Here is a 71,927-nt window from a genome sequence, read left to right as displayed (position 1 = left end):
TGTCGCTACTGCTGCGGGACTGCTTTTCTGATTGGTGGATAAAATCAAGGCAGGGGTGAAATTTCACCCACCACAAAGTACAAAATATGTTCATAGTCATGGCTAGGTGGCGTATGCCACCGCCCGATTTAAAGGGTTCAGCCTCATCCACGATTCCATCGTGGCCTCATCCATCCATCCATGCTCTCCCTCCGGGAAGGCTCCGCGGGAGAGATTTCGCGTCTTGCTTGCACGCCTTTTGTTCGCACACGTGGTAGTATAAATGTGTCGAGGTCCTTGTCGTGTTGCATGTGGCACTATCCCGCGCAACTGTTGCATGCCGCTGTGTGTTACTAACGCAAGAAAAGAACCATTAATCCGATACCCTGAGTTTCCGAGCGACGTAGAACGCCGTAAAGCATGGCTGAAAAACATTTCGCGACCGGGACAAGTGGCAAAGGATGCATTTGGGAGCCGAGGGACACGTTTTTAATTGGTGTGTTCGCTTCACTTCACCGACGGCCACACCGAGGAACTGTGTAAGGTGTTTCTAAGCAAATTGTTACAGCTGCTACTGGCGAACTGGACCGGGGACCTGAATGCAACTTTGGAGTGGTTCAAACTCGCCTACAAACCTCCGTCATGGAAGTTAGTACGATATTAATGATGTTGAACGAGGCACTTTTCCGTGGCTTCACATCGTCTAAATAAATAAAATAAAATTGCCACAGCCTCCCTCGATCTTTTTTCTTTTCACTATTGCAATTGCTCTATTCACGCTGAACTTTTTTTTCACGGCATCGTTTTTACTTAAGTATGCTACACATCGGCAATGTGGCTGAATGAACAATCCGTTATAAACTGCCATCTATACCCCATTTTTTCTAGAAAGGTACGTGAAACTAACGAAATCTAGCAGAAAATAGTTATAGAAACCTATGTCATTATGCACGCATTTGTAAGAAGTTTCATATTACAGGGTTCTTTTTTTTTCATTTTTTTCTTACCATTGCAAGAGCTCTATTCACGCTGAACAACTTTTTTTCACTGCATCGTCTTTACATAAATATGCCACACGCCGGCGATGTGGCTGAATGTACGATCCGTTATAAACGGCTACCTACCCAATTTTTCTAGAAAGGTGAAACTAAAGAAATCGAGCATAAACAGTTATACAAACCTATGTTATTATGCACGCATTTGTAAGAAGTTCCATTTGACGTTTCTTTTTTTCTCTTTTTTTAACCAGCAAACAAGCACGTCAAGCGAGGCAAGTAAATAAGCACACTCAACAAAAGCTCCCACTGTATCAGCAGTACTGCCTCTCGATAAAGAACTCGCCAGTTCTCTTGAACGATGGTCATAAGGCTCGAAACCAGCGGCAGAAGTGCGCCGTCCTGGCCTATGTGAGCCTATTAGCGGCCCAATACCGACTCCAGATTATATTGATACCCTTGCAGGCAACGTTGATATTTTATTTTATATTTTGGAAACAAAAAGCACAACTCTCGCGTCAACAAAATGTAAACGCGAAGCGCAGCCGCTGCGCGAAGCATGTGGGCGGCGCCAAAGAAACGCTCCCACCCGCGCGCCTGTCCCGGAGCAGTGGCGCCGCTGCGGAGGCGCGGAGAACTAGGCGCCTCACACCGGTTTCGGGTAAAGTCCCTAAAAAAAATAAAGTAGCGCCAACCGCACCCCTTCGCCTCTGCCTCCTCTCTCAGTAGCTGCAGCAGCGCCCCTACAGCGTCCAGGAGGAAACTACGGACGCGAAAGCGAAAGCGGCGCGCGGCCGCGCTCGGGCAGCCGCTCGGCGAACGGTACGTCGGTGTCGTCTGTGGAACGCGCGCTCGTTTCGCGGCTCTTCGGGTCGGCATCGCGTGCCAAAATAAACAACGCAGTGGACAGACAAAATGGCGCCTTCACTACCTTCAGAAAAGCTAGTGCGTCATGCTTGCAGATTCTTAGCGCCACCGAGTTTACACGGCGATAGTGGCGCTGCCATCGAGAGCGTCAGCGCCGAGCGCGTCCGCAAGCAAACGGTCGGCTCTCGCATCGAGTATTGCTTGCTTGAGGTGATGTTTTTTGCAGTGCAAGCGTTTTTATTATTTCACTGGTCTATAAAGCATGATACTTGCCGTATTTATCTCTCGAACACCCTTCCAATGAATCGCTTTAGACCGCAGCGTTCTAGTCCGTTTAGCGGAAAGATTTGAACAACCCCATCTTTTCGGCCAACAGCCATGCCACCCCTCAACTGGCTCCATTTACAATCTGCAAGACACGCGGGAGAGGAGGAGCCTGCATGGGCGACACGAATGGCGCTACTTTAGTTTTTTTTAGGGATTTTAGTTTCGGGCGGCGTGGCACGCCGCACCTCGTGCGTTTCATCGAGCGGCCGTGTTGCAGCTGCCGTTTGAGGTCTGAGTGGCCGCGGCGCAAGGTGGCGGGACTGTTGACACAGCATACACCCTCATTCTTGTTGGCCCTCCTCCTAGCGCAAGTGCGTTATTGAAATAATTGAATTTCTCAAGGTAAAATTCACCAGAAAATTCGTAAAGCACGACTTACACACAACCTGCAGAGACGATAGCATCGGGTTGTAATTCGAATATGCGAGAAAACAAAATTCTGTTACGCGGAAACTCGAGCCCATTTCCCAGCTGCCGTTTCTGGGGCGAGCACACCACGAAAAATCCCGACCAACTAGATGTTAACAGCTTCGCTGTAATAAATAAAAAGGGAAAAAAAAATACTGTGGACTCGAACCAGCACAGAAGAGAATGATGATGACGGAGGTGAACAAGCAGCTACGGCGACACAGCGAGACATTCAAAGCAAAGGAGAAGCAGGTTCCCAGCCTCCACAGAAGAAATGCAGGTTGTCCGATTCACAAAAATAAAGTTGTACAGAACGCAGCAATAAAAGATTGTAATCTTTATCCCGACTATAAGAAGAAATAACATCCAAAATGCAAGGATAATTCATTGCTGCGTTTAATTGAAATGTTGAAATCAAGAAGGGAAACGAAAGTGAACAAAACGAACTTCCCGCAGGTGGGACCCGTACCAGCATATTGCGGCGCTTAAGCCCAGGAGCTCATATCTAAAGACATGGTAGGGGAGAAATAATTTTTCTCGGCAACTACTGCACCGACTTCGATGAGGCTTGTTTCAATTTATGCTAACATGTTTTAAAGAAATATTCTGGAAAATTGCAAAATTTCAAAATACTCCAGTGTTAAGTTTACAATTTGGTATCGCAGCAATAAATAAAGCGATATCGGAATCCTGTAAGCTGCACCTAATAATGCATCTAAACAAAAAATAGATTAATTATACATGCACTAATTTGAGAGTAGGATTTTCTGAAAACATTGTGGCAAGTCACGTAATCTGTAAATTCAGAGTGCGAAAATGAGACGGAGGAATCTGAAAAGGAGAGAATCATTGTCTGGTTGGGCAAGGTGGTGCATCATGTGTTGTTGAGCAGAATAAGGGCACAAAGAAAACGACGTGGACAGAGCGTCTGTTTTGTCGACATCAATTGTTCCTTCCCTGACCCCTTTCCGCTCAGACACAACAGGAAGAGGACGATGACTGCGGCCATTTTACAGACTTGGACGCAACATTACATTTGTTTGCATGCGATGTTCCAAGAGATGCAGTTTACAAAACTTCTATATATAGATATATTACATGCAGTGTTATAATTTCTAAACTCGTAACTTCCACATTGTTTACATGCACGTTGCGCTGTTACATTGATTTGATGCGATATGATGTGATCAATGTGATTTTACATTGAGTTCTAATCATGTTCCGTATTGCTGAACGCCAACAGGAGCCTATATAGCAAGAGCAAAAGGCTACCAATAGCTTTTTCAGGCCTTAGTAGGCTTTTGCTGTTGCTCCCCATTTCTGTAATAGGAACACAATAAACTTCAACAAACTTCATGCTTTTATTTCTTTTTCAACTTACCCGTTCTCAGGAATTTTCGTGAGAAATTCCAGGCCCTCTATCACAATTCTGCTTTCTAGTCACTGGAATTTGTTTCCCTCTCAAACACCACAAATTTCATTCAAATCAGGCCCAGCAGTTGTCTCGAAAGTATTTGTGTTTTACATGTATTTGAATAGGAAAATCAGAACTGGCACCGAGCTGAAGCTTCCTGTTCAGCTACCACGGCGACCATCCCTCCTTCCGCCCACTTTCTTGGGCATTGTATACGAGTACAAGATTAGCCCTAGGATTCCTAGCCAGAGCCACTCACAGCCAAGGCGACGGCTTGGTCATGGCCGATCAGTAGAAACACAGCTTGAGGAATGATTTTCTTCATGCCAATATAAGAGGAATATTTTAACTCACCGCATAAGAACGAGTGTGTCACAGGTGGGAAACTTAAAAAAAGTGAGCTATTGCAGTTGGGGCAGCAGTTGAAATCCATAGACAGCTGGCATTCCCCCAAGCCATCACATTGCGGACACTATAGGTAGAGTGCTCTAGGTCACTCTACTATAGGTGAACGACCTCTGCCACAAAAGAGTGCGCTGGACATGGTGCGTCTCCCTGAGATTACAGTCTTTATGTGTATGAGTGCTGTAGCTGTATAACATTCAACTTCATTGATATTCATGTAAAAACATTGATTACTGTTTCCCATGTGCCAGGGAGCCGATTTCTTCCACCTCCTGAAAAAACATGTGCAAGCACGATGTAGACAAGTAGATAGCACAGTGTGGCATGTTGCCATGAGACAAGATTACTGCGCGAACCGGTTCAGTGTAGCGATCCAGAACTGAACCAGAATGAAATCGGAGTACGTTGAACTTGAACCTGGACTGAACCAGAATTTCTTCCCATTCAACACCCTGAGTAAGAGGTCTTGAAGCTTGCCAAGTTTAGGTTGTGGCAACTATGCAATCCCATCTGTACCGATAAGAAAATTAACTAGGCACAAGCAGAAGATACCCGACGTCACGGTAAGCTGGTGCGATAACCGGGAACATTAAGACAGCGTCGCCACCTGTCTTTCGTACTACAAGTCTTTTCTGGCTTACCAAGCCTCTTCTCACGGCAAGATTTTTTTTTTCTTTTTTGGTACGGTGGACATTTGGGTTTGTTGGTGCATGATCTTAAAATTGCGTATTTTTTGGTATTGTAGAAAAGCAAGTTATTATAATTATTTTTCACTTTAGGGTCTCTTTCTCTTTAAAGGGTCAGTAAAAGAAAGTTTAACCTGGATTGGTAAATTATTCTCAGGCAGAGTAAAAAAGGTCAGTATTAGTATGAGCAACAGCTTAGCAAGCTAGAAAAGACACAAGAATGAAAGACTGGTGTGAAGTTCCTGTGTTAGCTTTGAGTGATGTCATGAGATTTAGACTGTGTTTGCTTGGGATTATATATTTTGTGTGTTATCAAAAAACAAGCATTACACCGCATTCTAAAAAATAATACTCGACTTAGTCGAGCCCGGTTATAATGAACAGGCTTAAGTGATAAAAAGTGATAATAATCAGGTAATTTGACAAACTCGACATGCGCGGCAGTTATGGCCTGATAGCCCGCAGACCCAAACTCCACTTCATGCATGTGGCCGTCAGTCCAGCACGTGATTTCAAGCTCAATTAGGGATGGTCGATTAATTATTTTATTCGATTAACGATTAATCGTTGATCGTTTTAGCCTTTAATCGATTAATCGCTTTCGATGCAGGGTTTTTCATCGATTAATCAAAATTTTTGCCGGGCACTTTCAAGAAGGCTGAAACGCAGTTATCTACTTTTGTAGGGCCCTATTTTAATATTTGAAAGGTGGAACCAAGTTTGAAACACAAGTGTATAAAAGTTTGATAAAGGTACTCTTTACCTTGTTAAAGACTAACTATAGTTGGCACAAACAGCTTTTGACAAGATAAACAATATATGTTATAAAATGGCACTTAGTCCAGAATGAAAAAATTTGTCGGCCCTACCACTCCTTGAAGATGGTTAACCAGCGAAGTTGAAACGTGCGGCCCCAGTATTTATCACTGGGTTAATCCCTAGGGTTCATTAAAGTATTTCTCAATTATGAGGTTACACACACGTTCGGCTGCGACGGAGAGAACATCACTGACGGTATGCCCGCAGTTCACCGTTGTCGCTTGCGTTCGATGTCTCGAGTTTGCTCGGTGGCGTGGTTAGCAGCATTCGCCTGCCACTGCCGCTTACGATTCTTCGAAATCAAATTGCCTCAAAAATTAAATCTGTCCGTCACGCAAGACAATGAGGTGACCAATGTCGCAATTTGGTTCCGAGTGCAGGTCACGGTAATGATGATAACGCCATTGTCCGCAGGACTAGTGCCATCTAGTAGCATCTTGGGAAAATTACCAAGCACGAGGGCTTGCGCACAACGCTCTTAGTGAAAATTGTCCTAAATTTCAGCTCATACCCCCTTAAGCAATGCCTCATAGCGCCGTATAAACGCGGCCTCCCCATTACGACAGAAGAGAAGTGAAATTCTAGCTGGAATGATCAGCGGCTATGCAGCCAGCTATGGAAGCAGACGATCGACGAACGCGCGAGCAGTGGCACGAGTGCATACCGAGCACAAGCACGAGCGCAACCCGAGGGGCGCCTACTGAGCCAGCTGTGGCAGAAGACGATGACGCTCGAGCCAATGCTGATGATATTTTTGTGTACACATGGCGATTTCGCCTAGCCCTATACGATTTCGCCTAAAGTAGGATACAACTTTAAAAACAGCAGTTGGCAAAAAAAAGGCAGACGGACCACGCGGGGTTTTGTTACTCCGCCAGCCAATCACAGAAGCAACCAAAATCATCATCCGACGCTTTCGAATTTAAATGGCGTCATACTTGATACGACTGTACTTGTCGTACTTTTTACTATAATAGTTGAGTGAAAACGTATAAAATTACGCGTTTATAAGTTTGTTTTTGTGGTTACCGCCTTATTGAGGTAACAGGGAAACTTTGAAGTACGAACTATTTGCAGCCTCGCGGAGGAACAGTGGCTGGCGGTTATGAGGGCGTGGGCGGGGCTTCACCGCAGACTTAAGTTGTATCTGACTATAGACATAAAGCTTCGCTTTATTATGGCACATTGCACTAGTGAATCCCAGTACAGTACAGTTAAAGAATTAAGAAAAATGGCAAAAGTGAAAGGTGAAGTTGAACTGAAATATGCAAGAAATTGCAATGTACACAGGGGAAAAGGAAGTCCTGTGGTTTAGGATTTTAAACCACATAATCTTTTCTACAGAGCGAAGGAATGTCAATCGGCTGGCATGTTTGGGTGAAACCGACACCTACTTTGAATAGCACACAACCAGCAAGCGAGAATATAGAACTCCATCGCTATGTCAAATACATGGTCTAAGCCGGCGCGAATTCTGTGAAACATTTTTAGTGGACTGGGAGTGGCACTACGATCAACGACTGGGTTGCCTTGAATTTTGAGGGCATTTCAAGCCTCCACCTCGGCGCAGTGTGGTGGCGTGTGCGATGGGGGGGGGGGGGGGGAAGAAAGGAAGAGAGGGGGAACGCTCAGGTTGGTATCACTCTGGACTCGGAAAGACAGTCGACAGTTGCTCTACCCCAGCCGCATCTGCTTAGCGATCTTCACAGATGGGGAGGTTGACCCAATATGCCAACACTGCGACAAAAATGCCATAGCAAACCACAGACACATCCTCTGGGAATGCAAGGGTCTTCCCCCACCCAGAGAGCTTCTGCCAGCTCCCTCTGAAACGACATGGGAGACCTACGGTCTCCTGAAGAAAAACTACAAAAAGGAATCGTTGCCTGGGCGGAAGAGGTTGCCTAAAACGCCCTGAAAATTTTTTAATAAAGTTGTTTCCTCCTCCTCCTCTACCCCAGCCGCACAGACACTGCTCGTGGGCAGCCATTCCAGTACGATTTCAAAATTCGCATGCCACTCCTGTCAAACTCTCGAAAACAATTAATCGAACAGGCCTAATCGATTTAGTCGATTAAATGAAAGGTGGACATCGATGAAGATTAATCAGTTTTGCGGGATACTTTTAATCGATTAATTGTTCATCGATATTACCAATCCTACGCTCAATTGCCCATGCGGTCTACATGGTACAAACATATTGCTACACGCGTGTGGTATTTGGTTGTTTGAACGATGCGCGCGGGCGCCATCACTCGAGCAAAGAAGAGGAAGAAGGAGCTGGGCTCCCGCTGACGTGGCGAGCCCAGCTCCTTCTTCTCTTCTTTTCTCGAGTGATGGCACCCGCGTGTAACAATATTAAAGACAAACTTCTTCGAATGGTTTGCCACCCAAAGTCTAAGCTCAATCAGCTACACTTCATCAGAGTCTGTGACCAATGTCGCGATTTGGTTCCGAGTGCAGGTCACGGTAATGATGATAACGCCATCGTCCGCAGGACTAGTGCCATCTAGTAGCATCTTGCGAAAATTACCAAGCACGAGGGCTTGCGCACAACGCTCTTAGTGAAAATTGTCCAAATTTCAACGTTCCAAAGTGGGGGGTGTGGGTCTTACATGAGTAAATACATAACTTCTTTTCTTTACATTGTCATTAATACACAGAACTAATCAACAACTTGCCAAGCTACAGTATGGATGTACTACAACCACCCAGTATTCAAGCTACATGTTGGCCAAAAAAATGTAGATAGTAGTGCATTTCCACCTACTATAATGAAGGTGTGTAGCCTGCTCAAAATAGACTGTGGGTGTATGGTAGGTTTCATATAGCTTCTGCACCCGCCGTAACCACACAAGAAAAGCGAGAACCAAAAAAGGTTGTGGTGATGCCATACACACACAGTTTTGCACAAACTGAAGAAAGGACGCAAGCATGGGGTGGACATCATTTTCACAACCCCTTGTAAGCTCTCTAGGCTGTGCTCCCTAATACATGTTCAGAGCGAAAAGAAAGGTGCAAAAAATGCGTGTGAGAAGAGTCATGTAAACCCCCTTGCGACTTCACCACTGAGGTCGTTTACAAGATTCCACTCTGCTGCAGTAATGTTTTCATTGGCCAAATGAGTGGATGTTTCAACGACCGACTCGGGGAGCACTCAGCGTTTTCAAAGGCTGTAACGGGTGGTATGCACCTACCTGCGCACATCGAAGATTGCAGTTGCACTCCGCTATTTAAAGAAGCAATAATTTTAAACAAGTCTAATGACAGACTGGTGACGGAAATTTTGAGGCTGGCCAGATATATGCACTATCTGCCTCGTGAGTTAGTGTTCAGTCAGTTGCGCAGACGGATAAAGACATTAGTTATCTCCTTAAGCGTTACTATTTTTTACAACTTCTGCATGTGATCATGTATGAGTTTTGTATCTGCCTCCTGAGTGTGCATGTGCGGCCCTCTGCTTTAAATTTCATTTGTAAGTGAGCGTTCATCCTGTCCACTTCGTCTCTACCTGCTCGTAATTCCACTCAACGACACTACATTTCGTTACTCAGCATTGCTCGGCAGAATAAGCATACTATAAAAAAAGTTGACAGTCACTTTAGCATACACTAAAGAGGATTAAGGCGACAGCCTGTGTGCTCGCGGGACATTCATTTAATTACTTGACATTCTCATTCGAATCTCGTTCGACTCCCACCAAAGGTTGTGGGTTCGAGTCCCTTAATTAACTCTAAGTTAACTGTGCCTTAATTAACACCAAAGGTCATGGGTTTGACCATCAATAGTGACACCATCAATTTTCGTGCCATAATGCTGGATGGTCAATTTTTCGGCCCATGAGCCATCTAAGGCTTTTGCCTTAATAATTGATGTTGCCTTGAATAATTCTCGAAGACACGTGCCACTGTGAGTGACGTCACTGCATTGCATAGGCGCACTTGTGCGACTGACATCGACTCTCCAGATGGGTGTGTGGTGCCTGTGAGAAGGGCAGACGGCTTTTGGTTTGAAACTTAAGCTATTTCCACAGCGCGTAGGCATGTAATACTTAGCCAACTTACTTAGTGTAATACTTAGCGCGCATTGCATGCACTGCGCTTTTCAGCTCAAAATGGCCAGACCTGGTGAGGGGCCCTTTAAGTAGAAACATTAACCAGTGTAAAGGCGCAATGCGCAGGGTTGCGCTGTGAAGGGACAACAAAAGTGAGAAAGAGGAAGACAGTAAACAGGATATTTTTTGGGAATAAACCCTATAACAATTTCGTTATGCTTCAGTTTCATGAAGTTTCACTTTTGATCGTTTGCTTCTTTCCCTTTTAGTCCTTTGTTGGGTGCCCTTTTCATTACCTTCAATGTGGCCAATCCCCCTCATATGTATGTGCCAGGTATTAAGGCAACAACATGCTCAGAAGGAGGGCCTTTTGCCTATTTCCCTCAATACACCAATCAGAAGATGTTCACCAAGCAATCACACATTGTGAGACGTAATTGCCACTGAAAGACAAATAAAACTTAAAATAAAATGTTCTGGAGTTCTTCATAACTGAATGTTCTCCATACCACCATCTGGTTATGAGGCATGCCTAGAGATGGGCTTTGGATTAATTATGACTACCTGGGATTTTTAATGTGCACCCAATGCACTGTACACAAGGGTTTTGCATTCTGTCCCGATTGGATGCGGCACTGCAGCTGGGATCGAAACCATAACCTCAGGCTCAGCAGCGCAATGCCATAGCCACTGGGCTACCATGATGGGTTCACACAAAGACACACGGTGATTATTTCTAACAGCAGGTACCAACTAGGCTTACAACACAATTTTTTCAATCACACGTTCTTTGATTGTGCATGTGCCAAGAAAAAAAGAGAGCATTAATTGTCTCTGCATATGTCAGAGTCACTGAGTGCTGAACGAAGACATTTGTCCACTTTTTAAAGCACAAAAAATTGTAAAAACACATGTGTCAGTGTGTGTTTCTAGGTCCTTCTGTGCATCTGTGTGTGCTTGCCTGCCTGTCTGTGCCTTTCTCGCTGGAGCCTGAAGAATGTTCAACCTAGTTAACTAGCCCACTAACTCTTGCTTTGCTTGCATGTGCTTGCAAACCTAATGTTAGTGCCCTATAATGTTAAATAAAAGTCCATTAGAGCTACATGTTGCCTCTACATTTCTGCACTGGAGCCTCTTTCCAGCTTTAGAGAAGGAGCCTGAATATGTTAACTGAATGAAAGTAGATCACAGTGTCTCATGGATGTGTAGAAATGGCAAAAGGGAGCAAGAGGTGTGCGTGAGTCATAACAATGCTTGGCCAAAGTTAATTTATAGGCCAGTATGCTAGACCAAGTGTGTCCAACATTTCAAAGACATCAACATGAATTGAAGAAGAGGCAAATCCCATTTTCTTCCATAGCTTTAAACTTTACTCACCTGCTATGGATTAATGTGATAAAGCAAAGAATATAGAAAACTTGAACCCAACACAGCCAAGTGCGTGACCGAGTTCAGCCTAAGGTAAAATATGACTAGAGAAGTGGTGCATTTCAATATAATTAAGCATGTGTTCAGAACGTTTGCAATAAAAAATTCAAAAAAGTTCACGGAAGACTGTGAAACTGGGACTTCTCGAATGCTTGCTGCTAGGCAAATATTAAGTCACAAGAACAATCAAAAGATGGCGTGCTCTGCTTTTAGCTTTTACATACAGCCCAGCTAATCACTTGTGACTATTGTATCTGCAGCAGCAACATTCCCTTTTGCTCGACTTTGCTTCTTGCAAGCCCTGAAAAGACAACAAAGAAAAAAAAGAAAACAACTGATTAGCATATGAGAACGCTAAAGAACATGGTACTATATAGTAGTATAGCTAACATTGTTATTCTTGATATGTATGCACGTTTTACATGAATTTCAGAAGCAGCACTTAATGTGTGGACATAATAGCTGCAGTTCAAACTTTTAATTAAAATTTCACCCCAAATATTTTGGTATTGTACCTATGACTGAATGGCTGATTTCGCCTAATGTACCACAGCAATACCGTGGCCACGAGAGACACTGTAACGTAGGGTTTTAGATTAATATTAATCACCTGGTATTAAAAAAATATATATTTAACTAATTCAAGTAAATTAACGTTTCTGCATTCTGCCCTCATGGAATGCAGCTTCAGAAACTGGGAATTGAACCTGCAACCTTCTGTTCATCAGCAGAATACCATAGCCCCTCACTCACTGTGGAGGTTGATTTTAAGAATGTACAAGTTTCATTTGTAACTTAAGTTCCGGAACCTTAAGGAACCAATCGAACGGTTTCTACATGTTACCATTACCGTGCACAACAGTCTGTGCCATTATTTAAGATAAGAACAGTTAAGAACAATCGTACAGAACAGATAAGAACAATCATAAGAACAAATAAGAACAATCATACGAAGAGATAAGCACAATCATACAGCTGCACCAGATTTTAGTATAAATGTTGCAATTCCTGCCAAACAGTTTGCAAGCACAGCTGACTATGTTAAACTTGGTTCTCATCAGTCGAAACAATGTTTAACTGGACAAGCATTTTTTTTCTTCACTAACGTTCCAGTGACAATGCATACGCTATATCTACTACTAGCTCACATCAGACACACAGCCAATTCACCATAATGCGTCACATTATCCTGCCTCCAACATTACCAGATGCACAGTGCAAAACAATGTTAACGCTTGAAGCTAAACTGCAGTAAATATACTTCAGGCTACAATGCCACTCACAAGGCTATCGCCTGTCCACGCTACAGGCAACAGCAGTTGCCACATTTGGACTATTCAGTAGATCTCTAAATACAGTTGATGCTTGTTACAACGAAGCATTATGATCCAGCGAGAAAGGTTCATTATATTCGACGTACATTCTACTATACAATTTCGGTCTGTAGCATGTGAAAAGATGGAGCTTAGCATGTACTGTCGTCTACTGCTTGATTATTAGAAGCAGGAGACAATTGCAAGAACAATTAAAAATTTCAAAGTAAAATAAATTTTAAAGAAAGATTTATGCGATACTTGTACAAACACAGAGCGGCATTTTCTGGACGCTATCTGACAACAAATGGCAATTTAACAAATTTATTCACACCATGGTAAGATATTCTTGTCAGGGAAAAATTATGTTTAAGCGATACCTCTGCCATAGCCGCCACTCCTCTCCGTGCTAGCGGCCCGCCCAACAGCATTGCTGCCGCCAATATCACAAACAGCGACTATGTGTTTTTCACACAAAGCAATGGTTGATAGAATAAATGTGTCTTAGTTTATTCTTCCGTGACAAGCGACAATCACTGTCAAATGTTTAGCACGAGCGAGAGCTGCGATACTCTCGGAGCCCGTGTCTGACCGCCGCACTGCATTACATGCGAGCCGACTGCAGCGCTTCGTAGCCTGGACGCTGAATCGCCGCTATTTTCCTTTATTGTGCGAATTGATGCGACGAGAAATAATGTGTTTTTAAGACAACACAATTTGGGACCAGTGGCAGTTTTTCAAGCAACGTGTACACTACTGCTTTAAAGTGAAGCGGGTTAGGCCAAGTGGCACCCTTCACATTGAGCCAACAGCGATGGTTGGAGGTGAACTGCTTGTGTGGTTGTCGCGAAACCTTTCCATTACAGGCAAAGTGTCACTAAATAAGCAGCTGCGAGAAGCTTGAAATTGCCCTTAAAGCAGATATCTGCGTGGGCGCCCACTCTGAACCAACCGATGGATTTTGCGAACTAAACTGTAGCAAGCACCAAAAACGAACTGCAAAAAAAAGTTTTTAAGCGTGTGAAAATCATTGTTTCGACAGCGAAAATACAAAGCAGCTGCCACGCAAAATTTTTTTGAAACGCAAGCGAATTCATCACAAGCAGGTAGTAAATATCTACATTTTTGCACAGAAAAAAAAAATAAAAGAAAACGAGAATGTTGCCATTAAGGCTTGCTGGAAATGACACTGAACTTGCAATGCTAAGAACCAGCACCTGCACCCCAGATGCAACAGCGAAACCATCACGCGTGCATGGTTCTCAGATCTGCCTCACATCTGTTTACCACCAGATAGATACCCACACTGTCAGCTGTTAATGACAAAATTAGGTGATTATGAGTCCTATGACTTTTTCACGGTTAGAGTAATTAAATTATATATATATGTTGCTCCTTGATAATCAACTGAGTCAGAATGAAATTTTGTTACAGATTATCTTTAACATGACTGAGACATTTCTTTCTTCCTGCAGCAGCGCTTTTACCAAATGTGTTATTTTCAGCTGTGCACTAAAGATAGCCCATTAACTTATTTCATACGTGTTATCATAAACACTCGGGTATGACCTTAGAGAGGTTTCTGATCTGAGAGGCAGAGGTGACAAATTCAAAATAAAAAAGTGCGCTCATACACCACCATATCCTTCATGCTCTCAATCAATGTGGGTGGTTATTCTGCGACATTCTTCTAAAACATGTGTGCTGCACTACAATGCAGACCCGCCGTGGTGGTTCAGTCAGCTAAAGGCGTTGCGCTGCTGAGCACGAGGTCGCGGGATCGAATCCCAGCCGCGGCGGCTGCATTTCGATGAAGGCAAAATGCAAAAACGCCTGTGTGCTTGCGCTGTAGTGCACATTAAAGAACCCCAGGTGTTCAAAATTTATCAGGAGCCCTCCACTACAGCATGCTTCATAATCAGAACTGGTTTCGGCACGTAAAAGCCCACAAAGAAGAAGAAAGAACTCCAATGCAGTCCCTTCACAATGCAGGGTCTGTTGCAATTGAATATGAGGGCTCTTAAGGAAATGCAAGCCACTGTTCTGAGGACCTATGAGCTCTAGACTTTTTGAAAAGCATGTCAACTGCTCAAACTTTGACCGACAGCATGTGCCTTTTGGTTCCCATCCAACATGTGTAGGATTTCCTTCAGGCTCGCTTGCGGTTTGTAGTAAAGTGAAGTTTATTCAAAGTGTACTAGCACAGTTAAACCTCGATATAACAAAGTAAGTAAACTGGCAAAGTGCTTTGTCATATTGAAATTCAACCTTTTATGCAAATAAGTACAGTCGTCGATGGATTTTTCTTGCATGGAAGGGGTTGCAAATTTTCTTGATTATCGGGCAATCGGAAATAAGACTTAAATGAGAAAAAAATTCATTCTGTTGAATTTCAGAGTCAGCGACGAAAGATACAATTCTATGCTATGTCAATGATATTTTCACATAGGCAATAAGAAGCGAAGCCAGCCACGCTTTCGCGTCTACACCACACCCGAGGTATAGTGTCGTCCGCAGTGGATCAACGCTATCATAAAGAGCGCCGGCAGAAAGAAGCGAATGTTTCGTCTGCCTCTCATTTCAACGCATCTCCGAAACTCAATATTACGCAACCTCCAGTACAGTAGCCGACAGATTTTTCGGACTCTAAAAATTTGGACTTGTTGGATATTCCGGACTTCATAGATGTACCGGCAGGATTCCCATAGAGCTAATGTATTTTCGCGACCGATTTTTCGGACGAATCTAGGTGCCAATGTTCGATTTTCCGGACTAAATCGCTCGCTCCGAGCCACGCTACCTGATCTTGGAGGCCGCCATGTTGGATTTTCCGCTGGCTTGGCCAGGCTTGGCTTCCAGTGCCCCCCTGTATAGCCTTCAAGATTAGTAGACGCACGCTATCCTCTCGTCTCCGAGGCCGTGCCCGCTCTTCCTTGGCCGACAAAACGTTCCAAAAAGCGGCACTTGCTTTTTTTTTCGGTCAGCTCGACACTATCGTCAGATCACTGAAACGGAAACCGTTTTTTTTTTTTTTTTTTAGTTTCGGTTGCGCCGTACGCTGTCTGCGGGTGAAAGCTTGCGAGGGTTAGCCGGGAACCGCAATTTAATCTCACGCACGCGAGAGAGGAAGGCAGCAGAGACGGTTGGGAGTTGCATTCAGCTCTTGCGGCTTCTGCTGACGGAGCTGCCGCGCAGGCACGGTATCTTGAAAGCGATCTGCTATGTGGCCGAAGTGTGCGCCCGCAATCTGCGATGGGTACAAAGGGCGTGCGCCGAGTGCCAGTAGCTTCGTCTGGAAAATTGGACGGTGAAGGGTTTTTGCGTCCGAAATTTCATACCTTCTTATACATTGACTCTATGGTGTACGTGTCCACGAAGGCGTCAGAATTATCGGCCATGTCCGAAAAATCGGGCTTATGGAAAATCGGTCGTTGACTGTTATAACCAAAATTCTAGCAGTGCAAAATGCCAGCTGCAATCTTAATTCAGAAAGGAACGGTGGAAACACATTATGCTTTCTTTCTTTCCACACATTTACTACTTTCCAGGATGGCACGTTGGCAGCGTGTTTCTAGACTCAATGTTGCTATCATTGTGACCATGAATTCTTCTGACATGGTTATGAATTTTCCTGTGGCCGCAGAGTGGCTGGTGAGAAGAAGTTGTTGCAAAAGCTTTCCATCAATACGTTTGTACCAGAAGACTTAAGCAGCGATCAAGCCCAAGATCAAAAGCGTGGGCTAGACTAAGGGCTGTAGTAGCAGAGTTGGGGCTGCGCATGGCCCCCTTATGTCCGAAAAATTGTCAGGCAACTGTACTCAGCAGGTGCAACCTAAAAATGCATGAAGGAAACAAAAAATTTCTCTTGTCCATGTTAAAAACATCTCTTTCTAGATGCACTGTGCATTTTGGCTTAGTGGAACTGCAGTTGGCAAGCCGTTGCGGCGATCCCATGTGGTCGCACCTATCACATGGCTGTGCACCAGTAGACAGGTTTAGCAGAACGTTACTGTATATACTGTGAGCGTTGCCGCATACTGGCTGCTATGACTGCACATGTGTGGAGTTTAGCTGGCTCCAGTATAAGTTTACCTGAATGCTCCAACTGTATAAGATGTTTGCGTAACAACATGGCAGCACCCAGGCTACCTATTTCAAGTCTAATTCATCAGTGATACTTGCTCTCCTTCGTGACAGCAAGAAATAAATGACTAAATTGGCCATTTATATTATATACCGTACACCGTGTATTGTATACTGTATACGCTAACACTCAAGGTAACGCTCTGCTAAAACTGTCTAACGATGATGCAAAGTGCATGTATGTAATTTATTACTGTTCCCAGGCCACATATTGGCACAACAAGCCACCAATGAGCTGTCAAAATCCGCAGGAGACACTCCAATCGCCTGTTGAAAACATGATGCTTGCGTTTCTTTCACATAGACACGACTGACAAATTTTTTTAGACAATAATTATCGTTTTTGCTTCTAACGAATATGGGACATGACAAAGGTATTTTCTCATAGGATGCTACTTCATTATAACAAGGTTCAACCATATTCAGAAACCACACAAAAAACACACACACGTGCGCACATACACACACACACGTTCCTATACCTTGTACTGTCCTTCATAACTGGCGATTTGGGAGTGCAACAAACAAATTAATAAAGCTTTGGCATGTCTGCCTCTTTAAACCTGAAGTACTACTTACCTGGTAGTAGCCAGTATGGTAGCCGGTCATATACCATGACATAAGCATGGAGGCCAGTGCTTCCTCGTTGTTTGGGAGATCACCATGAGCAATGGGAGGCGGCGGTGGAATGGACTGCTTCTGAAGGTGAGTGAAAGACAGAGAAATGTGTGAAGGTATGACAGACCAACTACCTCCCTAGATCAATATTACAAGGCGGTTCACGTATCTAGAAACAAACTCCGAAGTCTATGTAAAATGTTGGAGGATGAGGCCGCTCACGGTCCACCTCCCTCACCTCTTTGATGCTACTCAGCATCCTCACTAAGATGAGGCTAGTAGCAGTCAACTTTAGTCACTCAGAATATTGTTTTGCAACTGCAATATATGCACTCAACATAAACTTAAGATAAACAAGAAAACAGCACAACCTAAACAGAATTGTCATGCCTACAAAAGAGAGACCTTAAGGAAATGATAACAAGAGTGTAATTTCGCTCAACCACAGAGATATTTATTTTCTATGCTAGTTAGGGCTGCTAAAAGCGTGCTGACATGTGACATCCCTTTTGCAATGAATGGCAAAGACCTTATAGAAAGCAGTGGTCATGATAGCTGCACGAAACATGCATCTTTCCATCATGAATCTATAGAAATGTGCCTAACGTTAGATTCTATTGTGTGCCTGGACTCCAGTGTTGCAGTAAGGTTCTAGCAGCAGAACTTCTTCAAAGACACCACCAGGACTGCACTTCAGTGGCATCAGTTCTTTACATGAGCTTACAGCTTGCCGCCCAGTTATTCCTGAGGCAAGTCTCGTTACAAGAGTCTACCTGCTGCATGGCTTGTTCTTGTGTTTTGTTTGATGAGTGTATTGCTAGTACTATGAATACTGCATTTCTGCATTTAAGCCACAAACTGTTGTAACAGTGCGCTTGACGTGTGAATATGATTTCCGTTGTTTTGGCATGGTGATGTGATGGCGATACATTGTACACTGTGCAAATGCTCAGTTCACGCAGTGATTTCAACTGCCTATGAGTGTCAGTGCTTTGCTTCCAGCTTCTGATAGATTTTTTCGCTAGAATTTGAGAGTCAGTGCTTTGCTTCCTGGTTCTGAAGCCTTATTTCGGTAGAATAAACGGGTTGCATAGGTTATTTCCTATGGATTTTTCATGTGATGAGTTCAATCATCAGTTTTTTTCAAGTTGTAGGCATGGTCCTGCACAGTAAAATATGTATCAGTTGAGTATTCAGTTACATATGGACTGCCAAGTAGCATGCATGAAAAGGTAATCCAGGAAGCATCATCTAACAGAGACAATGGGACAGGTAGGTGAGGGCAATAATACTGGTGACACCTAGTACAGTAGAATCCCACTGTTACGTTCCCGGGTGCTGTGTTTTTACGGGTGCTGTGTTTTCCCGGCTGTTACGTCGTTTTCGGCCGTTCACGGCATAGCTCCCATAGGACCCAATGCATTGGAAACCCCGCTGTTGCGTCGCAACTGTGGGACTATTCCTGCATCATGTGTTGCGAACTGCCAGCCCGCGCCGGTCCGAGAGGCCATGTTGACTTTTCATGTTGCATGGCTTGGTCGGTCGCTCGACGATGGGATTGGCAGCCCAAAGTGCTGGAAGCGACACCTATGACATGTTTTCATTTTCCACCAGCAAAGCATGGCCTTTAAGATCCGTATTTGCGATCTCAGGATGGTGTCTATGCCGCGTTGGGTCCCTAAAATGGTTTTGGCGCATAGATGTTCCGTATAAACATCAAAACTGAGAGCTGGGAGAGTTGGTGTGTGTAAGCCCGCCAGTCCCGAACGGTAGTAATACAAATCGAAAAATGCGTCATGGCCATCTGGCCAGGGGACTGTTGTCTTGATGAGCTTGTTGTTAATTGACATCACTTGAGTAACGGCCGTCGACGGCTCACACAGACCGGGATCTTGCACACAAGTAGAGTAAACATACAGCTGACATCCTAACTACCGCATAGGTCGGGGAGCGGACAAAAACACCCGCGCCACAGTAGCAATAGCTGCTTGACAATGACGAGGGGCTTCGAACCCCCTTCTGCGATGCGCTTTCTTGGAACCGCCGCAGGCATTCTTCTCGCGCGCGGCAAGCGGGTGAGTGTGAACGGATTCACAACTTGCGTTTGCACCGATTAGTTAAACGGGCGGCCTCCCCTGAAGGGCAACAAACAACCCTGTCTCGCGTCCGACTTCTGCCTTGGTAGCCTTGGAATATGCATGATTTGGGTTTCGACACGGGCAGTGTGAATCCCGTGACGCCAACCAGGATGCTTTTTATGGATGCTTTTTATGCAACAGGGCGCAAGTTCCCCTTGCGCCCTGTTGCAAGATATGCGTTTGGTGCCGCAGCACAGCGTCGCCCCCCCCCCCTCTCCCTCCCTCCCATACCCCCACGGCCTTTCGCGCGATGGAGGTCGAGTTTGCCCTCTGCTGTGCGTTCTCTCTGTTAAGGCGCGCATCCCTCGCGCACTTTCACTCGCACATACGGCACGCAGCGACGATTTTATCGTCCTTGGACTCATGCTCCACGTCTCATGCGCCTCCTCCTCATCGCCCCCGTTGATCTCCTCTCCCATCGGTGGGCGCACCTCATTGAGAAGCGTGCTCGCTACTGCCCTTGTTGGTGAGATTTTCCCGCGGAAGCTGCATTATATCCGGTATTTCGTCTCACGCGGTTGCACTGTAAGTGGTAGGCGTATACATAGAGTGCTATGGGAAAATTAGCGGGAGTCTGAAAAGACCGTACTATATCCGGTCCTGCACTATAAGCGGTTACTTTACAAGTGGTCTATACTGTAATTTGCATTACTGTGTTGTTAGGATAATACGAATACCAAAGGTAGATAGTCCTTAGGTAAACTTCACAAGGCTTTAGTAATGACAGCCATGTTGTCTCAACATAGCACGTTTGAAGGTGGAGCCACTGTAATGAAGCTAAGGCTAACAAAGAAATGGCTGCTATTAGGCCCATCTTCACAAGCATGTGTGAAAGTCTTACTTAATGGGATACTGAATAAAAATTTTGCCACTGAGATTTTTAACCCAAATGAAAGCTCAAGCGCTAAATATGGCAAATACATCACTGTTTTTAGAAAGAAATCGACAGAAAATTATGAATTTAATAATTTTTTCATAAAAAACTGCACCTAGCGGTTGCGCTGCAATACACAGAATGGGGCATTAATCCTACCGGATACTGCTGATGCCACCACTCCGAGATCGTTCAGTGCAATCGAAGTGATCTTGGAGGCCACACTGCTGCACTCACTGCTTTCCCATCAACATTGCCAGCCACCAACCACTCATCTCGCCTCGCTCAATCACATCTCACCCCCCCCCAGCCCCCCTCCCCCAGCGTGGTACAGATAGTGTCGAACGACGCGCAAGCCATAGTTTCTTCGTGCCATAATCTTGTGGCATACGACGATTCAGGACACGTGGGACAGGTGTGCGAGCGGGCGAGTGGCATATACTTTGCCTAAACTCGGCGCCTTGCATGTACACTCGGAAGGTTTCATATACTTGTCGACAGGTGCAAAACAAACATCTTGGGACAACATTGCTTTGTTTTACACAAACACTGTCAATAAAGGCATGCCTGCGCAAGCGACAAACACAGCACGCCACCAGCTGACGGTACTGCTGACAGCCGCTGATAGGGCTGGTAGTCAGAGCTCGCTGGACGCCGTGGTCGACGGCGCTTGTAATCTAGCTTCACCTCGTAATAGACGACTAATTTTTGCCAACACGATTAACCGTTGTATAAGTCTGTCACAAGTAAACAAAGATAATTGGTTTTCTTGAAAACGCCGTTACGAAGAGAAAACACTCAAACCAAGAGAGACTCCTCCCTGTGCTGCGTGCCTGTGAAATGCTTTTACACCGCGGCTCCTGATCTCGCCAGTGGTTAGCAGAACAGGCACAATTTTGACAGTCTTATTCTTTCAGTTATCATTTCATATCAGAAACAAACTGTAACCAATTTTTTGTGCGACTGTGAAAGGTGATAGATGCGGATGCCTTGGCCAGGCTGAGACTGGTGCCAGCTATGCGGCAGGCAACATCACACGCATTCTGCACTGTGCTTGGCTGCGGCCGTCCAATCGCTCTCATATAACAATATTCAGGCAGTTTGTCCTTACTTCGGCCTCCAATCTGATTCCGCATCCTATTCTAACTTGTTCGAAATTGCTGGTGCGTGGTTGCCGGTACAGAGGTCAACACACATCTCTAAACACGCGAACCACGTTCGCAGGACTGCACTGGCGAATCTGATGATGAAATGTGGTCCAAAATCGGCTGTATGTGAGCTTGCGTGACTACATTTACAGTTTCCACTGATTTCTCTCGACCTGGTGGTTGGCTTAAGCTTTCGTGGCTGTTCTATCCCTCGCGAGTGTGTTCTTGACATGTGTGTTGACCTCTGTACAAGCCGGGTTGTACTTCGTGTCTCCTATAATACGTCGGAGTCACAATCACTGCTTGTGCTGTCACTTTCCTTAGCGTTTTGCATACTTATGCACTCACTTCAACTATACTTTTTTTTTTTTCCAGTTTTCTTTTCGCCTGCATTTGACCCGATGGTGTACTCGCTCAGTTTTTTTTTGTCTCCCTTTTACCCACTGCAGGATAGCAAACCGAATATTCCCATTTAGTTAAGCTCTCTGCCATTCCCTTTATTCCTTTTTCTCTCTCTATGTGCTCACATAGAACAGTACAAGGCGTGCAAACATCAGTCAAGCTGTGCCAAGAGCTGGCTGTCCTCATCTAAACGCTGCTGCCATGGGTAGGCACGACGTCCCGCCCGCTGGCGCACTGCCCTGTGCGGGCTTGCTGCTTGCAGCCAGTGCGAGCTCATAAAAGCCGGACAACACAGCCCTCTGTTAAATGATATGTGCTACAACCATTGTGTATCGGAATAATCGAGCCTTCTGAGTGCAATTCTGATGCGTACCTCATTTAATTCAAATTTTTATTCAATATCCGTTTAAGTGAGAAAGGTAATAAAACATATATCCTATCATGCATTTCAATGTAAATAGGGTTCAGCTTCTTGGTTTGAACTGACAAAAACAAAAAAAGAGAGAAAAGCTAAAGCAAAGATGGACATGTGGGCTCCCACCTCAGTGCCAATCTTAACACACAGACTGCCAAATGAGTCCATTAGGAAGAGTTGTTCTTGACACTTCATGCAAAGATTCTGTTGGCAAGTTGGATCTGTCACTGTAATTTAGACTGTCAAAGTTCTTCATACTAAAATATGTTTGCACATTGGTCTCACAAAGAACTTGCCCTAGGTGCTTAGTTATTTGCATTTCTCTGTAGTCCTGTGATGAGATTTGAACAGCATCAAGACGCATAATCGCAATGTAGCAGTAAGACTGAGTCGTAGATATTTCAAAAGGACACCAAAGATGAATATTAAGTATGTTTGTATTGCTTAACTATGCTGCTGCAATAGTAAAATGGCTACTCTTGGTGTGTGAAAAGAGGATAGCCAAGAAAAGAGGGGTGCTGCTGTGATGTCATGGATTTGGTTAGGGTCTACTTGGTTCTGGTTAATTCTTTATCAGTAGAGGAGGACAACATTACGCTTTAGCGGCACCAAAGAGTCAATTCTGATGAAGTTTTCCATATTTGTATCTTTCTTGGAACAGCTCTTACAACAGAGAGCTTCTCCTGCGCAACAATGAACTAAATTTGAAAAAGTACCTTATTTACTCTTCTAATGCGCCCTCGATTGTAACGTGCACATGATTTTTGATGGCCAGACATTAAAAATGCAATTTGCTTGATGGTAACGGGCACCCCGATTTTCATATAGTACTTAAAAAAAAAGTTAAAATGCAATACAATGCAACGGTTGTTTTATCACCAGATTTGTAAAGGTCCCCGCCAGGCCAAGAAGCTCAGTGTCTCAAATGCCACGCTATTCTGAAGACGCCAACGACGACTCTGGTGACGCATTTAACTCATTCCGTACCGCGCCCATTGGGCATGGTTAGCCCTCTATCAATGGCTTGAAACGCCGCTTTCGAGACCTTCCGCGCCGCTCACTGACATACTGCGCTATCGGACGTGAAGGAGGAGAACTATATTTTAGTTTTCTAAGCAGTTTTCTTTTTTCCCGCGAGGTGGTGATTTTAAAACGCGCTACGTAGTTTCGCGATCATCAAAGGAGAACGAAAAAATGGCTGCTTGCTATCAATGGTTTAAAACGCCGCTTTCGAGACCTTCTGCGCCGTTCGTGGACACACTGCACCATCGGACGTGAAAGAGGAGAAACTATATTTTTGTTTTCTAAGCAGTTCACTTTTTCCCTGCCAAGCAGTGATTTTTAAACGCGCTCCGAAGTTTTAGCGATCGTTAAAGCAGAACGCAAAAATGTCCGGCTCAAAAAACGGCGCGCGCGCTTTGGGAGATCGCAGATATCACGATTCCGTTGCCTCTGCGACTGATCTTATCGATACATCGAATAGCAGCAAGTCAGAGGACGCTGAGTTTTCATGGGACTTTACGTCTGAAAGCGACGACGACGCAAATCAGCTCAGAACATAGGCGGCCGCAGCCCGGTACGCCCAACTGTAGTGCTTGCCGTTAAAGTTTTGTAGCAAAACACCTGTTTAATGAAAATTTGTTATTTTTTGGGAGATAGTGCCTAATAGACTTCAATACATTTCGTATATCTCATAATTTTTTAAACATTTTTTTCTTAGTAAATACAAGCGTGCCCTTACAAACTTTGTTCAATTTTATTGCACAATCTTGATTTTAACAATTGATATCTTTTTATGACATACATCTCGTTAATAAAACTTTTATGCTGAAAAGTGCATTCATTTTGCTTTCTGTTTATGTATTACATTAAATATTGAGTGCAGTAGTTCCTTCAGAAAAAAAAAAAAACATCTGCCGTAACATACACAAAACACCTATTTTCCTCATGGTAGGGAAAGCGTTAAAGAGGCACCCGGATGTCTCTGCAGCATACGAAAAAGAACATTGTGCGCAGAAAAGCGCGAGATCTACTGCTGTCGCTAAGCCTGAAGTGCAACAGCCTTCATTAGCTGACCGTTTCAAGCTGAAACATACGGCACCAAAAGCACAGCAAGTGACAAAGGCTATTGCAGGAGTCATAGTGCGCGGGATGCATTCTTACAGTGTTGTTAGAAATCCAGGTTTGTGGCCGTTATGAACGCTGCTATGCCCAAGTATGTTGTGCCGTCGCAAACAAAATGTTTTCCAGAGCAATAATTACGGAGCTCTATGCTTCGAAGAAGCAAAACTTGATAAACAGCCTTCAGGCGGTGATGCTGCATCAAGGCAAGGTTTCCTGGTGTCAAGACATCTGAGGATACAGCCCTAGTGATGTTGCTGAATCCAAGATTTAAGGATGCCTGCTATACTGAAAGGGCAGAGAAGAAGTAGGCCTGCGCTGTTCTCACCAAAGCAGTAGAGGGAACACTGCAAGTTGTATGCTGTGAAACATCAAGTGAGAGTGGTACAGGTTTAGATAGCTCCCAAGATGCTTCTGCGTAGGGGGCCTTTGCAAGCTTTGCATCAGATGGTTCTATGAAGTCTGGTCCTTTCATCAAAGACGATGTTGAGAGCTACCCGAGAGTTCCCCTGCTTCCTTGCTGTGAGGACCCACTCGAATGATGGAAGAGCAAAAGCAGCCACCTTCACCCGTCCCTTATAAGGGTAACCCGCAGGTACCTTTTAGCGCAAGCAACCCAAACAACAAGTAAAAGGTTATTTTCGACAGCGGGTGCCATTGTAACCTGCAGAAGGGAGCACTTTCTTCCCCAGCATGTGGAGCAACTAGTTTTTCTGCACAAGAATTTTTGACTTTCATTTTATTAACTGTAGAAAGAAACACCTTTTACTTGCATGTAGAGCTGTTATATTTTTTTATTGAAACATGCTATCAAACGATTTCCTGGTATTTCTTTGTTATTTTCTTCTGTGTGTGATGTAGCCCTTTAACTAGTAGAAGGAAGCACCTTCCTCACTGCATGTGGTGCTGCTAGTCTTTATGCCATTATTTTACTTGAAATATGTTGCAAAAGAATTTTCATGTTTTTTTGTGTGTGTTGTAGCCTCGTAACTCGTACAAGGGAGCGCCGTCATTGCATGTGGACCTGCTAGTCTATATGCCGTCATATTTGGCTTGAAATATATTACCAAAGAATTTTAAGTTTTTTTTTTCTGTGTTGTAGCCTTGTAACTAGTGGAAGGGAGTGCCTTCTTCACTGCATGTGGAGCTGCTAGTCCTTATTCCATTATTTTTTTACTTGAAATATGTTACTGAATGATTTTCTGTGATGTTTTATGCATGTGTGCAGGGGCTCCGGAGGTATACAGTGGAATCTTGATGATACGAATTTTTCTGCGGTCCCGGCCGAGCCTCATTACTTTGCAACGTGTTAGAAAACGGTTGTTACGAATCGATTTTCGACCCGCTTCGGTTGATACGAATAAACGCCGCCCCACCGACGGCCGCGAAAGAGAACAGCGCGCAGTCACGTGCTTTCTCCATTTCTCTTTTGGTGCGGAGGCGCGGACGCGACGCCAGACAGCGCGGAGGCCGCGACTGGGCGCGAAGAGTTCGAAGCGGTGGCGCTTTTGTTGCTTTTGTGCTTTTCCTCCTTTTCCGCGTGCCATCGGACGGAGTGGCTGCCGTGCTTCGGGCCGCGTTCTTTGAGTTTGCGCCATTTTGCCTAGTCGCAGCGAGCTACGTCTACCGAGATACGATCTCGGCTGATTCGCACGGCCGTACGCCGAGGCGGGGGAGCCTCCGTTGGAACGTCTTCCGTTGGCTGCGTTATCGGTGCCGATGGCACAGAGGGATTGTCGGTTTCGCTGCTGGAGTCACACGGTGCAAGATAGCACGGCACGTAATCCACGGTGCAAAGTTGCGCTCGTTCAGTCCGGTGCTCCTCCGCTTCTCCCGCTAATCGCCGTATTTTTCTTGCCGTAGGAGCGCTTCCGTATTCCGAAGGCGTGCTTCGTCCAAAGTTTATTCGCCATCGTCGCTCCATCACTAATCTGGGAGTTCTCAGTAATCCGAATTCTGTGTGTCAAGTGAAGACGCCGGTGTGGTTTACGAAGCAGACAACTGCGGTTGCCATCTTACCCCTGCCAGAGCAGCAACCACTGGAGAGACAAACGCCTTTCAGCACGGCAGCCAATCGGAGGCACGCTTTCATCGGAGGGCCCGTGTGACTACCTATCGCAGACCCGCGCTTCTTTTGTGTTTGTGCGTTTGTTACAAGATGGCGACGACAAACGAATTGAGAAGCGGAACGACGAAACTTTGAGCTTTCGAACGATACCAAGATGGCGGCGCTCAGTGGCGGGATATACGAGATATGGCTCCGTGAACTGCGGTGATCTTGCGCGATTTAAAGCTGTTTTCTTGCCCTGCGCACTGACGAATTAAACTTTTTCGGGCACTTTTAGTGCGTTTTCAGCCAAACCATTTTGATGCAGCGTATTAGGCGTTGCAGACACCCAAACGCGTGGTTTTCAAAAATCTATTTTTCTCGCGATTTTCGCGATCTGATCCCCGCGTCCCCCTTTAATTTAGCTAGTTTTAATTGTGTTTCGATGATACAAATTTCGGCTAATACGAATATTTTTCGTGACCCCGTGAGATTCGAATCATCGAGATTCCACTGTATCTGATGCATGGGGGCTCATGTCGCTTCGTGATTGTGTAGTTCACCTCTCTCTCTCTCTATATATATATACACCGTATTTACACGATTGTAAGTCGACTCGAATGTAGGTCGACACCCCCAAAATTGCATGTCTCAAAAAAAAAAAAGGGGGGGGGGGGGGGGAGAAAAAACACACGAGTGCATTCACACAAGGGAAATTTATTGATGGGGTTGCTAAGACTACTCATCGTCACTAGAGTCGACCTCACTGGCACTGCTGCCGTCATAGCTGCTGCGGTCCCACAGCACGTCGTCATCAAGTGAGAGTCCACACTTCACGAACGACCGCACCACGACATTGCGCAATACAGCCGCCCACGCAGAGAGGACCCACCCGCACACAGTAGCCAGGGAGGCCAAATTTCCTCGCGCTGAAGCCGCCACTGCCGCACCACATGTTCACTGACTACAATCTTGCCTCCCGCTGCGCAGTTGTTAGTTTCCTCGGCATGGAGGATAGCTGCCCATTTGAATGCTGCTGTGAACGAGCGCCGAAAGTTCTTGGCACTCATGACAAGCGCGACGATTCAGCACAACAGCAGAAGTGACAGATGCGCGCGGCCGTCGAAAACAATCGTATCTCAAAGAAAAGCTCTTCCGCCAACTACCATACCCCCCTAACGGCGGCTCTTCCATGATCGATGCTCCCACAAGAACCGTGCACTCGTGGTGCACGCAATCAAAATGTATGCAATACGGTAAATTAATACGCTACGCTTCTACCGTAACCATGGAAACGTAGGTGCAAAGTTGCAAACACGCCGTAGCGCCCCTGATTTCTCGTTTCTCTTGCCGCTACTAGCGGTACACGGTTCGGTTTCGATTCTAAGTCGACCCCCCAACATTGGATTGTCAAATTTGAAAAAATGGGTCGACCTACAATCGTGTAAATACGGTATATATATATATATCATAAGAAGCCAACAAACAATGACACGAAGGACAACATAGGGGAAATTACTTGCACAGTGTAGACCGCTTATAACGTAAGTCGCCGGAGTCGCGAATATCCGCACTATAACCAAAGCAACAATTTTCAAGGCCCGCGCATATGCAAAACATGTGCACCGAGCCGCCACGCGTATGTTACAGTCGAGGAATGCGGCTAGAACGTTTGCATTCAATTTACAGTCGAATCTCGTTAATTCGAACCAAATCGCACGGCGGCGCCTCCAACCGGCATTGGGAGGGCACTTAGGAGAGACCCCTCAATGTCGGGCGCGAAAAAAAAACGCAGCGAAAATTTCACCCTCTCTCAAATGCGGCGTTGTCCCAGGCCGGCAAACGCCTGCTTCCCGATAATGGCAGAAAACGAAACTTCGGGGAGCTGGCGCCGGGCCGGCTGGAACGGCGGCGCCTGCACGCGCGACGGCGGCGGGCGCGCACGGTGACAGTCGAAAGTGAGGGAGCTACGAGGGAGGGCGAGGGGAGCCACCGAGGCGGCGGAGTTGCCGAGGCGAAATCCGCTTCCCTGCCAGCCTCCTCCCTCACATTCCACGGTCTCCGCGTGCGCCCTTCGCCGTGCCGTGCCGGCGCCGGCCGCTCGCTGAAGTTTCGTTTACTGCCGTTATCGTGAAACAAGCGTTGGCCGGTGTTGGCAGTTTCGAGGCCCTCGCTTGCTATGTGCGCCATGATATTTCACGACTCGCACTCAAGATTCTGGTTTCAGCCTCACTGGCTGTTCGTTCGCACCACGTGCCCTTCTCCTCCACTTCGTCTCTCTTTCTTCCTCGAGCACTCCTTGGGGCGCCCATTTGAGGGGAGCGTTGACTTCCATACTCCCAGGCAGCGGCATTGTAACCGGTATTTCGTTTCCCGCAACTGCACTAGAAGCGATACGTGTATACATGGAGTGCTATGGGAAAATTAACGGGAGTCTGAAAAGACCGCACTATATCCGGTCCTGCACTATAAGCGGTTAGGTTATAAGTGATCTATACTGTACTTACTAATTGAATTAAAGAAATGATAAATTAATGAAAATGAAAATGGATGAAAAAAACAACTGTCTGCAGGTGGGGAACGATCCCACGTCTTCGCATTATGTGTGCGATGCTCTTACCATTGAGCTACCGCGGAGCCGTTTTCCCATCCACTTTCTGGGGTATTTATGTTTTACAACTAGAACTAACCCTGGGAGTGTTAGCCAGCGCCATTACCTACAAACCATGACGGCGGATGTGGAACATCCTTTCTGCCACAGGCATCACGAGCACGTTATCTTTTTGGGTGATGGCAACTGGTCAATAAACTTTATTAATAACTACATAAACTAAATAAATAAATGTACTAAATAAATGAAATTATTATCTTATTCATAAAATATTAATAATAATCTGGCCCCTCCGTTCCCTTTCTTCTCGTTCATTTTATTTATCGTCCTGAGACCCGAACAAAATTGTGGCACACAATTGTGGAACATAATCGCTCCTCAAGGTGGTTTTTATTGTCAGTTACGAACTTGAAAAACAAAATTTAAAAATTTATACGCCATGGTTGGATGCCAAAAGCTGCTTCTCCATCTCCTCATGTTTGCTATGGTAAAAACTACATTCCATTGCTCAAACACAGAGGTGAAGATGGAACTGCGTGTAGTACAGCTTTAAGTGTGGGTGCGTCATGCGGAACTCTACACTTGAGTACTGGACCAATCCTGATCGACGACACAAGAGACTGCACAAATGGGACCCAGAAATGAAGTTCCGCATGCCTCATAAACTGAAGAGGAGCATAACAAGTCTGCTACACCGGATTCGTCTTGGTGTTGCACTCACGAGGCGTTATACGCATATCATCGGCTGCAGTGACACTGGTCCCAACTGCGATCACTGCCCAGTGCCAGAAACACTTGAGCACATATTTTGCTCATGCCCAGCGTACGCGCGAGAACGGCAGAGCCTCATTTCAACTATTCAGCGAGTGACTAAAAGACCAATGTCTGACGAGATTGTCTTAGGTCCTTGGCCTGACGCCAGCAGCGCAGCTGTGGTCATCGAAGCGACTATAGCCTTCCTTCAAGCCACTGGACTCCATGCACGACTATAGTATGACCTCAACGGGATGGACATGTACATACGCACCTCCTAATCTTATCATCATCATTCATCGCTCTTTTTATCCCCTCCCCCCTTCCCCAGTGTAGAGTAGCAGGCCAGAGCAAACTAACGCTCAAGCCGACCTCTCTGCCTTTCTTCAAATAAACCTCTCTCTCTCTCTTGAGTGTGGGGGCATGCCCCACTGGTTTAGAACCTGTGGGGGCGACTGCCCCCACTGCACATCAGGTTCTGGAGCCCCTGCATGTATGTGTTGTAGGTTATCTGTGAAGAAGGGAGCACCTTCTTTTACAACTAGTCTTTATACATAAAATTTTTTTTACTGGTTAAGATATGCAATCACAGGATTCTCTGTGATGCCTTTGTATGTTGCAACCTCAGAAATAAAGAATTTTTGCACAGAACAACTTTAAACTGTTAAGTTTTGTTCTTCAGACACCTGACAATTCGAATTCGCTTCGAAAGTATCCGACCCCAACCTTCGACCCCCCCGAACCAAAATATTACTACAGTAAAAGCTCGATGATACGAATCTCACGGGGTCACGAAAAATATTCGTATTAGCCGAAATTCGTATCATCGAAACAACTAAAACTACTGTCGAATCTCGATAATTCGAACTCGAAGGGGCCCGAAAATTTGTTCGAATTAAAAGGACGTATTTTTGAAGTATTCGTGCACCATAGCCTGATGCACGAACGGTGCGAGTCGTGAAATATCGCGGCGCGCAAGCGCATAGCAAGCGCGGGCCACGAAACTGCCCACGCCGGCTAACGGTCGCTTCCCGACAACGACAGAAAACGAAGCTTCAGGGAGTGAGCGGGCGGCACCGGCACACGGGTGCGCGCGGAGACCGTCGAAGGTGAGGGAGGAGGGCGGCAGGGAAGCGGATTTGGCCGCGTCAACTCCGCCGCTTCGGTGGCTCCCCTCGCCCTCCCTCTCAACTCCCTCGTAGCTCTCTCACCTTCGACTCCGTGCGCGCCCGCCGCCGTGCTGGCGCCAGCTTATTTTAGCCGCCCCCTGAAGTTTCGTTTTCTGCCGTTATTGGGAAGCGAGCGTTTGCGGGCGTGGCAGTTTCGTTGGCCCGACTGTGCCTCCGCCGCTGCTTCCCTCTGCGCTGCTGCCGCAGCGTGCAAGGTCAACATGTGACTAGAAAATAGAGGAGAAGGGTTCACTGCCATTTTATCCGCGTGGCTGATACGTCGGCACTAGTGTGTGCTAGAATACGGTTGTCTAGAACACTCTAGTCGGCACGTACACGCTTGTTCCGGCGCGATGCAGAAACGGTGACCTTGCAATTTGAGAGAGGGGGAAATTTCCGCCGCGGGTTCTTTTTTTTTTTTCTCGTTCCATCGCGCGCGGCATTGAGGGGTCTCTCCTGAGATTTTGCTCTATGGCGGTGTCGGAGCAATGCCGGTCGGAGGCGCCGCCGCGTTATTTGGCGCGCTGCTAAGAGCATTGTCGGTGCGCGGTATGTTCGAAATAAGCGTGTTCGAATTAACGAGATTCGACTGTAGCTAAATTAAAGAGTCAGAGGTGAACTCACTCAGGCACATGTACGGAAAAAGCATTTATTTCTTGAAGCACCACCGCTTCAAACTCTTCGCGCCCAGTCGCGGAGTCCGCGCTGTCCGGCGCCGCGCCTCCGCACCAAAAGAGAAGGAGAGAAAGCGCGTGACTGCGCGCTGTTCTCTTTCGCGGCCGTCGGTGGGGCGGCGTTTATTCGTATCAACCGACACAGGCTGAAAATCGATTCGTAACAACCGTTCTCTAGCACATTGCAAAGTAATGGGGCTCAGCCGGGACCACAGAAAAATTCGTATCATCCGAAAATTCGTATTAGCCGTGATCGTATGATCGAGCTTTTACTGTATTCACACAAACCTACTCTTTTGTTAAACTACGTCAAACAAATCCAACTGCAACTAAATGAGATAAAAGTTATTCGGAGTATGCTTAATACTAGGCAACCAGCTTACACGAAACATTGGCAAGGCCTGCATGCATGATTAACGTAGACTTAGAACAGTACTCACCATAAACGGAGGTAGCCTACCTAGGAGTGGCTCCAGTGGCGGAGCCGGTGGTAGTGAGTGCGAAGGATGAAATGGTGTGTCCTGAAAAGACAGCACAGTAGATAAGCCTTGTTTAGATCTTTCACTACCGTGCTGCAAGTGCAAATCAAGTGAACCAAGTTTTTTTCAAAAGAACATAGTGGCAAATATTTTTCAATGCTTTTCATTGAGCACCATGATCCACTGCTTAGTTCAAAAACTACTCAATCAGTATTGGCTACACTTTTTTGTTTTTCAGCACATCAACGTCTTTCAAAACATCGGAACTTGAGTGATTTCTGAGCTCGGAACTGATTTTCCTACAACATCTCCAAGCTTTAAAGTGGACACAGCCACCTTCTTAAGAAGAACTTGTTTCGTGTGATTGACCCACATCCTTTTCAGCTACAGTATTGCTTGTTATATACTCCGAAATGCATGCAGGATACATATTCATGTAATAGCGGGTTCTAAAAAGCAACAAGCCTTCGTTCGCTCAAGGCCTGCAGGGGCTGAATATATTATATATGCTGTAGCTTGTTTTTCTTAGGTGTTAAGCAAAAAGGAGGCATATACATTGTTCCATATATATTAATAACACAACACATCTTGACCACTTGCTCACACCAGGTGGGCAGAGTTCACTAGTTATATAACTCTATTTATTATTACCATTTACGAAAGAAGGGGCAAACTATGGGGAGAAATTGGAAATAACTCAATTTTCATAAAACTTGTTCAGGGTGCAAAAATGCAGAATTATCTGGTTTTCTCCCAAAACGAAGGACCCTAGCTACAGTCAAACCCGAATATATCGAACGCGCAAGAAAATGGGAATTAGCTCCATATATTGTGTAATTTGATATAGAACTTGTAAAGAATTTTACAATGTATCAAATGCATCTCGTAATTACCTTTTTAGTTTCTAAATACATACACTGCAGGCCATATTAGAGCAAAAAATAGACTCCAATCATTTTTGTTTTTTCATTTTCAAAGCACTGTTCAGCATACAATTTCCAATGTTGTTGAGTGACTTGGAGCAGCTGAGCCCACAGTCTTCCACTGGCGCTCAGTAGCAGTGAACAACGCTCAGTCCATGAAGTGCATTGAAAAACGTAGGGTGGGTCACAACATGTCGAGTGCTCACAGTTCCTGTCGCCAGCGAGATCGGCAACAATGTCTTCATCAGCGAGGTTTCCGGTAGTCTCAACATCACTGTCAACGAACACGAAGTCAGTTGCTACCGTCCCATCACAAACGGCACCCGGAAAGTCGGACGGCTGGATCCACAAATCAAGTTCCTCGAGTGATTCATCCCACTTTTCTCAGATGGGGAGTTTGCACCAGCCTAGCCGGAAATGCTGGGACTACAATGATGAAAGCAGTTCAGAATCGTTTCTTTTTTGACGTCGTTCCAGATGCATTCAACATTGAAAGCTCACTCAGGAGATTGATTTTCAGCTCTCGGCCAGTGCGGAGGTATTGCACGAGGCGCTTTCTGTAGCCTGCTTTCAGCGCACACATGACACCTTGATCTAAAGGCTGCAGCATGGACATTGTTGGCGGTGGTAGGAAACGAAGTTCAATGTTGCTGATGCTGACGTTACAACGGTGAGCAGAGCATTCGTCAAAGAGCCAGCAGAGACCTTTTTACCTTGGCTTACCAAGTCGTCATCCCAGGACTTGAGCCACTTGCTTTAAGTTTGCCAGTCATCCATGCTTTCCCACTAAACCTGTAAGTCACCGCAACAAAAGTGATTTTGTTTAAAGGGATGCGACGATTTGCGATCCATCGACGTTGGTGGTGAGCAACACCAATATTCTGGCTTTGCTGACTTTCTCGCTGTGGCACTTGTCACCTGCCGGAATAACTTGTCGTCAGACAGCACCTGCCAGAATAAAGCAGACTCGTCAGCATTAAATATATTGCGGGGATGACACCTTGTTGTGATGTCGTTCCAATTTTACTCCATCTACTTGCTGACCCTGTTGACGTCCACCGCACGGCTTTAACCGGTGATTACTTGGTTGACAATGTTGTGATGCTCTTTCAATCGCTGCAACCAATCCGAGCTACCCTGAAAGTCAGGTCTGTCGAGAATGAAAGCGAAATCCTTCGCTTTCTGTTCGATCATGGAGCCAAAAACAGGGATGTTTTGTGACCTAACATCGAGGAACCACTTGTAAACTGCCGCCTTGACATTTTAACATGCAGCCATGCATACTCATTCAACACCAGAAGCAGACGGCGTCTTCTTTACCTTAACCCTAATGCTAGCCTTGTTCTTCAATAATGCACTCGGTGTGCTTCTTGGGATGCTGTATGCTTCAGGAATATTAGACTTCTTTTCTTCACGTTTGACTATGTTGATTATCTCCAGCTTTATGGAGAATGGCAGGTTCTGTCGTTTCACGGCAGCCATCGCATTTAAACAAAGGCAGGAAGCAAACAAGCGTGACAAAGCAATTCGGCGACACCACACAACAATCAAACTCGATGTCTGATGCAATCAGGAAGGAGCGTCATGTGACAACCTTGTTACAAAATAAAAAGGAGGAATCATGGGAGGAAGCAGTGAAGCATGTGATGGCCAGTGATAGTTTCTATAAACCCTGTGCAGCGCCCTCTTAGCCACATTGCTTACTCTCCCAGCATGCAAGCGGGAAAGCCAACTTCCAAAGTCATGGTGTGGGAAAGCCAACATTTTGGAGTGTTTTGCGCTGCCTGAAGTTTGATCAAACTAGCGTTTCGGCTATTTTGTTTGATGTAGCCACAGATTTTCTAATGCATTGAGGTTAAAGCATCGTATTGGTATAAAATTGTTTGACATAAAGGATAATTCGATATACCGAAGCTCGATACGACCGGTTTTGACTGTATAGATTATGGACAGCAGAGCTCCGTGCCAGAAATAAGAAATGTACCGTCTAGGTTTTCAAAGCCTTGCAGTTGATGGCATATCATTCAAATTCACTGCAGTGGCACTAACAGCGAATATAGTTAGTGCCCACAGCTAACCAGGTTTGCCAGAAAATCTCTGCATTTGCAAGGTCATGAGACTCGCACTTCTGACATTACTTAAGGAAATGGTCACACCAGGAATGGGGCACAGTGGCGTTTATTCTGACTTTTCCTTTCTTCAGACTCGGTTGTTTACTACAACCAGCTACTATTTTTACGTCAAGGCTTCCATTTACAGTGAAATCCCGATAATTCACAATTTCTTAATTAGAATTGACAGATAATTCGAACTGATGGTAGGTCCCGGCAGAGTCACATGAATAGGGAAATACTCCAGCAAATATGAACTCTCAGAACCATGCCACAATTATTTAGAACTAAATTGCTTGGTCTCATGGACCACCTTTTGGAAAAAGGCCCGTAGTCTGGTGCTTCGCTAGCCATCGTAATGACGTGTACGGCAAGCTTTTTAGCCTTGTGTGATACATTAGGCCCACAATGCTAGCACCGCCTCTACACGAAACCAGAGCAAAGTGCCGCGCTTCAGCAGATAAGCAAATCAATGAAGCAAGAAATCAAGCTTTTAAGGGGCTCTGCTTCACCAAGAAATGACTAGCACTAAATGTTGAGGTGTTTGCCAATAGGCACTCGGTCCATGGAGCACACTAGTGTGATTTACCCTTCTCTTTTCATTCTCAGCTCAAACTAAACTCTAATTTTCGAAAAGGCACTTCAAAAAATACGTGGTAATGTATCAGGCTTCAGTGATACGGTACAGTCGCCAACTGACAATTTGTGCATCCTCTGAGAAAATTTTAAACACTTACAGCGTGCCGCTCAAAAATTTGAACTCTGTCTTACTCTGCCTGCATGACCACATGCCAATTCTGCCACCGAGTTGAGTAAAAAAGCTATATTTTGATGCATCGCCAGTGGCCACCTCCAAAATGAATGTAATGGTCTGCCTAGTTGCTTAGTTGATGCAGTTGTAGGCAACTCCACCAAAATCACGGCACAAGCCTGTTCCGCGTGTCCAGGTTTGTTCCTTTACGTGTTATGGTTTTCGGCGATTCCTTTGACTGCTATCACGAATTATTATTGTTCGTAATCATCAGGCAACTTTAGGCACTGTAAACACCACGCTTCATGAAGAGGGCAGCAACTCTTTAACGACACATATAAATAGCAAAAAAAAAAAAAAATTGCCTACTTCATATCTAAATGTGCAAAACACACCGAGAATAAGCATAATCAATGACAGGAAAAAAAAATTTACAGAAACGTTTTCAGCAATAGGAGCCGAACACAAGGCCGAAAACTGGAAGTGGGCTTCACCCCAAGCCACCTATGGCTTCATTTGCAGTTTGTACAGACAACTCTCGTCATATGTGAACCATAGGTGTAAGCTTCATTTGCTTTATGTCACGTTTGCAATACCACTGCAGCCGAAAATCTTGCATTAGTGTTTTCTCTGCACGTACTTCCAAAAAAAAAGCGAGTCGTGTGCCAAACTTCTTCCTTCGTGTCCTGTGTTCCTGCTCTAAACCAACAAATAACGCTTGCTGCCTGTCATTCAGTGTTGGCCAAAGGCATTTAGCCAGAAAGTTCGTATTCAATACTGAAACTCAGCAAGGAAAATAATTTTTTTCTGGTATGTTGCTTGCAGGCAACACTCATCTATAAAGTGTAAAGTGAGAGAACTGCCTAACAGTGGCTACTGCAAAGAAAATTGCAACATAAAGCCATCAAAGCATGGTTGACCCATATTTAAGTTGCAGGGGATGGAGATTTGATACACTGGAGACCTCACTTTCGTCTGTCTGAAGCGACAGCCATGACAACTGTCGAAAGACAGACTGACCAGTTCGCATGCAAGCAATGTCTATGTGTGCAGCAACACGATGACCAGCTTCCCTTGCCACTTGTGGATTAAACATTTATTTTCTGACAAATTCAATATTTCAACCTCTGTTTGACTTTAAGGCGGCAGCCTCTGTCGATGTACCGGGCACATTATCGAGCACAACACTATTCAAAACGACTCTTTTGTTCAAAGTCCATTTTATTTCAATAATTTTCCGGTCCCCTTGGAGTTCGAATGAACAAGATTCCATTGTACCATAGGCTGAGATACATTCTATCCAAAGGCCGCCTTAAGTGTCTTCCTCAGAAACAAAGAAGAACTGAATTTTTAAGAAGTACATTACTCACATGGTACTGGGAAAAACTATCATTTGTTCGAGGACCGTGGGCTGCAGGTGCACTATGGTCATCTTCACTTGGTGGTGCCGGAGACCCATGTGCCTGTGTTGCAATAGTTAAAAGATGTAAGTGAGGAATTGTCAGAAATTTACATGGTAACACAGGAATGGAGACTGCACTGAACACTCACATCATGCGTGTTGTGTCCAACAACATGAGACACATTCTTAGCTGTATATGGGAGCCAAATGCAGTCACAATGCGTCACAAAGGCAATAAGCACCAGCCGTCATGCAGGGTGATTATCGCATTTGAATCACTGAGCACTGTCCATAGTGCATTGTCATCTGAGTCAGAGCAAGAACTTATAATGGCTGCAGTAATCAAAAAGTTGCAGTACCTCATTAACAAGGTTTCCACCCCCAATTTTAATTATAAGCTGCATAGTGAGTGCAACAACATACACCCCAAACTGTTGGCATAACTAAATTGTGTAATGGACAAAAAGCTCAATTTTCAGTGACAATGAAATGCATCACCAGGTAAACCAGTGAAATGTTTATTATACCTATAGAAGGAACGGTGAGTCTTCCTGGGCTTAGAAAAGTCACGAGGAGGGCCGGTGGATGGAAATACACTTTTGATAAAAGTTGGATCAACCAGGTAAAGTGGCACAGAAAGGCTTGCTGATGTTTCGATAGCTCGACCTATATTTTGATCCTATCACCTACAGATACGCTAAAGGCAAACATGAACTTTAACTAAAGTGACAGACTATGGTCTTCAAAATGTTGTGACATTTGTTCTGCACCTAGAAATGACTCAGCTGTTGAGAAAATTACAAGTGATGACAGCAAAATACAACAAAAAGGTCCAAAAACCAGGTGAATTCATGATTGAAAAAAGTTTTGCTCTGACTTAACATAACAAATTAACAACAAAAGGTTATAGACGTTTTGCCACCTATGCAAGTGGCATTTTCAGTATGCACTGACACTAATGAGGGGAGGTCCCAGTCTATTTATCACACAAGTACTTGAAAACGTCCGGCAGTGTTGGTGGAGGAGATTGTAATTTTCTTGCGGTTTTGCTTGACCCAAACCTACTTCAGTTCCGTCAACATGATTTATCACCAAATTGAAGGGTGCCCTATGGGAAGTCCTGTTTCCGTTACCGTGACAAACTTTGTGATGGAGCACGTCGAAACACAGGTGCTGAACTCACTACCCTTTCGGGTGAAAATGTATTGTAGGTATGTGGAAGACACTTTAGTAATTTTTAAAAGGGCAAACCTGGCTGCCTCCCACGCGGCGCTGTATAGCGTACACCATGCCATTCAGTTCCCGTACGAAACAGAGAGAGATAATGTCTTGCCTTTTCTGGATGTACTTGTATGCCGGGCTGGTAATGGCAGTGTGTAAACGACAGTGCACCATAAGCAGCGTAACACCAAGAATTTTTTATCCTTTGACTCGATCACCTGACCGAACACAAACGCTCCGTTGTAAGATTTTTTTTATCATGTTGTGATACAGTGTGCTCGAGCAAGCAGCTGCGGCTACAAGAAGTAGAAAAGGTGCTTGATGCATTTAAACGACGCCATTATCCAAGGACGATTATTAACTATACCCAAAAGCGAATGCGGAGGAGACGGGGGAGTGAGTCGCGAGTGAAGGCAACATCTATTGTATCTATTCCCTATGTCCAGGGTGTGTCCAACACTCTTTGGAGAGCTTTGCGTCTAATGGGCATACAAAGCGTTTTTAAACCCTATTATACCTTGGCGAATGTGTTCACGTAACCGAAAGACCGCACCCCTGTGAACCATCAGAGCGGGGTCATCTACAAAGTCCGATGCGGGGATTTGCCTTACATTGGCGAAACGGGCAGAAAAAGGGCAACGAGATTGAAGGAAGACAAAGGAGATGTTGCCAAGGCTAGCCATGTAACGCGTTCTAAGACGAACTTGTAGAACATTGCTGGACGACAGGGCATAGTGACGACCTTGAAATGTGACGACACTGGCCCGAGAGCAAAAGTGGGGGGAAAACTCCTGTAATCTTGGATCATCCGTCATGACGCATCAGCGTGCAACACCAACCGTGGCCCCCTGCTGGACATTTACAAGGACGTGAGTGATAAATAGACTAGGACCTCCCCTCATTTGTGTCAGTGCATACTGAAGATGCCACTTGCATAGGTGGCGACACGTCTACACCCTTTTGCTGTTAATTTGTTAAGTCGGAGTAAAACTTTTTTTTCAATGAGCAAAATACTACCAAGGAAAACAGGTAGGGGTGCACCACCTCTATATCAGTGCAGCTGAAGAATTCAACAGGTTTTCTTATAAAGGATAGGGTACAGACAGACAAGTTACAGCTGTCAACAGAAACACACTGCTGTGATCCATGCAGCTAGGCACAGCTGCAGTCATGCAATTGTCATACAACTGGCAATGTTTTGGTCATATAGATTTGTGGACTAGAACATGACACACAGGTTGCCAGTCCTTTCTGTTAGCTATGGCTACAATTATTTCGCTCATGTCAGTATACCCTGAATACAGCAATGTCGCGACCTCAGGTCGCAATTCAGATGACGAGTGTAGCCAGGCTGCTTTCCTCATCTTTCAGCATTGCTGATGTGTTATCGAATAGTGTTTGAGATAGGGAATAGTATGAGAATGCCCTACCAAGCTGCTGATGTTTGCAGGATTGCTTGTGCCTGACTTCTTTAGCCACACTCGCATCCCTCCAACATTGGTGACGCTGACTAGCAGCAAGTGCTATGGCTTCAAGATGCTGACTCCCTCTTCGACATTTTCCATCATCAATGTTACTGACCTTCACCTATGCTGGTGAATCTGTACAGGACCTTTGGACACTTTTTCCCATCACTCAGGTCATTTCATAAATTTTTGCTTCATTTCGCTAAGTAAACGCACTCACACGAACCCAAATTTGTCTACACGGTTAATTTCACCCACACAACACAGAGTGAGGAACAAACTGTCTCCTCCTTGGATGGCGGACCCCAAACTATGGTTTATCCAGGCGTAGTCACAGTTTACTGCACAGCACCATCACTGCAGATCTCACGAAGTACAACTACATAGTGAGCAGCCTGCTGCATCAACTGCCAGCAAAGTTCAAGGCTTGCTGCTTTCTCCACCAACAGACAATGCATACGGCCCATAGAAGGCAACACTAGTTTTCAGGGTTATGCCCCCTGAGCCCCAGCAGCTGCAACAACTTTTTCGTGAAGCCGGCCTTGGTGACTGCACTTCAAACTACAGTATTTACTCGCATAATGAATGCACTCTTTCTTCACGAAAAATATGCGCAAAATTGGGGGCTGCGTTCATTATGCAGGGTAAAATTTTGGGTTGCTTTTTTTCCGCGGCCGCCTCTAAAAAAGTTGCAGTTTCGCCTGAAAGGCGAACCATCGATTCCAATAGCAAATGTGTAGACAACTACACGAAGTAAGGATAATAGTTTTATCGGCCATATAAACTTGCAAATATTTGCAAACTATGTAAATTAAGAAGCATGATGTCAGCGGACACAGGCAACCATGAACACATCACAGTCGATGACTACGGACACTAGCTGTCAAAACATTGGCACGAGGAAGCGCGGCAGCAACAGCAAGCGAAGCGACCTTCGTGCTGTATATATCCCTTCAACGCAAACTGAACGGCGAGAATGGAGGATGCACGAAGGTATAAGCCGCTGTCGCACTGCTTGACTCAGCACCCAACACAGATCGCTTTCAAGATAAGGCGCACATGGCCGTGCAATGCGCAGTTGATGCACCCCCCCCTCCCCCGCAATGCCATGCGCGCGACGGAATATGCCGCGTTTCCTCTAGAGATGGGTCGCTCAGGAGCGAGCCTTATCTTGTGAGCGGCTTTTTTTAAAGAGCGAGTGAGCGGTCGTTCAGTAAAAATGAGCGGCGGTTCTTTTGGAGAAACGGAGCCGGTTCTCTCGCGTTCAGAGAGCCGTGCCGATGCGTTCCGTCAGAGCCGGGTCTTCTGCTGGGTACGACTTCCGCGCCATCTATTAGCGGTACGAGAAAGCAACTGCCCTCCCGCCCTTCCTCGCAAGAGTCACCTTCACCCCCTCACCTTCGGCTGAAGAACGAAAGAACCGCCGCTCCCTCGCTCTTCAAAAGAGCGGCTCAAAAGATCCGGCTCGCTCCTGAGCGGTCAGGAACCAGCCGCTCTTTTCGCCACGGCTCCCTCGCTCTTCAAAAGATTTGGCTCGCCCCTGAGCACTCAGGAGCGAGCCACTCTTTTCGCCTCGGCTCCCTCGCTCTTCAGAAGAACCGGCTCGCTCCTGAGCGCTCAGGAGCGGGCCGCTCTTTTGAAGACCGAGGGAGCCGTGGTTCAGTAAGTGAGCGGCAATTCTTTCGGAGTGAGGAAGCCAGTTCTTTCTCCTTGAATGAGCTGTGTCGAACCGTTCCGTCAGAGCTGGGTTTCGATGTTTTTAGATTTCTGACCAACGAATGGTGGCCGGCGTGGGCCGACTCGCGCTACTGGTACTCGCTCGCAGTGTGTGGTGTGTGCAGCAGTCCCCTTGGTTTTTTGTGTGTCTTATGGTGTGGCACCCGATGCCACCAAGGGGAGAAGTAAAGAAGTCTTATTTGGCAAAGGATGATACCATTCGTTGCCTGCTGCTGTTCGAAAGATTTTTGTCGCATGACTCTCACCGATCGCACATCGTGCGCTGGTCCAATAACACTTCGAAGATGGTCTTCCGTGTCTTTAAAGGGGCCCCTAAACCACCTCAGATGTCCTGGTGTATGATGACATGGTCGCCAGTAACGCGCGCGCACTCAAGAGAAAAAAAAAAACGACAGGTACGTGCGGCAGTTTTGTGGATCTTTCGTATGATTTTTGTATTGTACTTCAAGAAATGATTTCTACACTCATATTGCATGGCATTACAGCTTACTCATATTATAGTGAACATACGTATGTGAATAAATGAATAAAGTTGAAACATAATGTACAATCATTTTGTGTTCTTAGTTTGACAAAAGTTGATTTTAAGGTACCACAAAAACGGACAAGCGTCTGTAATGACGATGAAGTTACATATTTTTTTTCTGAAAAAAGTATGTCGCATCTGCCTGCCACAGTATCATAAGCATTTTATCCCCAATATCAGAAAAGAAAGCTTCATTACAACTAAAAATTCACGCTTTTAATATATGTAAAAATATTCTCTAAACATAGCGAAAATACCAATAACAGTTATTAAATTATGCATATATTGTTTGTTTTTTTCAAAGCCACATAACTATAGAATATGCATAACACAGGTTACACGTTTAAGTGAACCGGTGAGCCGTTCAAATGAACCGGTTCATTTCAGTGAGCTGAGCCGTTCCAAGCCGCTCACTGAAGTGAGCCGTTTTGCCCATCTCTAGTTTCCTCCCCGCTTTTCTTCCCCGAACACAGGAGATTGAGGCACGATCGTCGGCGCCGATGGCAAAAATGTGTCTGGAGTGTCCATATAATTGCCATCGCAATGAAGGTAGGCGACACATGATATGATTGGGTGTACGATACAATAGTACCCACCAGACGCCATATTAGACGCCGAATCGTACCGTGTCTCTCCTACTTCACGGGGCAGCAAGTTCAAGGTGCATTCACAATGTGAGGAAAATAAAAAACACACTTCTTGATTGGAAAAGTGTGGGGGGGGGGGGGGGGCACGTTCATTACGCGAGTGCATTAATTATGTGAGTAAATACGGTATTTGCTGCGTCATATGCAGCAATTACTGGGCATGGCAGCGGACAGTCTCAACAGTGTCCTTGCTCCGAGAAATGTCTTTTCAGAGAATTCCCCCGAATGTCTGGATGGTCTTGATTTTCTCAGGGGAGAAAGAATTATCTAAGCTAGCTGATGAGCTCAAGGGGGTCCCTCACCCACCAATCGAAGCCACCTCAATCCGAGTAGCCGCAGGAGATGATTACGAAGCATTGTGCCTCGTGAAACCGTGGCCACCCTTTAAACTGCTTCTTGCTCAACGGGCCAGTGTGCTATGCAGCCGCCTCCCCAGCACCAAAAGTTATGCTGGTACCATTTGCAAGTTCGGCAACATTGTACACAGAAAGTCTATCCCGCCTTTCAAGCTCTCGGGAAACGCCCCAGAAAAGCACCGAGGGCAACCAGAAATTCTGCCATCTTATACATCGCTCCTCTTGTCTTCTTCTTAACTGGTAACAACAGCGGCTTGCGCGTCCTCGCTGACATGGGTGCCAAAATGAATGCGGTCCTGGTATCGCGTGCAGACCGTAAGCGCCCAAACAGATTGCTTTTGCGAGCGGCAAACAACCTGATCAACGCCATGTATAGAAACTGCTCACTAACGGTCAACTAAGGCTTGCAGAGAACACTGTGTTGAATTTTCATAGAGGCCAACGTGAAGTTTGCCATCCTTGGAGCATTGCTTTAGCCTCTTAGTTGATGTGAACAACCACAGACTGCAAGATCACATCTCATATAATGATGTTAAAGGGAAGCGTTCAGCTAGTGCTCCTTGCATTACTTTCATACTGAGTGAATTTTCCGATTTGCCAAGCAAGCCCCAAGTAGGCTCCCTGGTCAAATATTATGTCTGCCAGAACATCACTACCAATGGGCCAACTTTGTATGGTTGACCCCATCGACTGTCCTCTGAAAAGCTGCTGGTGGCATAGCAAGAATTTGACATGTTGGAGATGGGTATCACCTAGCCTTCTTGCAGCCATTAGACATCTTCCCTTTACATGGCTCTTAAGACGTCATCGGGTGACTGACGTCCTTGTGGGGAATATCGAGTGCTCAACAATGCTAAGGCACCTCACAGATGCCCAGTGCCATACATTAACGACGTAATGGCGGGTCTGCACGAAGTCACAATATTTTCGAAAATTTATTGTACAGGTTTACCACTGGATACTTGTGGCACTGGAAGACGTCTCAAAGGTGGCCATCACTGTGCCTTTTGGTCTATTTGAGTATAACCTCCGCAACGCAAGTCAGACGCTTTAATGCATTGACGACGCCCTATGAGGCCTAAATTTTTGCCACACCTACTTTGAAGACCTTCTTATTGCAAGCAAGGCTCCAAAAGAGCATGAACAGCCCTTACGAATAATTTTTTAGTGTCTAGTCAAGAATGGCATTGTCGCCAACGTGGCCAAGAGTGAACTTAGAGCTGTTGTTCTTGGGCAATGCTGTCCCACGCTCGGGGGTACGGCTGCACTTGTTCAAAGTATAGGCAGTCCGAGACTTTCCGCAGACAGCGCCATGAGCGGTGCGCATACTCTCAGAGCTCGCGTCTTGCACCTTCACATATGACATCCTATTTTTTTTTTTTTTGCGAATGCGAGCAATGAGAGGAGTCTCCATAAATGACCTCGTAGCATTGCCTCTTATGCATAAAACAGAGTACATGTCCCCCTTGCACCCTTCCATAATTATCAGGTCTGCCAGTAGTTTATACACAAATGTTCTGATGACTTTTGTTGCCATAGCCACTTATGCTTTGCAGATGTCTTAAATGAAGGGGGAGTACTAAAACTAATGACACAAAGCAGGCTTGAGTTACTACTTTCACCGTGACACATGTTTACAAACAAAAGCACTGAAACAGAGACTTGGCAGCTTAAAATTAATAAAACTACAGGATATTGCTATACTCAGAATGGCTGAGAAATGTAAAGAACTAACTTCCCTAGATGCTTTCAGTGCATTTTCTTAAGTCACTGATCAATGCAAAATAGAGAATGGAAGTGAAAGGTACATATTAGTCTGCTCGCAACAGCCACACCGACCTCGCACACTGACCCAACATATTAGGTACTTTACTCACATTTTCTCGCTTGGCCTGCTCAGTCTGCCGCTGGCGTGCAAATTTCCCTTCTGATGGAAGCAATTCCGAGAGGTATACCTCCTCTTCGTTGCCGTACCCAACATAACGAACAACACACGTGTCATGGTCAACGGACTTCACTTTGGCCTCATAGCACTGTCCGTCAACTGAGTAGACGCACCGGCAGAAATCTCCAACTTTCCATTCCTAGAACATAAGTGACCACACAAACTGTCAAGGCATTTGAGAAAAACAACCGAAACAGTGCTCAATGACCCGAGATAATGGCTGAATTTTAGGTGCTCAAAATGCAGGCATATATGCCTTAGTCACACTGCCCTCATCTGCTTCATGCCTGGCAGATAAACAAGGACATCTAGACAACACCAAGAAGAATAACAGCAGGTACGCACAGTGCAGAAGAAATGTGCGTTATGTGAGAGTGCACATTTGATTAGCTTTCAGCAATGAATGCTCAAATGACCACTTAGTGGCACAGAAATTTATAACAATCTCTGACTAATGTCAAAGTCAACACAATCATACTGGATAAGAACAAGCAGTATTGCATGCCCCTTGTATGCCTACTGGCATGTGTGTTCAGTGGACAATACAGACAGTCTGTAAGTGTTTCAAAAGTTGTTTTTGACTGTGACTGGTGATATCTCAAACAAAGTCGAACTTTATAAGCCAATGTTAAAATGCCTGGCCAGCTTTTAAAAACACAATTTGTGAGATGACGACAAATATACAGAAAAGTTCTTGAGCAAAGTTACGGCTACACGTGTCGCGCTACGACAGAAAGCGCGTGTAAAAACGCGGGATTCGCAGGAGAATTTTTTCAATATACTTCAGACTTGCGCGTCACTCAGGAGTGACGAAGGCGAGAAAATAAATCATGATCTGCGACACCGCGGAAACACAAACGATTAGGATGATCCAATATAATTAATACAATCACATCAACTATTTGTGCCGTGAAACTTCGGCAGTAAAGTGCCATACCCGTGCTTTCTGCTGAGTATGGTGAGCATCGTTTTTCTTGTTCCCTTTCTTCTTTTGTTGTTTATGGGGGCCCGCTCCAGAAGATGACGTCGACGTCACCTGTTTGCCAGATCCTATATCATTCTGAAACGAAATTCATTGATTGAGAAACGAGCGTGCGCACACATTACGCTCGTGTCGACGGAGCATGCAATTGATGGAAATACCTCATTCGTAGAGACTGCGCGGTTGTATGCCTTTATCAACGTTTCGTCGTCAAGCAGATCGTCGCTTTTATCATCCTGAAATGAACAACCGCATCAATCCTAGCGTACGCACCGCACGCGGTGAAGCGAACTTCACGCCGCAAACCTTGTCCAGAGCACACACACACTGACTTGGCGGGCACTTACCTCGGACACTTTGTACACTACATCACTGTCTCCGCCAGCCATTACGCGTGCAGCAGTCACAATTTGGAAATGAAAGTCAGAAAGATAAAAACTAGCCGCGAACAAGCAGGTGACACTTACAACCACCAGTACAGCGCGATCGCAGCTATGAATACTAAACAATACGCACGACAGAAAACCACAGAGAAAACGCCGAAAAAGTGCACGACGCGTGATGCGCTTGTCGATAGCGATGACTGGATGCAACAACGCTCGCGTTGTTTACATGGAGGAAGGCAAAAATGGGAAGGAAAAAGCAGTTTTTTCCGCCTTCTTCCGTGCAGTGGCAACACCAATGTAATTAATTAAAATTAAATTATGGGGTTTTACGTGCCAAAACCGCGATATGATTATGAGTACTACGCAACATTGTCCACTAGTTCCTTGTCCTAAAATTTCACGCTTTCCAGACTCCAGTCCAGTCATAATCAACGTTGGCTAGAATATAGAGCCTAGGTCGGGCCTACGAGCACTCGCGGGTGCTCGATCTGCATAGATCCAATGCATTCTGTACGATTATTTTATTGCAATTGCCTCATTTTACCGCTTTTTATTTATGGCAACACATTGACGATTGGTTTATGGTCCCTGCAGTGCAGATAGATGGCTTCCAGAGAAAGCCCAAAGAGAAAAATAATTTAACCCATATTTGTAAATTACCCTCTTACATTACCAGATACACCACTCTTACCGCGAGAAGATGCTGTAAACCGGAAAACGCGCATCAACTAGAGACGGGTGGCGACGCCGCCTTGGAGTTACCGCACCAGCCCGCCGCGAGGAATTTTGACGGCGTTAAGTTACAATAATTCTAGATGGGTAATAGTGAACATCATTAGGTTCTAAAAGAGCCAAGGACTGAACATGGCATATTTTGGGAATTTTCACTGAGCACAACGCAGTCAAAATACAATAATACGATAATTACTTTGAAATCCGTGACGTCATCTGACGTACCGACTTTGCGGCTTTGCGGTTTCGGCACGAAATTTGAAAAATGAAACTGACCACTTTCTTTTCCCATAAGCAAAATATTTTCGCGTAATTATAGGCAATAGAGTTCTCAAACAATACTTTATTTGTCTCAACTGATTTAGTGCTTTGCTTTAGTGTGCCTTTACAATGTTCTTCGTGGGCATTAGGGAGCGATATTACATTTTATTGATAGGAAAGAGGGAAAGGCAGACCTGAGATGGTGCGCTCTTTATATATGTATATATAGCCTGCTACAATACACTGGGGAAAAGGAAGGGGAGTGAAAGTATTGGGATGGATGATGATGCGAAGAGAAGTGGTGACTGCTAATGTACATTGGACGGTGGTCCTACTAAAGCCACCCGCTTACTGGCCTTGTGAGCTACCGATGGCGGCGCTGCGAACGGCTTATTTCTAGAATATTAAAGGAGCCTACGTCAACGTAGACAGGGAATTGTTATGGGCTATTCTTAAGCACGAAGGCGTAGATGACGATTTCGTGGAGCTGCTGAGGGAGATATATAGAGACAACCGACTACAAGTTGTATGGGAAGGTCGAAAAGGTAAAGAAATGGTGGGGATTCACCAAGGATTGAAGCAAGGATGTTCTCTGTCTCCATTGTTGTCCACGCTTTACGGTAAGGGTATAGAAAGACGACTGGAAAACAGCGAATTAGGGGTTGATTTATCCCACATGCGTAATGGACAAATGGTGCAACGGAAGGTCCCTGGACTGTTGTAAGCAGACGACGTAGTGCTACTAGCGGACAATAAAAAAGATTTACAGATACTTGCGAATATCTGTGGCAATGCAGCGACAAATATAGGCCTTAAATTCAGCGCAGAGAAATAAGGAATTATGATCTTTAATGAAGAGACGAGTGATTGCGTGGTGTCAATTCAACAGCAAATCATACCCATAGTCAAGCAATATAAGTTCCTCAGCGTGTACATAAACGAAGGAAAGAATTACTCGAGCAAACACCAAGATAATCTGAAAATAAAGGGGAAGCGGAATGCAGCAATAATGAAACACAGATCACTGTGGGGCCACAAGAAGTATTAGGTGGTGCGTGGAATCTGGAAAGGAGTAATGGTGCCAGCGCGTACGTTCGCAAATGCCATTCTATGCTTAAAATCGGACATCTTGTCGGGGTTTTAAGTTAACCAAAGATCAGTAGGCTGGTTGGCTTCGGGAGCCCATGGTAAAACCACAAATGAGGCAGTGCAGGGTGACATGGGTTGGGCCTCTTTTGAAGTCAGAGAAGCACAGAGCAAAATTAGTTTTGAAGAAAGAGTCAGGAACATGGATGAAAATAAATGGGCGGCTAAAGTGCACAAGTATCTGTACCTGAAAAGCGTGGACACAGAATGGAGGAAGAGGTCAAGGAAGTTGGCAACCAAGTACAGGATAATAGAAACTGTAAATAGACAACCAGGAGTCATCAGAAAGATAGTGAGAGAAATAGAGACAGTGAATCGGATGCTAAGAATGGAAACGAAAAGGACCATGGAGATTTACAAAAAGAAGAAGAAAGAAATTAGAAGTGAAAATCTGTACGATAACACAAAGGGCAGTGCCTTGCTATTTGAAGCTCGAGCCAAAACATACGGGAGCAAATATTCGGAACTAGATGACGCATGTGTATGCTGCAGTAAAGATCCGAAGACCACTGAGCCCATCCTAATGGAATGCGAAGGAATTCACCCAGCGAGAACCGTAGGTAACGTACAACTTCTAGAAGCGCTTGGGTTTAAAGTGGAAGGAAACATGAACCGATCAGCCGTAGAGATAAGCAAGAGGCGATTAGAGTACTGGTGGAAAAAAAGCAGGGAAGAGATTGATACGACCTGATCTCTTAAAATCATAGGTAGCGGTAAAAGGTAGATTTTGGAAAAAAAGAGAAAGATTAATGAGATGTATACAAAAATGCTAGATAAATAACATGACTAGTATACCTGATTAAATCAAGCAGACTAGGGGACTAATTGTCACCGCCCCGTTTCAAAGGGGATGCCATTAAATCATCATCATCATCATCATCATCATCATCATCATCATCATCATCACCACCACCACCACCACCACCACCACCACCACCACCGTGACATTAGAGGTGGGACTCGCCTTTGTGTCGTCTGTTACGCTCCGGCTATAGAATAGCTTCATTTTCATGCGTTTGCTCGTGCTCTGACTGCCTGCTCGCGTAGCACGGCGCTCTCCAATCACCATCTGTATTTTTTCCTAATCATATAGTTTTATTATTCCTAGCATTATGAGGACAACAGACCTTGTACATTAAATGTATCTTCCACATACCCGCTCGATGTGTTCGCCCAGTGGATCTGGCGATGCGCTGCTTAGCTCGAGATCGCTGATTCGACCTCTTCCGTGGTGGCCGCACATAAATAAGTGGGGTGAATTGCAAACACGCTCGTGTGTACATAGATTAGGTGCATGGTGAAGAATCCAAGGTGGTTAAAATTAATCTGGATTCTTCGTTCTTCTGACGTAGGTCATCCTGGCGACCACGTGAGCGCGTTAGCGCTTGTATGCGCGCCGCGATTGGCGTAGCCGTCTTTAACAAAACGCTTGGACGGTACGGTGATCACGGCTGTGTACGTTCCCCCTGCAACGCCTACGAAAGACATCGAAACGTTCATGATAGACATGTTCGATTGGGTGGTGTCCAACGACGATACGCCCATTCTCATCGTGGTGGCAATATTGACTATACAGCAGACCCACCATAGTAACAGCTTCACTGACTTCCATCTTCACAGTAGCGGAAGGGCTTTGAATTTTTTTTACATATATATTTATTTTCATATGAGGCCATCTCTCACGGGCAGGGATACGATCTCATGGCTCAGTCATAAAAAACCGCGCCGAGCGAGTAAATGAGAGAGTACGCAGTTTTGGAAATGAAGCACGATCGCAGGGTTCCGGTGCAAAATTTTGCGTTGACAAAGCGGCATTGTAGTTGGATGCGATTTTCACATATTGCTTGCAATTCCAGTAACTCGGGATTTCAAATGTAAAAACTTTTTCGGACAACAAAAGTCTTGTTATTTCATTGAGAAGCGGTTTACCTTGAACATTAGTGGGGCACGACAAACTATCATTCCCAATTGCCAAGCATGCTTTGCACTATTTTCTTGCAAATGAATCTCATTACCACTTTCTAATGCAGAAAAAAAAAGTGTTGGTTTAGGTTAGCATAATACAATTTCCTTTCAACGCGCTTTAGGACTACCGGAAGCCACTCGGAAAACATCATTTTATCAGCGTAAAAATAAAAATATTATGTTAAAAATGCAGGAATGCTTGTAAACATTTCACCCTTAATACGTCTTCCTCCCCCCTAATTAAAAATTATGCGAAGGTCAGTGCTGCAGCACAAGACTACGTAATTTTGTTTTCCTCACTAATTTTGTCCGCCCTTGTATCAGACGTTCCAGACCACTTTTTACTGCAATACCGCCGAAGCAGTGCATGCATTAGCGTACCGCAGTGGCCACCTAGTTTCTTGAGAATGGCATCGAACTTCTTTCATGATATGCTTAGCGCGTTGGGCAGCAACAAAATCGGAATGTCTGTGGCAAACGGAGTAGGCGACCGAACACGCAGCACGCGCTGAACAGACAAACGTGATATTACAGCGCAGGCACCATAGCTGAAGGCCAAATCCCGCCGTTCATTGTCAAGAAAGGGACCGACAAGTTGTTGTGAGTGCGCCATGAAAACGGAACAGCAATGGCGAGAAGCCAACACCGTATACACGCACGTATATACACACTGATGAGTAGCAGACGACGCCAGGAGCAATGCACACTGAGCGTGGTGACGACAACTCGGCTATAGATTTCGCAGGGAATAGTGTCCTGGAACATTCCGTACAATCTGGTAAAAAAATCACCAACCCTTCCCCTGTCGAGAAAATGGGTGTAAACGGGGGTAATGGGAGTCTCTTTCTTTCTCTCTCTTTCTTTCTTTCTCTCTTTCTCTATTTCTAGATTTCTCTCCTTCTCTTTCTCTCTTTCTTTTTGTCCCTGGTATGTGCCATTGAGTTCGGACCATTTCTGCACTACCACCAGGATCGGCCCACATTTCAGCGTGACACCACCACCACTTGTGAGCCTATAAAGTTTCGCTTAAAAACTGCAGACTGGCTTTTCGAAAACTCGAGCAGAGCAGAACGGCCGACAGCTTCAAGCTGCCTTCACATAGCGAGCGCACGCGCGGCGAGGCAGCGGAGTCCCCCCATTGACGTCACATGCGAGATGGCGCAACTCATAGATCTCAGGGCGAATAGTTTCGTGTTTGAGTTATCTGCATTGAAGTTGCCGTGTCAAGCCATGGACTGACAATCTTCTTTCTGAGGTTTTACGTGCCAAAACCAGTTCTGATTATGAGACAGGCCGTAGTGGAGGGCTCCGGGTTAATTTTGACCAAATTTACACATGAGTAGCCGAACATCGGCATTGAGTAGCTCTCTCTCTCTCTTTTTTTTTACAGCGAAGCTGTTCATGGCTAGTGTTTTATACATTTTTCGTGTCCATCAGCAGATCTGCGTGTGCAAAAACTCAGAGTTTAATGCAAAATCCCTTCATTCTATACAAATCCCACACCCTGTGGGAATCGATGTCATGCGAAGCAGTGTGCAGGGAGCCTACCAAGTTAACGAAACGACCATGAGAACACCAAGACGTAGGCGGCTTTTTCATGACCTACATGACACGGATGTCATGGCATTCACGTCATGAGTCCACAGGAGTCCCTTTAGCAATGTCTATATAGAGACCTTAAGACGAAAACCTTAGCCATGCTCATGACTATGACTTCAACCATTGACCTTTAGCATTTCCTTCACTTAGTGCCACATCCGAACGCCTTCCACTGGTTTTTGAGTGTTAATCTTTTTTTCGCTGGGTCATTGTCATCTTTGCTGAGTCATGCCCATGACTATGACTTCTACCATAATCCTTTAGTGTTTCCTTCACTTAGTACCCACGCCAGAACCCATTTCAGTGGCTCTTGAGTGTTAATAATTTTCGCTGAGTCATTGTCAATTTTGCTGAGTCATGCTCATGACTATGACTTAATTCTACCATAATCCTTTAGTGTTTCCTTCCCTTAGTACCCACATCAGAACCCATCTCAGTGGTTTCTGAGCGTTAATCTTTTTTGCTGAGTCATTGTCATTTTTGTTGAGTCATGCTCATGACTATGACTTCTAGCATCACCCTTTAGTGTTGCTTCCCTTAGTACCCACGTCCGAACCCGTTTCAGTGGTTTTTAAATGTTAATGTTTTTTCGCTGGGTCATTGTCATTTTAGGCGGCTGTTTTATGACTTACATAACACGCATGTCATGACATTCATGTCATGACCTATTATTTATGTTCGCCATACACTGTTGTCATAAAATGCCAATTTTGGTACCTACCAAGTTAACGAAATGACCATGGGTGCACCAAGACGTAGGCAGCTGTTTCATGACCTACATGACACACATGTCATGAGATTCATGTCATGCCATATCATATATATTTGTCACACACTGTTGTCATAGTATGCCAATTTTGGTAAATACCAATTGAGTTGACGATACGACCGTGAGAGCACCAAGACGTAGGCGGCTAGATAGATACTGTCAAAGTGGCAATTGTTCGCCAAGAAATGCTTCGCATTTAAAAGCTTATATGTCTCATCACTTGGATAAGTATTTTCAGTAGATTAGTTATCAATAGGCACCATTTTCAATATCAGTGGACACTCAGGTAGATAATAAGGGTTTCTCAATGATTTGCCGCTGTGCAACCCGCGTCGGCCATGTGTAAGCTCGCACCGCCCTCTCTTTGTCGTTGTTCCAAGCACTTGTGTGCCTAGTTTCCTTCCGCTCTCCCGGCGTGGCGGTCCCGTCGCGCCTGTCTAGTTTCCTCCGGCTCCCCGAGGTGGCGGTAGCCTTCCACACGAATGTATGCCGCTGATCAAGACCGCCGATCAAAATAAAAGTGTGTGCGTGTGTCTTTCTTCGGGATGACGGCAGTCGCCGCTCAAGAGAAATGAAATCTGCTCATACCTTTGATCTAAATTCTGTGTCACCTCTATGTCGTGTGCTAAACTGCTTCGCTGATAATCCACGTTCATAGCAGTGGAATGGCGAGTGATCTTTTTTTCGCACGCAATAACCCTGTGGAACGCACTTCGTGATAACATCGCTTAATTCATGCTCGGACCGAGCAAAGTCACGCGGTATATCATCATACATTCCTACCATAGCGCCTGTTCCTTTCCTTCCCTTCTTCCTCGGGTTTTTTACAGCGAAGCTGCTATTGCAACGTTTTCATGGTTTTATATGTAAAAAAAAAAAAAATATCTCCCGAAGCCTATGTTTACAAGAAATGTGGGGACTGTTATGAGCAATGCGAGGCAAATTTTCAAATGTTTGTGATAACTATAACAGGGGTTAAAAGAAAACTATTAGGCCCTTGTTTACGGCCTTTTATGTAACGCTTCTATAAAAGCATTATATGAAATGCTTAACATGTTTTCCCTCTTCCGTGGAAGGGCCATAAATAGTAGAGAGTTCCAACTTTGAGTGAATTAGAGCAATTATATGGGCGATGTGTACAGAATGTTTGAAGTGTATGTGGTAAATATGCGCTTTGGAAATAATTACTGAATATTTGTGTTTTCCCAATTTTTCTAATTTATACGCAGCATGTAGTTTCTGTTCCCCGGTATCCTTGTTGAACTATGCGACACACAGTGTTTTTATTTCGTTGAAATAGGAAGCATGTTGTGCGTGACGACGAACGGTATATTTTTCATCTCTGTAGCTTAATTACAGTCTTTGTAGAAAGTCGCTTACTCAATCATTCCAGGGTGTGATTATGCCGTTATTCGCTATATTTCCCAAATTACTAAAACAACGGCACAAGTTGCCAACTTCAATTTCGGTGATAATAGTGTGCAATGTTCAGTCTAATGTGTAGCGAAACTTTCGTGTTCCCGGATTAAATAGAAGTGTTACAAATAATAAACCTTTCCTTTTTTATGTAAACAATTTTTTTTATGTGACACACGAGTTTAATTATTCGTTTCTCCGGGTCCCTCGGTTAACTAGACATGGTACCTTGTTTATGTTTCGTGAAAATAAGGGGCATATTATGACTAATTACTACGCAAAATTCGAAATATGTGGGTTAATTGCGGCACTTGAAATAAATTAATTGCATGTGCAAATGCTCCGGAGCCTTGTAAGTGTGTCTTTACAAGCGACGCAAAATTTAGCCCTCTGCCATGACATTACTATGCAAGTGCCACTAAGATCAACCTTAGGAAAAATGGGCAGACCTCTATGCCAAATTCGTGTGCGAAGTTGAATGGGTGTGGATCAAATGCAGCTTTGGCAAAACAACCTTTAGGCGAGTGTTGCAAGTGTCACGCTGCCTTCATCAGCTACGTTTCACAATGTCCCGAGAGAACTGTGAGCTACACAAATATGTTTAGTAGAAATAGAGGTCGTCTGCAGTGCAATTGGTCGCGACATTTTGACGTTAATTCGGCCTAATTACGAGAGTTGCAAATAATTCTTGAACCCTCCTTTTTTCTTATATTTATTTGCATGCGTTATATAACGTTCTCCCGGCGTCGTTACTAAACTAAACGAGGCACCTTGTTGACAGTAAGGACCATGTGATGGGTGATGTGTAGGAAAAGTTGATGGGTGATGTGTAGAAAAACTTTCTGAAACAAGTGTTTGCAAGTATCACGCTGCCGTCATTAGCTACGTTTCCCAATGTCGCGATCGAACTGTGCGTTACACAATCTTTATATTTAACAGAAATGGGGGGGGGGCACCGTAAAGGCAACGTGTCCCGAAATTTTAACATTTATTGAACCCTTGTTTCTTCGGTATTTCCATGCGTCATACGACGTTCGCCCGTGCTCAAGCGCCCTCATGCTCATGCTCAAGCGCCCGCAACCTATATATACCACTCATGTTTATACCCTCCCTCTTATGCCTGATAATTCTGCAAGCCTCCTTAAGTTGGCGGAAGAGGGCGCTACAGGACACCCCGCTTTGCTTCGATGTCAGCACCACCTCCCGAGAAGCGCGGTATCAGGCACCCTACCCCGCCAAAATAGCGCCATCTCTCCTGCCCTCCCCTGCTCCGCGATTGTTTTTCACTCTCACGCGTCCCCGCATAATGGCGACGCCGCCAACACTGACAAGTGTGCATCATTCTTGGTGTTTACAACATAAAGTTCACACAAGAGTTCTAAATAAGGTACCTTGCCAGACATTTTTAACCCCGCCTTTGCTTTTATCGGCATTTTCATGTGCTACACGTGCTCTGTCGGAAAAAAATTTTTTTTGCAATGTTTTACTGTCACTGCAGCTTTACAGTGAAGCTGTCTATGTCTATGATCCCGGGATTTTTTTCGTGGAGTAACGTCGACAGAAAACTATCATCGTCAATGGTTCATACCCCCAAATGCAATGGCTCATACCCCCGTAAGGCAGAGGCTACAATCACTCATCAAAGTAAAGCGAACAGCGCATTCATTCTTTTGAATCATGCATACAACATACAGAACAGCATACGTTTCAATAAAGAACAAGCTGAAAACAAGCATCCGTACTACATAATTGATGATGAGACACTCCTGAGCATATACATGCGATGCCAAGCACGTAGCGCTGCCTGCATACGCTTCCCGGTAAAGATTACTGTTGCGCAAGCTGCCGCGGCGACGGCAGCTTGATTGTAACATACAAAGCAGTGAGTGACGTAACTACACTTTCGTACGTAAAAGAAGAACCCGCCTAGCAACTGGTTTGTGTTGTGACAGTGCTATGGGAAGGCCACGCATAGTGAGGACTCCTGAAGAGCAGCGTGCATACGAGGCGCGGCGAATTTCTCTTCTCTCGGGTACACTACCTGTAGGTGCACGAAATAGCGGCGCAAGCGAAGTCGCAGGCCGTCGGAACGTCCTAGGATAATAATTAGGTAAAGTGCATGTGAATGTCGCCACGTGAATAATTTAAACCTTCCTTGCAATGGGTGATAGACTGAGTTCTTCCGACGGGCCAGCTAGGGCGGGGCACGGCCTGGGCCCAATCATACATGCAGTTGCGGGCCCGGGCCTGGTGGCGCGGGCTCGGGCCGGGCCCGGGTTCGTTCCTCTGCACATGCAGGGTTATGTATGTCTCTGTACAGCCACAGGGGACGGAGGGGGTGGGAGGAGAGAACTATATGCTGTTCATGGCGTATCCCTGTACATTCCTCTTTTCTGTAGCTTTTGAGAAGAAGATTGTCCATGACGTAGCCCTGCCCAGCCCTCTTTTCTGTAGCTCTTGAGAAGAAGGCTGCCTAAGGAAATCTGTTCTTCCCGATAGCTCCATCACAGCCTCTAAACCTACAGACGCCCCAGAGCGATCTCGCGACAGCCCATGCCGGCAGGCCAGGCTATTCGCCTATACATGCACAAGTCTATTACGGCTAAAAGACGATTGTGCGAGGCATGACTGCAACGGAGATGAGCTGTACCGCCATTCTGTCGCCCATTGCCCATTTGTGCGTGCGTGCGCGTGCGTGCGTGCGTGTGTCCACGAAAAAGGTCGAAAGAGCCTAGGTGCACCATAACAATAAAATAACGCAAAAAAAAAAGGGATCACACATCACCAAGCACATCACGATGCACGTACAGTATACGGGTTGAGTTCGTGCAAGGAGAGACGTGTGATACTGTACATCCGCACGTTAATTTAATGGGATACAAACATATGGTGAGAATGGCAATAGAATACGTTTCTTTCCCTAAACTGACACACCATATTCGAATATATAGTGCTTAAAAGTGATAAATTCATAATGAATTACTGAAAAAACAACAACATCCAGAGCCCTTCCACTACTGTGAAGATGGAAGCCAGCGAAATTGTGACTATGGTTGGTCTGCTGTAGTGAATATTACTGTAGTGAATTTATATATTATCATTATTGATTATATTGAGCGTCTTCGGCATGTTCGTCAAAGAGCAAGACACCGGCGTCTTGTTTTCGCCCGGTGCGATGGCCAAGAAGTGCGTTTGCTGCGCCAAGTCCGCCCCATCGTCATAGACTAGCGTATGAGCCACAGCGTTCATAGCCACGGCACACTGCACGGCACCGTCAGGATCCTGGAAGATGTGGTTCAACGAGCGTCCGTCACATAGCGAGTCCAAAGCAACTGCCGATGACAGCGCTAGCGCGATCTCTACGTCATGAGGCAAAGGGGCACAACGATTGGTGGGACGTGCCGCCACCGAGTATCGGGGCACTTGTGAAAGAGGCATCGGCAGTGGCGAGGAGTATAAGAATGGGCCATCCATCATCCGTATTGACACCTGTGCTAAGGCACAGCTGGCGGGAGACCGCCACGCACATGGAGTCAAGAATTGTTGATCTACTTTCGGTCTATCTACTTCCGTTGTCGGACGCGATCTCATGGAACCTAGCCTATAACAGCTTCGCTGTAAAAAGTAATCTGCTCCGTGCATTAGTTCAGTAGATGGTGCCCCTGCGCAGCAGCTTCAGCTCCCCTACAGCAGAATCATTCGGACCAGCCCTCACTTCCATCGTTATCTCTCCTTTGAAACTCCAGCAAGTGTTGTTAGCCCTTAGATATTCGAAAGCAACGAGTGTTAGACAATTTCGAATAGCGAATTTTCGAATTGAATAGGAAAGATTATTCATATTCGCACATCTCTAAGACGTAAAGTTAAATTAAAGGGTTTTACGGGCCAGAACCACAATGTCATTATGAGGAACGTGGGGGACTGCGTAATAATTTTGACCCCCTCTTTACCATGCACCCAATGCACCGGTACACTAACGTTCTTGCATTCCCGCCCTCATCGGAATGCTACCACCGCGGCTGGGATCGAGCCCGCGACCTCGAGCTCAGCAGCGCAACGCCATAGCCAGTCGGCTACTGCGGGGGTATTCGCACGTACATAGTACACTGGCGACAAGACACTGCTATAATGATCTTAGACAGCATTGCTAACAAATGGGAATGATAGGCACTGACACCGTGACAAAGATGGCCATAATGAAGACATCAATGAGAGTGACGTGTACCCATACTCTAAGGGGAATTGGCTAAGAAGAGTTGATTGGGCACACCGGGCTCATATTGATGTTGATGTTAAGTCCTTTTCAACATGGCACATACCCCCAAGGAGGATTGAACACACAAATGGGAAATTTAATGAGTATATATAAATAACATTTTTACAAATCGTGCAAACAAGCTTATTTTATGATAAAACAGTGAATTTTTAAGAAATAGTAGGTAAAAAACCCGTCAGAAAATCTCAGTAGAGAGAAAGAACCGCTAGCAACGTAATTGGCTTGATGCTTCTATAAACTTAAGGAGTTCATAGCGAATTTCTCCGTGGCTGCGGGAAAACTTGACAGCTCCAAATGATAATAAATTTAGAGTAGTCATTGAGTATGGAAGTTGACGGAGAGGAAGTTCAAGAAAAATTTTATGCAAGGAGGCGAAACGGTGGCAAGAAAGAAGGAAATGGTCAATGGTTTCTTCTTCATTACAATAGAAGCAAAGGTTAGAAGTCGAGAGTCCAGACCGATAACGGTAAACGCTTAGCAATGGGACTCTGCATCGGAAAAGGATAACCGTAACCTCGCATTCGCCGCATCATGACTACTCCTCTTCTTCATCGTTTCTCTTCATGAGGATGATGATGATGACCTTACCGTCTTTGGTACCTACCCACTCACGGGGATTGGCAAATAATCTTCATGTTTGTTGCCTCTCGATGTTGCTCTTCGTCGTCTACTTCAACGATTCTGCAGCAATTGCCATGCGATAGGATCCTTCTCTCGATCGGCCCACGCATCCGTCACGTGCTAACGCAGTACGAGCACGACACTGTACAAAGAAGAAGACTATGGCTGCCGAGGCGATCGATTCCTTAACGTCCCTGCTGCCCCGCAAGCTCTCCGACCAGTTGGTACAAGACGGTCGCCCCAGTCTGATCTCCGCGGTGTGCGTCTGCGCGTTCGCCGTCGGACTCGTATCGGCCGCGGCTGTCTTCGTGCTCGCCCAGAAGAACAGGTCGTTGGAACCGAGCTATTCGTTTCCGGCCGACGGTAGTGGCAGGGCCGCGACCGCCATCGCGTTTCCGGCCGCCTACCGGCGCCTCTTCCAGCAGCCCACGCGTGCCACACAGCCTGATGGGACGTCGGGACGGCAAGGGCAGAAGCGCATCACGCAGGATGCCCCGCGCCTCGTCGACCGGAACGACCGGTGGAGACTCGTCAGGGTAACCCGAAGGCGGCGCTCGCGGACTCACTTTTTTGCTAGCGCTTCTGTACAAGCACATACTGGGACACTGCAACCTGCCGCCACTTCGACGGCCAGCGCTCTTCCTAGTAACGGGACGCTTGCCGAGGCAGAAGTGTCCGGGCCACAAGGGAACGCGACCCTGGAAGTTGGCAAGGGGCACGACAACGTTTCCGCGGAAGTTGGCTGGCCGTCGCTGAACGACGCCTCTCCAGACGTTTCGGCGTCCTCGGATGTGAGCCCAGAGCTGACTTCAGACGGGAACGATCGAGCGAAGAACTGCAGCGAGGCGATGGCCGAAGTCACGCAGCACTCGCCGAGCGTGACGTCTATCGCGTCCGAGAAGCCAGCTTCGCCGATTTCTGTGGCGTCGGAATTAGCCCCGTCTGCGGAGGGGGGACGGGTACCGAGCTTGCCAACACCAAGGAGCCAACAATGAATGGCAGTGCAGGACGGCACAGTCAGTGCGGGTGTTTCACTGTCGTCCAATTTTGCGACCCCAACTCCAAAGGGACAAATGGAATTGTGCCGTAGTGTCCTCTGAGGAGCGCTACGCAGTGAACGAAATTTTGGTACGTTAATGCCTTGCAGACCATTATTTTACGAGCAGTTGACAATGCGGGTGCCGGCGCTCTATAGAAATTATTAAAACATAGCAAAGAGTGAGTGAATCTTAGCGCCAGTTTTATTTGTTGATACGTCGCGTCTAGACAATAAATAACTACATGGTGACTGTAGAAAATGGAACGTTTATTGCGTGCTCCACAGTCGTATTTATAGGGGTTCATGACGTACATGTCACGTGCTCCAGGTTGCCAGCCGGAGACACCTCATTATCTTCCCCCTACAGATTGAGGCGGACAGGGGCTCTGCGTTGGCGGGTAGACCTTCGGAATGAAGTCTCTGGATGAGGGGCTTGATCCGCCGGTATATACTTTGGTTTCTCGACGCTGAGTTCTCCTGGCTTTGCCTATCCAGCCCTGACGGTCCTGGCATCGTGTTGAAGTTTGTCTGTGGATCTTGTTCTGTCGGTTGATCCTGCAGTGGTAGTTCTCGTCTTCGGCCTTGGTCAAAATCTCCTGGCGTGTTGAAGTTTGTCTGTGGATCTTGTTCTGTCGGTTGATCCTGCAGTGGTAGTTCTCGTCTTCGCACTTGGTCAAAATGTCTTCGTTGAACCCCTTGTTGAGTGTAAACGGTGACCATTCTTGCTCCCTGTTGTTCCCTCACTGTGGCTGGTATCCATTTGGATCTCGTCCAGCTTCGAGTCCAAACCCGTTGACCCTTTTGCCAATTCTGTTTACTGTTCTTCTGGCGCTCTGCGTTTCTTGTTTGCTGGTTCGGCGTGATGCAGTATATCTTCGTTATTATTTGCAATAGGTATCCCAGCAGTAACTCGGTCGAAGACTTGAGTATTTTGAGAGGGGTTCGACGGTAGCTGCATAAAAATCTGGAGAGTCTGGTCTGTAATTTGTCTTGTCTCATCTTCTTTAATCCGTCCTTGACTGTGCGGACTGCCCTTTCTGCCAAACCGTTGGACTGGGGATGGTATGGAGCCGTGGTGAAGTGCTGTATTTGATTCCTATACATGAAGTCCCGGAAAAATGCACTGGTAAATCGTGTCCCATTGTCGGTTACTACGGTTCTGGGTAGACCGAACCTTGCAAAGATGGCTCGTAGGGCGTCCACAGTGGTTTCTGACGTGGCTGACTTCATAGGCAGCGCTTCAATCCATTTATTTGTTGCGTCTACTGCGACTAATATAAATACGACTGTGGAGCACACAATAAACGTTCCATTTTCTACAGTCGTATTTATAGGGGTCGATGAGGTACACGTCACGTGCTCCAGGTTGCTAGCCGGAGACACCTCATTTGTTATTTTGCTTTTTCCATTACTTAAGTGCGCTTTCAACAAATATTGAAGAAAACTTTGTATGCTTATCTTTTTGCCTAATTTATTCTTGTAACATATGGCTACGCGATTTAAAAATAAAGCCGCCTTTCGTACCCTGTATAGTTGCCATGTCTTGCACAAAGTTAAGCAAGAGTGATTGGCAATTTCGTGTACACTGTCGACGTTCTCACGGGATAGCTATGAAGATGCGGAGATAAGATTTAGCACAGATAGAGTAGAATAACTGAAGAAGTGAAAAATTTCAAGGCTTTGGATTAATTTGCATAATCGTATTGCTGTATGAGCTAATTCAAAGCCAAGTGAAGCGCAGTCGCTGGTAGCGCAGCTTCCGACGCAGCATGTCATTCTCAGCATTCCTTTCACACAGGTCATAGATGTCAAATAAATGTTCACGTTATCATGCTGTCATTGTCATGTAATCGTCCTCACCATGCTACATAGCGTAGCAAATGACTTTAGGATGCTATAAGCCATATTACTTGATTACTTAAACAGGGAGAGCTGGGCGAACTCCTGCATGTTATAGGAATGAAACTTCCGCCAGTTTTATTTGGGAAAAATAATGACCCCTGCAAGGTAAACATGGAACATTACCCGAAGGTTGTTAAATAGCAAGTAATGTCAGTCCTTACTTTCTACTTTCTCATTCGTACAATTGTATTTTAGTTGTCACAAGTTTCTGTTCCCACTCATTCGTCTGGAAGAAACCGAACGCTCAGACAGTGAATAATTCACGGTTGATAAAACCACTCTTGTAAGTTTTTAACACGAAAAGTGTTCCCTGCCGAGCTCCAGCGAAAAACTGTCCCGTATGTAGTACGTGCGTCACGAAATCAACACGCCTAATAAACCTACAGCTTGTTGCTCTGAAACATGATTATCACTAGAAAGTTACCTTGCGTATCCCTCACACAGATCAGACATGACCTTCTTTGCGCGTCTTCTTTTAGTAAGTAATATAATTTTTCTTTCTCACGTCGTGTTTTACCGGCTCCGTGTTGTGGGCCAGCTAGGATGTTGAATTAATCTCAGCACAGTCTCGGATCGAAAAAGAAGAAGCGCCTCCTTCCTGGATTTCCTTGCGCACGTACACACAATTAAGATAATAGCCACTGACGCTTCTGTGAACGACGATAAGGCGGGCGTAGGCATTTTCTCGATGTCGCTTGGCTGGTCATTATCCTTGAAACTGCCAGATTTTACTCCCGTATTTGAAGCTGAGCTCTTAGAAATGATTCTTGCACTGCGTAAACTCCCTTTACATGAATCCAGCGCGGTAATTATAACCGATTCCCTTTCTGTCTGCTCTGCGCTTACAGCTTCAACAAATTTGCCGGCTCTAAAGACGTTTCTAAAATTAGTCCCCCCCCCCCCCCCCCCCCTAGCTGAATCTTGTAAAATTATTATGGTTACCAGGACACTGCGTATTACATTTAAATGAAATGGCCGATTCATTAGCGCGAGCATCCCTGAATGGACCAATAATATCGGTCCTTCCAGTGGTGGCACAAATAACCGCGATCAGATATCGGAATTTTTCAATTCGTAGAGATATAATTGAAACAATAACATCATGGACTGAATTTCAGCACCTAAAGTTTCCGTGGAAAATACATTGGTGTCTATAAAGACAATGGGAAGTAATAATCACAAAATTACGCTGCCGTGTCCCACCATTAAACCTATATTTACACAGAGCTGGTCTGGCGATATCGCCGCTGTGTCCATTCTGTTTAGAAATAGAAACCGTAGAACACTACTTTTTAATATGTCGTCGGTATAAATTACAAAGAAAAAGACTTCTTGAAATTCCGCTCGCCAAATTAGGGGTAAATTTAACATCAGAAATAGTACTCTCTTTCGGTGCCTCGGTATTCGGCTTTAGCCACAGGGACGTGTTTGATGCCGTTTGTGGTTTCACTCAATCAACTAAACGAATAAAATTTTAAATCCATACTTTTACAACTAGAGATATAGCATGACATTTATATTATAAAAAGTGCAGTATAGGAAAATTATTCTGTCTGTTCTGATTACAAAATTGCACGTAACAGTAGTTTCAAAAACCGTATCTAAAAGTTTAGGTGCCTAATTCTTGGCCAATCCCCCGGAGCGGGTACGAGCCATGTGCTGAGGATATCATCATCATCATCATCATCATCATCATCATCTGGAGAGAGCCCGTGTTCACGAGCACGTGCAGCGATAGGCTACCGGAACGGTGAAAAATAAATAGTATGCCTGATGCTTTAAACCTTGCTTCTTGTCAGTAAACCATACGCCATCTTAAACATTTGGTGCTGAAGACCCGGGATCTACTACCGGAGACCACGGAAGGCTACGAGTGAACTGACCATCGTGGAGAGGCTGCGATCAAAGCGGACGTCGAGACGATCTCTGAACACCAGGCTCATCAACGAGACAAGAGCTCTCTTCAGCGATGAAACAGCCACCGTAGATCAGCTCAACACTATTTACGGACGGACATCTCAAGGTGAATAACGATGAGCTGAACAAGATCAACGAGGAGCTAGAGAGCCACATAGCTGATGAAGAGTTTGAGCAAGAATACAACACCGTTGTAGAATACGAGGACAACGCTACCAGCGTCCTGAGTGAGCTGCTTAGCAAGCGAGACCGTGTTGTGACGTCATCAACACCGGAGCTTCGGACTTCATCGGCAACCAGTACAGCGGGAGTCTCTAGAGCCAAGCTACCCAAGCTTACCATCGCCCCATTGGCTGGTGATTTGTGTCGATGGAACGACTTCTGGGAACAATTCGGCCAGATGATTCACCGCAACGGAAGCCTCACAGCGACGGACAAGTTTAACTACCTGAGGTTCTTTCTAAGAGGCGACGCAGCCTCAGCTATTGTGGGACTGCCTACAAGAGAAGCTTGCTACAAGGATGCCATCGATATACCGAAGAAACGCTCCGGCGACAAAATGAGACTCGAACAGGAGTACTTCTCCAGGCTTCGTACTTTGCCTTCTGTCCGTTCAAGTGACCCGACAGCTCTTCGCAAGCTGTACGACCAGATCGTCATCAACATCTGCGGACTGGAGACCCTGGGGTGAGCAAGGCGTCCTTTTCCACAGTGCTGTGCGACCTGTTGCTGCGGGCTACTGTACTGTACTATATCGTGTGGTACAGTACCACTATATCGGTGGTACTGTACCACACGATATAGTGGTACAGTACCACCGGTCTTGCGCCATTCGGGCAACAAGTGATCGCAGTAATGCAGCGTCTATCACGGAGCTGGAACGCCTATTAAATTTCCTGTCCATCGAGTTGGAGAGCTTAGAAAAAATCCAGTTTGCGAATCCAGGAAGAGAGAATGCGCCAAACACATCTCGCCATTTTCGTGGCTCGAAACCCACGTCTTCAGTTCTCCACAACAACACTATGAAAGTACCTGAGGACTGTATGTTTTGTAAATCGAGTCAACATTCCACGGAAGACTGCGCAATTGATCTCCCACTTACGCAAAAAAAGCAAATTTTATCAAGAGACATGAGGTGCTTTCGATGCACGAGTAAACGGGCGGTCACAGGGCGGGTGATTGTAGACGCAAGATTACGAGCTCTACCTGCCAAGGACGTCATGCGACGAGTGTGTGTGATCCACAAAAAGTAAGCCAGAAGACACGGGAAACCGACAGAACAACTGCCAGAATACCAACAAGGAATCCAAGCACAAACACGACTGTGTGCGCATCTCTAGGGAAAGATCGGCGTCCCATCAAGGATTCATCGACGAGCGTCCTCCTGCAGACGTTCCGAGCTTGGGCAGTAACAGACGTCCCCTGTCGATATATTAGAGCTGTCATAGATGGAGGCAGTCAGCGCACATTCGTCACAGAACGGCTATCACGACAGCTGAAGTTGCGGTGTGTGGGCTCTACCATAGTTGCGCTCAATACGTTTGCAAGCAACTCGAGTCGAGCAGCGCAGAAGCGGCGTGTTGTGCAGCTCCGTCTGCGGAGCCAGTTCTCAGATATGGAAGTTGTCTTGCAAGCGATAGGAATTCTACACATATGCCAAGATATCGAGGCAAGTACAACGAGCTCACCGTTCGTCGCGGAAATTCAGAAGTCTGGAAAGGACATCGCTGATCACCGACTATACGATTCCGTTGTCGGGGAAGCAGGCATAAGCGTTCTCATCGGTTCCGACCAAATGTGGACTGTGATGACGGGTGAAGTCACTCGATGCGAGAGCAATGAGACACTGATTGCTGTGAACTCTAAGCTAGGGTGGATGTTTCAAGGCAACAACTGCATGGCATCAGATTTAACAGCTTCGCGCATTATGGTCTGCGTACTTAAGACGAGTGTAAAGAGAGCGACAAATGCTTCCGCTCATTTTGGGAACTTGAGAGCGTGGGAATATCAGAAGCCATTAACAATGAGAGCAGGCTCAGTCCAGTATTTATGAAATTCGAAGAAAATATTGTCACCCAGCTAGTACAGCTAGAATGGTTGACCAGCAACAGATAGGCAAAAAACACGTCAGCCTTTAATAATGGCTGGACCTCGGAGAGCGCGCGCGCAACCACGAACTTCGTCGTTCTCGCCTCAAGGGGCCAGTGTCACCACGCGCTAACTTATTTCGCGTCATTGCTCCCCTTTCTAAAGCGACCGACCCGGTCGCTTCAAGGGCATGGGGCGAGCAATATGGGCAAGGGTAGCAACATGAAAAAAAAGAGACATATAGGAATGTACACAATGCTGAAGCGGTTTGTGAGAGTTGCTTATCCCTCGCGTGCGTAGTACGGCTTCATCCGTACTACGTGGACGACTTCAGCACGGGGACGGCGTCGGTTCGAACTAGGGTCAGAGCTTTGAGGCACCACCTCATAGTTCACATCACTGAGCCGGCGTACGACTTCGTAGGGGCCGAAATAGCAGCGCAACAATTTCTCCGAGAGCCCACGGTGTCGGATAGGTGTCCACACCCACACGCGGTCGCCTGGTGAGTACTGGACGTTCCGTCGGGTCCGGTTGTAACGGCAGGCGTCGGTATTCTGCTGGGTGCGGATGCGATTCCGAGCAAGCTGGCGAGCTTCCTCTGCTTTTTCGACGAACTCTTCAGTGGTGTCATTCCTTGTGGTTCCGTGGTCTACCGGGAGCATGGCGTCTAAGGGGGTTGTAACTCGACGTCCGTAAACGAGCTCGAATGGTGTAAACTCGGTGGTCTCTTGCACAGCGGTATTGTAAGAAAACGTCACGTATGGCAAAATTTCATCCCATGTCTTGTGTTCCACATCAATGTACATGGATAGCATGTCGGCCAATGTTCTGTTCAGGCGCTCTGTTAAGCCGTTAGTCTGGGGATGATAGGCTGTGGTCCTTCGGTGGTCAGTATGCGTCAGCGTGACGACTTGTTGCAACAACTCCGCTGTAAACGCTGCACCGCGATCAGTAATGAGCACAGCGGGTGCACCGTGACGAAGCACGATGTTGTGGACGAAGAAGCTGGCGACTTCAGCAGCAGTTCCCCGCGGCACAGCTTTTGTCTCCGCATAGCGAGTTAAATAATCGGTTGCCACGATTATCCACTTGTTTTGCAAGGAAGACGTGGGGAACGGACCAAGAAGGTCCATTCCCACTTGTTGGAACGGCGCCGGAGGCGGATCCAAAGGCTGAAGGAGGCCGGCAGGCTTGACGGGTGGCACTTTACGCCTCTGACAGTCACGGCACGTTCGCACATAGCGCTGAACCGACGAAAATAGGTGTGGCCAATAGTATTTCTGCCGTATGCGCGCTAATGTCCTCGCGAAGCCTAAGTGGCCGGCACAGGGATCGTCATGACACGCCTGTAAAACTTCCTCGCGCAGCGCCGTCGGAACGACGAGAAGAAACGTTTCTTGGCTGTTCTCGAAATTTTTCTTGTACAGGACATTGTTCCGCAGGCAGTACGATGTCAATCCTCGTGAAAGTGGGCGTGGGACAACAACGTCGGCTCCCTCGAGATGTCGGATGACTGGAAGCAGTTCAGAGTCTGCACGTTGGTAGTCAGCCATGCGCACCACGTCGACGACACCAAGAAACGGCATATCTAGCTCCAAGTCGGAGGGTGTCAAGGGAATAGGAGAACGTGACAAGCAGTCAGCGTCGCTATGCTTACGGCCCGATCTGTAGACAACAGTCATGTCGTATTCCTGGAGGCGGAGGCTCCAACGAGCGAGGCGACCAGACGGGTCTCGTAGATTGGCAAGCCAGCAGAGCGAATGGTGGTCACTGATCGCTCGAAATGGCCGGCCGTATAAGTAAGGTCGGAACTTGCTGATGGCCCACACGACTGCTAAACATTCTTTTTCGGTGGTTGAATAATTAGCTTCTGCTTTTGTGAGACTACGGCTCGCGTACGCAATTACACGTTCTGCTCCGTCTTGCCATTGAACCAGAGTAGCGCCGAGTCCTACGTTGCTTGCGTCTGTGTGAATTTCAGTTGCCGCGGTGTCATCAAAATGCGCCAGCACTGGAGCGGATTGAAGGCGTTTGCGCAATTCGGTGAAGGCCTGCTCTTGGTCTTCCGTCCAGGCAAAGGGCACATCTTGTCGCGTCAGTCTCGTGAGAGGTTCAGCAATCCTCGAGAAGCCTTCAACGAAACGGCGGTAGTAAGCGCAGAGGCCCAGGAACCGCTGAACAGCCTTCTTGTCTTTAGGGTGAGGAAACTCGGCAACGGCAGCTAGCTTTTCTGGGTCTGGTCGTACTCCTTGGGAGCTGACCACGTGGCCTAAAAACTTGAGTTCCCGGAAGCCAAAGTAACATTTTTCAGGCTTGATGGTGAGGTTTGCCTTGCGTATTGCGGTAAGGACACTTCGTAGTCGGGTGAGATGTTCATCGAACGTGCTGGAAAGCACAACAACGTCGTCTAGGTACACTAGACACGTCTGCCACTTTAGTCCGACGAGTACAGTGTCCATCATTCGTTGAAACGTAGCAGGAGCGGAACAGAGACCGAAAGGCAGGACTTTAAATTCGTATAGCCCGTCGGGAGTCACGAAGGCGGTTTTTTCACGGTCACGCTCGTCCACTTCGATTTGCCAGTACCCTGACTTTAGGTCTAACGAAGTAAAGAACTCAGCATGACGCAGACGGTCCAAAGCGTCATCGATCCGTGGCAGGGGGTAAACGTCGCGTTTGGTGACTCGGTTAAGCCGTCTGTAGTCAACGCAGAAGCGGAGCGTGTTGTCTTTCTTTTTTACGAGTACGACAGGCGACGCCCACGGACTTGTCGACGGCTGGATGACGTCATCATTGAGCATTTCTTCAACTTGACGCTTAATCGCCTCCCGCTCCATAGGTGACACGCGGTACGGGTGCTGACGAACAGGCCGCGCCGACTCCTCTGTAACTATCCGGTGTTGCGTAATGAAGGTGCGCTGGACTTTAGATTCTGTGGAAAAACAGCCAGAGAATTCTGTCACTAGGTCCAGTAGCTGATCCTTCTGTGCATCTGCTAAGTCAGCATTGATGTGGACGCGGGTACTCAGGCTGGCGTGAGTTGTTGCATCCGGTGAAGTCACCTGTAACGTGCCCACATCGGAGAAGTCAGCAATGTCGTTCAGAAAGGCCACAGCTGTACCTTGTGGGACGTGCTGATACTCATGGCTGAAGTTTGTCAACAAAACTTGCGAGCACTTATTCTGTATTCGAACAAGGCCCCGGGCGATGCAGATGTGTCTTTCGAGCAACAGCGGGATATTTGCCTCGGCAATACCCTCATAGTCGTCGAATGCGTCGCAGGTTACGAGGGTCAATACGCTACTCCTTGGCGGCACCGTGATGTTCTCGTCGACAATCCTCAAGGCGTTGACATACGTGTCGTCAGTGCTGCTCCCTGCTAAGGCCTGCGCCGTTGAAAACGTTACCAGCGACTTTTGTAAGTTTATGACGGCTCCATTAGCCTGCAGAAAGTCCATTCCCAGAATTAGGTCCCTCGAACAGCTTGGGAGGATAACGAAATCTCCGAGGTACATAAATCCACGAATGCTCACTCGCGCTGTGCATCTTCCTACCGGGGTTAGCAGATGGCCTCCTGCAGTGCGAATCTGCGACCCAGTCCACTCGGTAGAAACTTTCTTCAGCTTGCAGGCAAGGTCCATGCTCATAACTGAGGTGTCCGCTCCAGTGTCGATTAACGCTGTTATTTCTTCGTCGTCTACGGTGACGGGAATGTTCGACGTTATTACCTCTCGCACGGTGTTTGACTGCGTCTGTACGTCTGCGGCGTTCTGTTTTCGTCGTTGTCGTCGTAGTGGAGGATCTTGCGCACAGTCGTCGTCAGCGGCCTCACCTCCGGAGGTCGCTGAACTCAGTTTTCCCGAGCCGCCGGGCTAGGCGAGCGGCGTCTGAGAGCGCCGCGAGAGAAGGCTTGGCTTGGTGATGGTGACCTGTAACGAGCAGGAGACGACGAACGGGGCTCGTGCCATCGTTGATCACCATTGCGACGATTCGCGACGAAACTCTCTATTTCGGGCGGCCGCTCACCAGGTCGTGGACGAGGTGCATTTGGGGCGAATCCTCGGAGCCCCACATGACGATACGGACACATTCTGTAGATGTGCCCGGCTTCGCCACAATGGTAACAAAGGGGCTTGTAGTCAGCGGTGCGCCAGACGTCGCTCTTCCTAGTTCTTGCTTCGGCCATGTGCGGTGTGCTGCGAGGCCTGAAGCTAACGTCCAATTGCTGAGCGGGGTGCACCATGCTATACGCACTTGAGGGTGGTGGACGGCGTACTGCTTCTGCGTAACTCAGTGCAGGGCGCGTTCTCTGCTGTGGTGCCTCGTACTGTTCAGGCACATGGACGGCCTGTCGGACCTCGGCGCGCACCATTTCCGCAATGGAAAGTTGTCCCACAGAGGCAGCGGTCGTCTGCATCTTCTGCAGTTCCTCCTTGATGACAGCCCTGATGAGTTCTCGCAAGGCGCCGACGTCGTTGCCTAGGGTAACGGCAGACAGCTCCCTTGAAATCACGGCGTCGCGGTTGTATTGCCTGGCCCGCTGTTGAAGGGCCTTTTCCATGGTGGTGGCTTCGTCGTGGAACTCTGCCACTGTCGTCGGCGGATTTCGAATGAGGCCAGCAAAGATGTCCTCTTTTACGCCGCGCATTAGGTGGCGCACCTTCTTTGCTTCAGTCATAGAGGGGTCCGCACGTCTGAAGAGGCGATTCATGTCTTCGACGTACGCCGTCACTCGCTCATTCGGGCCTTGAATTCTCGACTCCATTGCTAACTCCGCCGTCTCCTTCCTGTCCGCCCTGGCGAAGGCATTGAGGAACTGCCGACGAAATTCTTCCCATGACGTCAGTGTCGCCTCGTGGTTCTCAAACCATATTTTAGCGGAATCTTCAAGATCGAAATACACGTAGCGAAGCTTACGCTCGTGTGTCCAGTCGTTGACGTTGGCGACCCGGTCAAAATGGTCAAGCCAGTCGTCGGCGTCCTCTGAAGCACTCCCGTGGAAATGATTCGGCGCCCGGATCTGATTGACGACCACGTGCGATGCTGCAGTAGCGGCAGGAGGTGGTTGGTTCGTCATTCTACTCCGTTCGGGTAGCAAACCGTGCTGTGGCTGGAGTCCTTGGAGACGTCGGCTGGTACGTACGTGCACAGGGGTAAGCTCGGCCGAACTACTCGCCGGGCTTAGGTCTGGGGTGCGCTCCGGAGATCTTAACATCGACCGTACCCAGCACTTCCACCAGAAATGTCACCCAGCTAGTACAGCTAGAATGGTTGACCAGCAACAGATAGGCAAAAAACACGTCAGCCTTTAATAATGGCTGGACCTCGGAGAGCGCGCGCGCAACCACGAACTTCGTCGTTCTCGCCTCAAGGGGCCAGTGTCACCACGCGCTAACTTATTTCGCGTCAATATCACTCTTAGGGAGGGAAGAAACGAAGTGATGTTGCCCTGGAAG

The 71,927-nt window shown here is 46.2% G+C and overlaps 1 protein-coding gene across 1 annotated transcript; it reads right to left on the bottom strand.

The window, feature by feature from the left end:
• Positions 1–11,520: 11,520 nt before the first annotated feature.
• On the bottom strand, positions 11,521–46,895 carry LOC119441877 (survival motor neuron protein 1). The gene is made up of 8 exons (XM_037706515.2): positions 46,702–46,895; positions 46,516–46,590; positions 46,310–46,432; positions 45,305–45,511; positions 37,443–37,535; positions 32,249–32,329; positions 17,418–17,537; positions 11,521–11,683 (listed from the first exon to the last, which is right to left on the bottom strand). The coding sequence occupies exons 1-8, from the start codon at positions 46,741–46,743 to the stop codon at positions 11,618–11,620; spliced, it is 807 nt and encodes a 268-aa protein (XP_037562443.1). The 5' UTR covers positions 46,744–46,895; the 3' UTR covers positions 11,521–11,617.
• Between the last annotated feature and the right edge of the window lie 25,032 nt (positions 46,896–71,927).

This window comes from Dermacentor silvarum, chromosome 2 (assembly GCF_013339745.2).
Source record: "Dermacentor silvarum isolate Dsil-2018 chromosome 2, BIME_Dsil_1.4, whole genome shotgun sequence".
In the NCBI taxonomy this organism is placed as follows: domain Eukaryota; kingdom Metazoa; phylum Arthropoda; class Arachnida; order Ixodida; family Ixodidae; genus Dermacentor; species Dermacentor silvarum.
Note: the sequence above shows the minus strand (reverse complement) of the source record. Positions and strands in the feature narration are given on the sequence as shown.

Bases quoted from the DNA above. Each gene is read 5' to 3' on its own strand.
- LOC119441877 (XM_037706515.2), bottom strand. From the start codon at position 46,743: ATGGCTGGCGGAGACAGTGATGTAGTGTACAAAGTGTCCGAG. The intron at 46,433-46,515 runs GTATTTCCATCA...ATTTCGTTTCAG, and splicing joins GCGCAGTCTCTACGAATGAG to AATGATATAGGATCTGGCAA. The intron at 32,330-37,442 runs GTGAGTAATGTA...CTGTCTTTTCAG, and splicing joins ATAGTTTTTCCCAGTACCAT to GACACACCATTTCATCCTTC.